The sequence below is a fragment of the Synchiropus splendidus genome, chromosome 10, assembly GCF_027744825.2.
Source record: "Synchiropus splendidus isolate RoL2022-P1 chromosome 10, RoL_Sspl_1.0, whole genome shotgun sequence".
NCBI classification, from domain to species: Eukaryota; Metazoa; Chordata; class Actinopteri; order Syngnathiformes; family Callionymidae; genus Synchiropus; species Synchiropus splendidus.
This window is the reverse complement of record NC_071343.1, coordinates 25,187,735-25,259,823: the sequence shown is the minus strand read 5'-3', so window position 1 is coordinate 25,259,823 and position 72,089 is coordinate 25,187,735.

Here is a 72,089-nt window from a genome sequence, read left to right as displayed (position 1 = left end):
GCGTTCCGGAATCGATATTAACTCAGGATGAAAAATCGTTTTCTGCATTGTCCCATAACTTTGCAGGGAAGATTCTGAACATGAAATTTTCTCGTCCCACTATAGCAGAAAGGGTCTTTCTAGTATTAGCACATCAAATCTAAGCTGTCTGAAGTGTTTTTCGAAAGTTATCAACATTTTTATGTTTGGCGTTCCGGAATCAACCTTATCTCAAGCTGAAAACGCGTTTTCTGCATTGTGCCATAACTTTGCAGGGAGGCTTCAGAACATGTAATGTTCACCTCCAACTATGGCAGAAAGGGTTTTTCTAGTAGTTGCACATCAAATCTAAGCTGTCTGAAGTGTTTTTCCAAAGTTACCAACATTTTTATGTTTGGCGTTGCAGAATCGACTTTATCTCAGGCTGAAAACGCATTGTCTCCATTGTGCCATAACTTTGCATGGAAGCTTCTGAACATGAAATTTTAACCTCCCACTATAGCAGAAAGGGTCTTTATAGTAGTTGCACATTAAATCTAAGCTGTCTGAAGTGTTATTCGAAAGTTATCAACATTTTTATGTTTGGCGTTCCGGAACCCACCTTATCTCAGGCTGAAAACGCGTTTTCTGCATTGTCCCATAACTTTGCAGGGAAGATTCTGAACATGAAATTTTCACGTCCCACTATAGCAGAAAGGGTCTTTCTAGTATTTGCACATCAAATCTAAGCTGTCTGAAGTGTTTTTCGAAAGTTATCAACATTTTTATGTTTGGTGTTCCGGAACCCACCTTATCTCAAGCTGAAAACACGTTTTCTGCATTGTGCCATAACTTTGCAGGGAAGCTTCAGAACATGAAATTTTCACGTCCCACTATAGCAGAAAGGGTCTTTCTAGTAGTTGCACATCAAATCTAAGCTGTCTGAAGTGTTTTTCGAAAGTTATCAACATTTTTATGTTTGGCGTTCCGGAATCGACCTTATCTCAGGATGAAAAATCGTTTTCTGCATTGTCCCATAACTTTGCAGGGAAGATTCAGAACATGAAATTTTCACCTCCCACTATAACAGAAAGGGTCTTTCTAGTAGTTGCACATTAAATCTAAGCTGTCTGAAGTGTTTTTCGAAAATTATCAACATTTTTATGTTTGGCGTTCCAGAATCGACCTTATCTCAGGCTGAAAACGCGTTGTCTGCATTGTGCCATAACTTTGTAAGGAAGCTTCAGAATATGAAATGTTCACCTCCCACTGTAGCAGAAAGGGTCTTTCTAGTAGTTCCACATCAAATATTAGCTGTCTGAAGTGTTTTTCCAAAGTTATGAACATTTTTATGTTTGGCGTTCCGGAACCCACCTTATCTCAGGCTGAAAACGCTTTTTACGCTTTGTGCCATAACTTTGCAGGGAAGCTTCAGAAAATGAAATTTTCACCTCCCACTATAGCAGAAAGGGTTTTTCTAGTAGTTGCACATCAAATCCAAGCTGTCTGAAGTGTTTTTCCAAAGTTATCAACATTTTTATGTTTGGCGTTCCGGAATCAACCTTATCTCAAGCTGAAAACGCGTTTTCTGCATTGTGCCATAACCTTGCAGGGAGGCTTCAGAACATGAAATTTTCACCTCCAACTATAGCAGAAAGGGTCTTTCTAGTAGTTGCACATCAAATCTAAGCTGTCTGAAGTGTTTTTCGAAAGTTATCAACATTTTTATGTTTGGCGTTCCGGAACCCACCTTATCTCAGGCTGAAAACAGGTTTTCTGCATTGTGACATAACTTTGCAGGGAAGCTTCAGAACATGAAATTTTCCCGTCCCACTATAGCAGAAAGGGTCTTTCTAGTAGTTGCACATCAAATCTAAGCTGTCTGAAGTGTTTTTCGAAAGTTATCAACATTTTTATGTTTGGCGTTCCGGAATCGACCTTATCTCAAGCTGAAAACGCGTTTTCTGCATTGTGACATAACTTTGCAGGGAAGCTTCAGAACATGAAATTTTTCCGTCCCACTATAGCAGAAAAGGTCTTTCTAGTAGTTGCACATCAAATCTAAGCTGTCTGAAGTGTTTTTCGAAAGTTATCAACATTTTTATGTTTGGCGTTCCAGAATCGACCTTATCTCAGGCTGAAAACGGGTTGTCTGCATTGTGCCATAACTTTGCATGGAAGCTTCAGAACATGAAATGTTCACCTCCCACTGTAGCAGAAAGGGTCTTTCTAGTAGTTGCACATCAAATCTAAGCTGTCTGAAGTGTTTTTCCAAAGTTATCAACATTTTTATGTTTGGTGTTCCGGAACCCACCTTATATCAAGCTGAAAACGCGTTTTCTGCATTGTGCCATAACATTGCAGGGAAGCTTCAGCACATGAAATTTTCACGTCCCACTATAGCAGAAAGGGTCTTTCTAGTAGTTGCACATCAAATCTAAGCTGTCTGAAGTGTTTTTCGAAAGTTATCAACATTTTAATGTTTGGCGTTCCAGAATCGACCTTATCTCAGGCTAAAAACGGGTTGTGTGCATTGTGCCATAACTTTGCATGGAAGCTTCAGAACATGAAATGTTCACCTCTCACTACAGCAGAAAGGGTTTTTCTAGTAGTTGCACATCAAATCTAAGCTGTCTGAAGTGTTTTTCGAAAGTTATCAACATTTTTATGTTTCGTGTTCCAGAATCGACCTTATCTCAGGCTGAAAACGCGTTTTCTGCATTGTGCTATAACTTTGCATGGAAGCTTCAGAACATGAAATGTTCACCTCCCACTATAGCAGAAAGGGTCTTTCTAGTAGTTGCACATCAAATCTAAGTTGTCTGAAGTGTTTTTCGAAAGTTATCAACATTTTTATGTTTGGCGTTCCAGAATCGACCTTATCTCAGTCTGAAAACGCGTTTTCTGCATTGTGCCATAACTTTGCAGGGAAGCTTCAGAACATGAAATTTTCACGTCCCGCTATAGCAGAAAGGGTCTTTCTAGTAGTTGCACATCAAATCTAAGCTGTCTGAAGTGTCTTTCGAAAGTTATCAACATTTTTATGTTTGGCGTTCCGGAATCAACCTTATCTCAGGCTGAAAACGCGTTTTCTGCATTGTGCCATAACTTTGCAGGGAAGCTTCAGAACATGTAATGTTCACCTCCCACTATAGCAGAAAGGGTCTTTCTAGTAGTTGCACATCAAATCAAAGCTGTCTGAAATGTTTTTCCAAAGTTATCAACATTTTTATGTTTGGCGTTCCGGAATCAACCTTGTCTCAGGCTGAAAACGCGTTTTCTGCATTGTGCCATAACTTTGCAAGGAAGCTTCAGAACATGAAATTTTCACCTCCCACGATAGCAGAAAGGGTCTTTCTAGTAGTTGCACATCAAATCTAAGCTGTCTGAAGTGTTTTTCGAAAGATATCAACATTTTTATGTTTGGCGTTCCGGAACCCACCTTATCTCAAGCTGAAAACGCGTTTTCTACATTGTGCCATAACTTTGCTGGGAAGCTTCAGAACATGAAATGTTCACCTCCCACTATAGCAGAAAGGGTCTTTCTAGTAGTTGCACATCAAATCTAAGCTGTCTGAAGTGTTTTTCCAAAGTTATCAACATTTTTATGTTTGGCGTTCCGGAATCAACCTTATCTCAGCCTGAAAACGCGTTTTCTGCATTGTGCCATAACTTTGCAAGGAAGCTTCAGAACATGAAATTTTCACCTCCCACTATAGCAGAAAGGGTCTTTCTAGTAGTTGCACATCAAATCTAAGCTGTCTGAAGTGTTTTTCGAAAGTTATCAACATTTTTATGTTTGGCGTTCCAGAATCGACTTTATCTCAGGCTGAAAACGGGTTGTCTGCATTGTGCCATAACTTTGCATGGAAGCTTCTGAACATGAAATGTTCACCTCCAACTATAGCAGAAAGGGTCTTTCTAGTAGTTGCACATCAAATCTAAGCTGTCTGAAGTGTTTTTCGAAAGTTATCAACATTTTTATGTTTGGTGTTCCGGAACCCACCTTATCTCAAGCTGAAAACGCGTTTTCTGCATTGTGCCATAACATTGCAGGGAAGCTTCAGAACATGAAATTTTCACGTCCCACTATAGCAAAAAGGGTCTTTCTAGTAGTTGCACATCAAATCTAAGCTGTCTGAAGTGTTTTTCGAAAGTTATCAACATTTTTATGTTTGGCGTTCCGGAATCGACCTTATCTCAGGATGAAAAATCGCTTTCTGCATTGTCCCATAACTTTGCAGGAAAGATTCAGAACATGAAATTTTCACGTCCCACTATAGCAGAAAGGGTCTTTCTAGTAGTTGCACATCAAATCTAAGCTGTCTGAAGTCTTTTTCGAAAGTTATCAACATTTTTATGTTTGGCGTTCCAGAATCGACCTTAACTCAGGATGAAAAATCGTTTTCTGCATTGTCCCATAACTTTGCAGGGAAGTTTCAGAACATGAAATTTTCACGTCCCACTATAGCAGAAAGGGTCTTTCTAGTATTAGCACATCAAATCTAAGCTGTCTGAAGTGTTTTTCGAAAGTTATCAACATTTTTATGTTTGGCGTTCCGAAACCCACCTTATCTTAAGCTGAAAACGCGTTTTCTGCATTGTGCCATAACTTGGCAGGGAGGCTTCAGAACATGAAATGTTCACCTCCCACTGTAGCAGAAAGGGTCTTTCTAGTAGTTGCACATCAAATCAAAGCTGTCTGAATTGTTTTTCGGACGTTATCAACATTTTTATGTTTGGCGTTCCAGAATCGACTTTATCTCAGGCTGAAAACGCGTTTTCTGCATTGTGCCATAACTTTGCATGGAAGCTTCTGAACATGAAATTTTAACCACCCACTGTCGCAGAAAGGGTCTTTCTAGTAGTTGCACATCAAATCTAAGCTGTCTGAAGTGTTATTCGAAAGTTATCAACATTTTTATGTTTGGCGTTCCAGAATCGACCTTATCTCAGGCTGAAAACGCGTTGTCTGCATTGTGCCATAACTTTGCATGGAAGCTTCAGAACATGAAATGTTCACCTCCCACTATAGCAGAAAGGGTCTTTCTAGTAGTTGCACATCAAATCTAAGCTGTCTGAAGTGTTTTTCGAAAGTTATCAACATTTTTATGTTTGGTGTTCCAGAATCGACCTTATCTCTGGCTGAAAACGCGTTCTCTGCGTTGTGCCATAACTTTGCATGGAAGCTTCAGAACATGAAATGTTCACCTCCCACTATAGCAGAAAGGGTCTTTCTAGTAGTTGCACATGAAATCTAAGCTGTCTGAAGTGTTTTTCGAAAGTTATCAACATTTTTATGTTTGGTGTTCCAGAATCGACCTTATCTCAGGCTGAAAACGCATTTCTGCATTGTGCCATAACTTTGCAGGGAAGCTTCAGAACATGAAATTTTCACGTCCCACTATAGCAGTAAGGGTCTTTCTAGTAGTTGCACATCAAATCTAAGCTGTCTGAAGTCTTTTTCGAAAGTTATCAACATTTTTATGTTTGGCGTTCCGGAATCGACATTAACTCAGGATGAAAAATCGTTTTCTGCATTGTCCCATAACTTTGCAGGGAAGATTCAGAACATGAAATTTTCACGTCCCACTATAGCAGAAAGGGTCTTTCTAGTATTAGCACATCAAATCTAAGCTGTCTGAAGTGTTTTTTGAAAGTTATCAACATTTTTATGTTTGGCGTTCCGGAACCCACCTTATCTCAAGCTGAAAACGCGTTTTCTGCATTGTGCCATAACTTTGCAGGGAGGCTTCAGAACATGAAATGTTCACCTCCCACTATAGCAGAAAGGGTTTTTCTAGTAGTTGCACATCAAATCTAAGCTGTCTGAAGTGTTTTTACAAAGTTATCAACATTTTTATGTTTGGCGTTCCAGAATCGACTTTATCTCAGGCGGAAAACGCGTCGTCTCCATTGTGCCATAACTTTGCATGGAAGCTTCAGAACATGAAATTTTAACCTCCCACTATAGCAGAAAGGGTCTTTCTAGCAGTTGCACATGAAATGTTAGCTGTCTGAAGTGTTTTTCCAAAGTTATGAACATTTTTATGTTTGGCGTTCCGGAACCCACCTTATCTCAGGCTGAAAACGCTTTTTACGCTTTGTGCCATAACTTTGCAGGGAAGCTTCAGAAAATGAAATTTTCACCTCCCACTATAGCAGAAAGGGTCTTTCTAGTAGTTGCACATCAAATCTAAGCTGTCTGAAGTGTTTTTCGAAAGTTATCAACATTTTTATGTTTGGCGTTCCAGAATCGACTTTATCTCAGGCTGAAAACGGGTTGTCTGCATTGTGCCATAACTTTGCATGGAAGCTTCTGAACATGAAATGTTCACCTCCAACTATAGCAGAAAGGGTCTTTCTAGTAGTTGCACATCAAATCTAAGCTGTCTGAAGTGTTTTTCGAAAGTTATCAACATTTTTATGTTTGGTGTTCCGGAACCCACCTTATCTCAAGCTGAAAACGCGTTTTCTGCATTGTGCCATAACATTGCAGGGAAGCTTCAGAACATGAAATTTTCACGTCCCACTATAGCAAAAAGGGTCTTTCTAGTAGTTGCACATCAAATCTAAGCTGTCTGAAGTGTTTTTCGAAAGTTATCAACATTTTTATGTTTGGCGTTCCGGAATCGACCTTATCTCAGGATGAAAAATCGCTTTCTGCATTGTCCCATAACTTTGCAGGAAAGATTCAGAACATGAAATTTTCACGTCCCACTATAGCAGAAAGGATCTTTCTAGTATTTGCACATCAAATCTAAGCTGTCTGAAGTGTTTTTCGAAAGTTATCAACATTTTTATGTTTGGCGTTCCGGAACCCACCTTATCTCAAGCTGAAAACGGGTGTTCTGCATTGTGCCATAACTTTGCATGGAAGCTTCAGAACATGAAATGTTCACCTCCCACTATAGCAGAAAGGGTCTTTCTAGTATTAGCACATCAAATCTAAGCTGTCTGAAGTGTTTTTGGAAAGTTATCAACATTTTTAAGTTTCGCGTTCCAGAATCGACCTAATCTCAGGCTGAAAACGCGTTTTCTGCATTGTGCCATAACTTTGCTTGGAAGCTTCAGAACATGAAATGTTCACCTCCCACTATAGCAGAAAGGGCCTTTCTAGTAGTTGCTCTTCAAATCTAAGCTGTCTGAAGTGTTTTTCGAAAGTTATCTACATTTTTATGTTTGGCGTTCCAGAATCGACCTTACCTCAGGCTGAAAACGCATTTCTGCATTGTGCCATAACTTTGCAGGGAAGCTTCAGAACATGAAATTTTCACGTCCCACTATAGCAGAGAGGGTCTTTCTAGTAGTTGCACATCAAATCTAAGCTGTCTGAAGTCTTTTTCGAAAGTTATCAACATTTTTATGTTTGGCGTTCCAGAATCGACCTTAACTCAGGATGAAAAATCGTTTTCTGCATTGTCCCATAACTTTGCAGGGAAGTTTCAGAACATGAAATTTTCACGTCCCACTATAGCAGAAAGGGTCTTTCTAGTATTAGCACATCAAATCTAAGCTGTCTGAAGTGTTTTTCGAAAGTTATCAACATTTTTATGTTTGGCGTTCCGAAACCCACCTTATCTTAAGCTGAAAACGCGTTTTCTGCATTGTGCCATAACTTGGCAGGGAGGCTTCAGAACATGAAATGTTCACCTCCCACTGTAGCAGAAAGGGTCTTTCTAGTAGTTGCACATCAAATCAAAGCTGTCTGAATTGTTTTTCGGACGTTATCAACATTTTTATGTTTGGCGTTCCAGAATCGACTTTATCTCAGGCTGAAAACGCGTTTTCTGCATTGTGCCATAACTTTGCATGGAAGCTTCTGAACATGAAATTTTAACCACCCACTGTCGCAGAAAGGGTCTTTCTAGTAGTTGCACATCAAATCTAAGCTGTCTGAAGTGTTATTCGAAAGTTATCAACATTTTTATGTTTGGCGTTCCAGAATCGACCTTATCTCAGGCTGAAAACGCGTTGTCTGCATTGTGCCATAACTTTGCATGGAAGCTTCAGAACATGAAATGTTCACCTCCCACTATAGCAGAAAGGGTCTTTCTAGTAGTTGCACATCAAATCTAAGCTGTCTGAAGTGTTTTTCGAAAGTTATCAACATTTTTATGTTTGGCGTTCCAGAATCGACCTAATCTCAGGCTGAAAACGCGTTTTCTGCATTGTGCCATAACTTTGCTTGGAAGCTTCAGAACATGAAATGTTCACCTCCCACTATAGCAGAAAGGGCCTTTCTAGTAGTTGCTCTTCAAATCTAAGCTGTCTGAAGTGTTTTTCGAAAGTTATCTACATTTTTATGTTTGGCGTTCCAGAATCGACCTTACCTCAGGCTGAAAACGCATTTCTGCATTGTGCCATAACTTTGCAGGGAAGCTTCAGAACATGAAATTTTCACGTCCCACTATAGCAGAGAGGGTCTTTCTAGTAGCTGCACATCAAATCTAAGCTGTCTGAAGTCTTTTTCGAAAGTTATCAACATTTTTATGTTTGGCGTTCCAGAATCGACCTTAACTCAGGATGAAAAATCGTTTTCTGCATTGTCCCATAACTTTGCAGGGAAGTTTCAGAACATGAAATTTTCACGTCCCACTATAGCAGAAAGGGTCTTTCTAGTATTAGCACATCAAATCTAAGCTGTCTGAAGTGTTTTTCGAAAGTTATCAACATTTTTATGTTTGGCGTTCCGAAACCCACCTTATCTTAAGCTGAAAACGCGTTTTCTGCATTGTGCCATAACTTGGCAGGGAGGCTTCAGAACATGAAATGTTCACCTCCCACTGTAGCAGAAAGGGTCTTTCTAGTAGTTGCACATCAAATCAAAGCTGTCTGAATTGTTTTTCGGACGTTATCAACATTTTTATGTTTGGCGTTCCAGAATCGACTTTATCTCAGGCTGAAAACGCGTTTTCTGCATTGTGCCATAACTTTGCATGGAAGCTTCTGAACATGAAATTTTAACCACCCACTGTCGCAGAAAGGGTCTTTCTAGTAGTTGCACATCAAATCTAAGCTGTCTGAAGTGTTATTCGAAAGTTATCAACATTTTTATGTTTGGCGTTCCAGAATCGACCTTATCTCAGGCTGAAAACGCGTTGTCTGCATTGTGCCATAACTTTGCATGGAAGCTTCAGAACATGAAATGTTCACCTCCCACTATAGCAGAAAGGGTCTTTCTAGTAGTTGCACATCAAATCTAAGCTGTCTGAAGTGTTTTTCGAAAGTTATCAACATTTTTATGTTTGGTGTTCCAGAATCGACCTTATCTCTGGCTGAAAACGCGTTCTCTGCGTTGTGCCATAACTTTGCATGGAAGCTTCAGAACATGAAATGTTCACCTCCCACTATAGCAGAAAGGGTCTTTCTAGTAGTTGCACATGAAATCTAAGCTGTCTGAAGTGTTTTTCGAAAGTTATCAACATTTTTATGTTTGGTGTTCCAGAATCGACCTTATCTCAGGCTGAAAACGCATTTCTGCATTGTGCCATAACTTTGCAGGGAAGCTTCAGAACATGAAATTTTCACGTCCCACTATAGCAGTAAGGGTCTTTCTAGTAGTTGCACATCAAATCTAAGCTGTCTGAAGTCTTTTTCGAAAGTTATCAACATTTTTATGTTTGGCGTTCCGGAATCGACATTAACTCAGGATGAAAAATCGTTTTCTGCATTGTCCCATAACTTTGCAGGGAAGATTCAGAACATGAAATTTTCACGTCCCACTATAGCAGAAAGGGTCTTTCTAGTATTAGCACATCAAATCTAAGCTGTCTGAAGTGTTTTTTGAAAGTTATCAACATTTTTATGTTTGGCGTTCCGGAACCCACCTTATCTCAAGCTGAAAACGCGTTTTCTGCATTGTGCCATAACTTTGCAGGGAGGCTTCAGAACATGAAATGTTCACCTCCCACTATAGCAGAAAGGGTTTTTCTAGTAGTTGCACATCAAATCTAAGCTGTCTGAAGTGTTTTTACAAAGTTATCAACATTTTTATGTTTGGCGTTCCAGAATCGACTTTATCTCAGGCTGAAAACGCGTCGTCTCCATTGTGCCATAACTTTGCATGGAAGCTTCAGAACATGAAATTTTAACCTCCCACTATAGCAGAAAGGGTCTTTCTAGCAGTTGCACATGAAATGTTAGCTGTCTGAAGTGTTTTTCCAAAGTTATGAACATTTTTATGTTTGGCGTTCCGGAACCCACCTTATCTCAGGCTGAAAACGCTTTTTACGCTTTGTGCCATAACTTTGCAGGGAAGCTTCAGAAAATGAAATTTTCACCTCCCACTATAGCAGAAAGGATTTTTCGAGTAGTTGCACATCAAATCCAAGCTGTCTGAAGTGTTTTTCCAAAGTTATCAACATTTTTATGTTTGGCGTTCCGGAAACAACCTTATCTCAAGCTGAAAACGTGTTTTCTGCATTGTGCCATAACTTTGCAGGGAGGCTTCAGAACATGAATTGTTCACCTCCCACTATTGCAGAAAGGGTCTTTCTAGTAGTTGCACATCAAATCTAAGCTGTCTGAAGTGTTTTTCGAAAGTTATCAACATTTTTATGTTTGGCGTTCCAGAATCAACTTTATCTCAGGCTGAAAACGGGTTGTCTGCATTGTGCCATAACTTTGCATGGAAGCTTCTGAACATGAAATGTTCAACTCCAACTATAGCAGAAAGGGTCTTTCTAGTAGTTGCACATCAAATCTAAGCTGTCTGAAGTGTTTTTCGAAAGATATCAACATTTTTATGTTTGGCGTTCCGGAACCCACCTTATCTCAAGCTGAAAACGGGTTTTCTACATTGTGCCATAACTTTGCTGGGAAGCTTCAGAACATGAAATGTTCACCTCCCACTATAGCAGAAAGGGTCTTTCTAGTAGTTGCACATCAAATCTAAGCTGTCTGAAGTGTTTTTCCAAAGTTATCAACATTTTTATGTTTGGCGTTCCAGAATCAACCTTATCTCAGCCTGAAAACGCGTTTTCTGCATTGTGCCATAACTTTGCAAGGAAGCTTCAGAACATGAAATTTTCACCTCCCACTATAGCAGAAAGGGTCTTTCTAGTAGTTGCACATCAAATCTAAGCTGTCTGAAGTGTTTTTCGAAAGTTATCAACATTTTTATGTTTGGCGTTCCAGAATCGACTTTATCTCAGGCTGAAAACGGGTTGTCTGCATTGTGCCATAACTTTGCATGGAAGCTTCTGAACATGAAATGTTCACCTCCAACTATAGCAGAAAGGGTCTTTCTAGTAGTTGCACATCAAATCTAAGCTGTCTGAAGTGTTTTTCGAAAGTTATCAACATTTTTATGTTTGGTGTTCCGGAACCCACCTTATCTCAAGCTGAAAACGCGTTTTCTGCATTGTGCCATAACATTGCAGGGAAGCTTCAGAACATGAAATTTTCACGTCCCACTATAGCAAAAAGGGTCTTTCTAGTAGTTGCACATCAAATCTAAGCTGTCTGAAGTGTTTTTCGAAAGTTATCAACATTTTTATGTTTGGCGTTCCGGAATCGACCTTATCTCAGGATGAAAAATCGTTTTCTGCATTGTCCCATAACTTTGCAGGAAAGATTCAGAACATGAAATTTTCACGTCCCACTATAGCAGAAAGGGTCTTTCTAGTATTAGCACATCAAATCTAAGCTGTCTGAAGTGTTTTTCGAAAGTTATCAACATTTTTATGTTTGGCGTTCCGGAACCCACCTTATCTCAAGCTGAAAACGGGTGTTCTGCATTGTGCCATAACTTTGCATGGAAGCTTCAGAACATGAAATGTTCACCTCCCACTATAGCAGAAAGGGTCTTTCTAGTATTAGCACATCAAATCTAAGCTGTCTGAAGTGTTTTTGGAAAGTTATCAACATTTTTAAGTTTCGCGTTCCAGAATCGACCTAATCTCAGGCTGAAAACGCGTTTTCTGCATTGTGCCATAACTTTGCTTGGAAGCTTCAGAACATGAAATGTTCACCTCCCACTATAGCAGAAAGGGCCTTTCTAGTAGTTGCTCTTCAAATCTAAGCTGTCTGAAGTGTTTTTCGAAAGTTATCTACATTTTTATGTTTGGCGTTCCAGAATCGACCTTACCTCAGGCTGAAAACGCATTTCTGCATTGTGCCATAACTTTGCAGGGAAGCTTCAGAACATGAAATTTTCACGTCCCACTATAGCAGAGAGGGTCTTTCTAGTAGTTGCACATCAAATCTAAGCTGTCTAAAGTCTTTTTCGAAAGTTATCAACATTTTTATGTTTGGCGTTCCAGAATCGACCTTAACTCAGGATGAAAAATCGTTTTCTGCATTGTCCCATAACTTTGCAGGGAAGTTTCAGAACATGAAATTTTCACGTCCCACTATAGCAGAAAGGGTCTTTCTAGTATTAGCACATCAAATCTAAGCTGTCTGAAGTGTTTTTCGAAAGTTTTCAACATTTTTATGTTTGGCGTTCCGAAACCCACCTTATCTTAAGCTGAAAACGCGTTTTCTGCATTGTGCCATAACTTGGCAGGGAGGCTTCAGAACATGAAATGTTCACCTCCCACTGTAGCAGAAAGGGTCTTTCGAGTAGTTGCACATCAAATCAAAGCTGTCTGAATTGTTTTTCGGACGTTATCAACATTTTTATGTTTGGCGTTCCAGAATCGACTTTATCTCAGGCTGAAAACGCGTTTTCTGCATTGTGCCATAACTTTGCATGGAAGCTTCTGAACATGAAATTTTAACCACCCACTGTCGCAGAAAGGGTCTTTCTAGTAGTTGCACATCAAATCTAAGCTGTCTGAAGTGTTATTCGAAAGTTATCAACATTTTTATGTTTGGCGTTCCAGAATCGACCTTATCTCAGGCTGAAAACGCGTTGTCTGCATTATGCCATAACTTTGCATGGAAGCTTCAGAACATGAAATGTTCACCTCCCACTATAGCAGAAAGGGTCTTTCTAGTAGTTGCACATCAAATCTAAGCTGTCTGAAGTGTTTTTCGAAAGTTATCAACATTTTTATGTTTGGTGTTCCAGAATCGACCTTATCTCTGGCTGAAAACGCGTTCTCTGCGTTGTGCCATAACTTTGCATGGAAGCTTCAGAACATGAAATGTTCACCTCCCACTATAGCAGAAAGGGTCTTTCTAGTAGTTGCACATGAAATCTAAGCTGTCTGAAGTGTTTTTCGAAAGTTATCAACATTTTTATGTTTGGTGTTCCAGAATCGACCTTATCTCAGGCTGAAAACGCATTTCTGCATTGTGCCATAACTTTGCAGGGAAGCTTCAGAACATGAAATTTTCACGTCCCACTATAGCAGTAAGGGTCTTTCTAGTAGTTGCACATCAAATCTAAGCTGTCTGAAGTCTTTTTCGAAAGTTATCAACATTTTTATGTTTGGCGTTCCGGAATCGACATTAACTCAGGATGAAAAATCGTTTTCTGCATTGTCCCATAACTTTGCAGGGAAGATTGAGAACATGAAATTTTCACGTCCCACTATAGCAGAAAGGGTCTTTCTAGTATTAGCACATCAAATCTAAGCTGTCTGAAGTGTTTTTTGAAAGTTATCAACATTTTTATGTTTGGCGTTCCGGAACCCACCTTATCTCAGGCTGAAAACGCTTTTTACGCTTTGTGCCATAACTTTGCAGGGAAGCTTCAGAAAATGAAATTTTCACCTCCCACTATAGCAGAAAGGATTTTTCGAGTAGTTGCACATCAAATCCAAGCTGTCTGAAGTGTTTTTCCAAAGTTATCAACATTTTTATGTTTGGCGTTCCGGAATCAACCTTATCTCAAGCTGAAAACGTGTTTTCTGCATTGTGCCATAACTTTGCAGGGAGGCTTCAGAACATGAATTGTTCACCTCCCACTATTGCAGAAAGGGTCTTTCTAGTAGTTGCACATCAAATCTAAGCTGTCTGAAGTGTTTTTCCAAAGTTATCAACATTTTTATGTTTGCCGTTCCGGAACCCACCTTATCTCAGGCTGAAAACAGGTTTTCTGCATTGTGACATAACTTTGCAGGGAAGCTTCAGAACATGAAATTTTCCCGTCCCACTATAGCAGAAAGGGTCTTTCTAGTAGTTGCACATCAAATCTAAGCTGTCTGAAGTGTTTTTCGAAAGTTATCAACATTTTTATGTTTGGCGTTCCGGAATCGACCTTATCTCAAGCTGAAAACGCGTTTTCTGCATTGTGACTTAACTTTGCAGGGAAGCTTCAGAACATGAAATTTTCCCGTCCCACTATAGCAGAAAAGGTCTTTCTAGTAGTTGCACATCAAATCTAAGCTGTCTGAAGTGTTTTTCGAAAGTTATCAACATTTTTATGTTTGGTGTTCCGGAACCCACCTTATCTCAAGCTGAAAACGCGTTTTCTGCATTGTGACATAACATTGCAGGGAAGCTTCAGCACATGAAATTTTCACGTCCCACTATAGCAGAAAGGGTCTTTCTAGTAGTTGCACATCAGATCTAAGCTGTCTGAAGTGTTTTTCGAAAGTTATCAACATTTTTATGTTTCGCGTTCCAGAATCGACCTTATCTCAGGACCTTATCTCAGGCTGAAAACGCGTTTTCTGCATTGTGCCATAACTTTGCATGGAAGCTTCAGAACATGAAATGTTCACGTCCCACTATAGCACAAAGGGTCTTTCTAGTAGTTGCACATCAAATCTAAGCTGTCTGAAGTGTTTTTCCAAAGTCATCAACATTTTTATTTTTGGCGTTCCGGAATCGACCTTATCTCAGGATGAAAAATCGTTTTCTGCATTGTCCCATAACTTTGCAGGGAAGATTCAGAACTTGAAATTTTCACGTCCCACTGTAGCAGAAAGGGTCTTTCTAGTAGTTGCACATCAAATCTAAGCTGTCTGAAGTGTTTTTCGAAAGTTATCAACATTTTTATGTTTGGCGTTCCGGAATCGACCTTATCTCAGGATGAAAAATCGTTTTCTGCATTGTCCCATAACTTTGCAGGAAAGATTCAGAACATGAAATGTTCACGTCCCACTATAGCAGAAAGGGTCTTTCTAGTATTAGCACATCAAATCTAAGCTGTCTGAAGTGTTTTTCGAAAGTTATCAACATTTTTACGTTTCGCGTTCCAGAATCGACCTAATCTCAGGCTGAAAACGCGTTTTCTGCATTGTGCCATAACTTTGCATGGAAGCTTCAGAACATGAAATGTTCACCTCCCACTATAGCAGAAAGGGCCTTTCTAGTAGTTGCTCTTCAAATCTAAGCTGTCTGAAGTGTTTTTCGAAAGTTATCTACATTTTTATGTTTGGCGTTCCAGAATCGACCTTACCTCAGGCTGAAAACGCATTTCTGCATTGTGCCATAACTTTGCAGGGAAGCTTCAGAACATGAAATTTTCACGTCCCACTATAGCAGAAAGGGTCTTTCTAGTATTAGCACATCAAATCTAAGCTGTCTGAAGTGTTTTTCGAAAGTTATCAACATTTTTATGTTTGGCGTTCCAAAACCCACCTTATCTTAAGCTGAAAACGCGTTTTCTGCATTGTGCCATAACTTGGCAGGGAGGCTTCAGAACATGAAATGTTCACCTCCCACTATAGCAGAAAGGGTCTTTCTAGTAGTTGCACATCAAATCTAAGCTGTCTGAATTGTTTTTCGGACGTTATCAACATTTTTATGTTTGGCGTTCCAGAATCGACTTTATCTCAGGCTGAAAACGCGTTTTCTGCATTGTGCCATAACTTTGCATGGAAGCTTCTGAACATGAAATTTTAACCTCCCACTATAGCAGAAAGGGTCTTTCTAGTAGTTGCACATCAAATCTAAGCTGTCTGAAGTGTTATTCGATAGTTATCAACATTTTTATGTTTGGCGTTCCAGAATCGACCTTATCTCAGGCTGAAAACGCGTTGTCTGCATTGTGCCATAACTTTGCATGGAAGCTTCAGAACATGAAATGTTCACCTCCCACTATAGCAGAAAGGGTCTTTCTAGTAGTTGCACATCAAATCTAAGCTGTCTGAAGTGTTTTTCGAAAGTTATCAACATTTTTATGTTTGGTGTTCCAGAATCGACCTTATCTCTGGCTGAAAACGCGTTCTCTGCGTTGTGCCATAACTTTGCATGGAAGCTTCAGAACATGAAATGTTCACCTCCCACTATAGCAGAAAGGGTCTTTCTAGTAGTTGCACATGAAATCTAAGCTGTCTGAAGTGTTTTTCGAAAGTTATCAACATTTTTATGTTTGGTGTTCCAGAATCGACCTTATCTCAGGCTGAAAACGCATTTCTGCATTGTGCCATAACTTTGCAGGGAAGCTTCAGAACATGAAATTTTCACGTCCCACTATAGCAGAAAGGGTCTTTCTAGTAGTTGCACATCAAATCTAAGCTGTCTGAAGTCTTTTTCGAAAGTTATCAACATTTTTATGTTTGGCGTTCCGGAATCGACATTAACTCAGGATGAAAAATCGTTTTCTGCATTGTCCCATAACTTTGCAGGGAAGATTCAGAACATGAAATTTTCACGTCCCACTATAGCAGAAAGGGTCTTTCTAGTATTAGCACATCAAATCTAAGCTGTCTGAAGTGTTTTTCGAAAGTTATCAACATTTTTATGTTTGGCGTTCCGGAACCCACCTTATCTCAAGCTGAAAACGCGTTTTCTGCATTGTGCCATAACTTTGCAGGTAGGCTTCAGAACATGAAATGTTCACCTCCCACTATTGCAAAAAGGGTTTTTCTAGTAGTTGCACATCAAATCTAAGCTGTCTGAAGTGTTTTTCCAAAGTTATCAACATTTTTATGTTTGGCGTTCCAGAATCGACTTTATCTCAGGCTGAAAACGCGTTGTCTCCATTGTGCCATAACTTTGCATGGAAGCATCAGAACCTGAAATTTTAACCTCCCACTATAGCAGAAAGGGTCTTTCTAGTAGTTGCACATCAAATGTTAGCTGTCTGAAGTGTTTTTCCAAAGTTATGAACATTTTTATGTTTGGCGTTCCGGAACCCACCTTATCTCAGGCTGAAAACGCTTTTTACGCTTTGTGCCATAACTTTGCAGGGAAGCTTCAGAAAATGAAATTTTTACCTCCCACTATTGCAGAAAGGGTTTTTCGAGTAGTTGCACATCAAATCCAAGCTGTCTGAAGTGTTTTTCCAAAGTTATCAACATTTTTATGTTTGGCGTTCCGGAATCAACCTTATCTCAAGCTGAAAACGTGTTTTCTGCATTGTGCCATAACTTTGCAGGGAGGCTTCAGAACATGAATTGTTCACCTCCCACTATTGCAGAAAGGGTCTTTCTAGTAGTTGCACATCAAATCTAAGCTGTCTGAAGTGTTTTTCCAAAGTTATCAACATTTTTATGTTTGCCGTTCCGGAACCCACCTTATCTCAGGCTGAAAACAGGTTTTCTGCATTGTGACATAACTTTGCAGGGAAGCTTCAGAACATGAAATTTTCCCGTCCCCCTATAGCAGAAAGGGTCTTTCTAGTAGTTGCACATCAAATCTAAGCTGTCTGAAGTGTTTTTCGATAGTTATCAACATTTTTATGTTTGGCGTTCCGGAATCGACCTTATCTCAAGCTGAAAACGCGTTTTCTGCATTGTGACTTAACTTTGCAGGGAAGCTTCAGAACATGAAATTTTCGCGTCCCACTATAGCAGAAAAGGTCTTTCTAGTAGTTGCACATCAAATCTAAGCTGTCTGAAATGTTTTTCCAAAGTTATCAACATTTTTATGTTTGGCATTCCGGAATCGACCTTATCTCAGGATGAAAAATCGTTTTCTGCATTGTCCCATAACTTTGCAGGGAAGCTTCAGAACATGAAATTTTGACCTCCCAATATAGCAGAAAGGGTCTTTGTAGTAGTTGCACGTCAAATCTAAGCTGTCTGAAGTGTTTTTCGAAAGTTATCAACATTTTTATGTTTGGGGTTCCGGAATCGACCTTATCTCAGGATGAAAAATCGTTTTCTGCATTGTGCCATAACTTTGCAGGGAAGCTTCAGAAAATGAAATTTTCACCTCCCACGTTACCAGAAAGGGTCTTTCTAGTAGTTGCACATCAAATCTAAGCTGTCTGAAGTGTTTTTCCAAAGTTATCAACATTTTTCTGTTTGGCGTTCCGGAATCGACCTTATCTCAGAATGAAAAATCGTTTTCTGCATTGTCCCATTACTTTGCTGGGAAGCTTCAGAACCTGAAATTTTCAACTTCCACTATAGCAGAAAGGGTATTTCAAGTAGTTGCACATCAAATCTAAGCTGTCTGAAGTGTTTTTCCAATGTTATCAACATTTTTATGTTTGGCGTTCCGAAATCAATCTTATCTCAGGCTGAAAACGCGTTTTCTGCATTGTGCCATAACTTTGCAGGGAAGCTTCAGAACATGACATTTTCACCTCCCACTATAGCGTAAAGGGTCTTTCTAGTAGTTGCACATCAAATCTAAGCTGTCTGAAATGTTTTTCCGAAGTTATCAACATTTTTATGTTTGGCGTTCCGGAACCCACCTTATCTCAGACTGAAAACGCGTTTTCTGCATTGTGCCATAACTTTGCAGGGAAGCTTCAGAACATGACATTTTCACCTCCCAATATAGCAGAACTTGTCTTTCTAGTAATTGCACATCAAATCTAAGCTGTCTGAAATGTTTTTCCAAAGTTATCAACATTTTTATGTTTGGCATTCCGGAATCGACCTTATCTCAGGATGAAAAATCGTTTTCTGCATTGTCCCATAACTTTGCAGGGAAGCTTCAGAACATGAAATTTTGACCTTCCAATATAGCAGAAAGGATCTTTCTAGTAGTTGCACATCAAATCTAAACTGTCTGATGTGTTTTTCCAAAGTTATCAACATTTTTATGTTTGTCGTTCCGGAATCGACCGTATCCCAGGCTGAAAACGCGTTTTACGCATTGTACAATAACTTTGCAGGGAAGCTTCAGAACATGAAATTTTCACCTTCCACTATAGCAGAAAGGGTCTTTCTAGTAGTTGCATATCAATTCTAAGCTGTCTGAAGTGTTTTTCGAAAGTTTTCAACATTTTAGGTTTGGTGTTCCTGAATCGACCTTATCTCAGGATGAAAAATCGTTTTCTGCATTGTCCCATAACTTTGCAGGGAAGCTTCAGAACATGAAATTTTGACCTTCCAATATAGCAGAAAGGATCTTTCTAGTAGTTGCACATCAAATCTAAACTGTCTGATGTGTTTTTCCAAAGTTATCAACATTTTTATGTTTGTCGTTCCGGAATCGACCGTATCCCAGGCTGAAAACGCGTTTTACGCATTGTACAATAACTTTGCAGGGAAGCTTCAGAACATGACATTTTCACCTCCCACTATAGCGTAAAGGGTCTTTCTAGTAGTTGCACATCAAATCTAAGCTGTCTGAAATGTTTTTCCAAAGTTATCAACATTTTTATGTTTGGCGTTCCGGAACCCACCTTATCTCAGACTGAAAACGCGTTTTCTGCATTGTGCCATAACTTTGCAGGGAAGCTTCAGAACATGACATTTTCACCTCCCAATATAGCAGAAATTGTCTTTCTAGTAATTGCACATCAAATCTAAGCTGTCTGAAATGTTTTTCCAAAGTTATCAACATTTTTATGTTTGGCATTCCGGAATCGACCTTATCTCAGGATGAAAAATCGTTTTCTGCATTGTCCCATAACTTTGCAGGGAAGCTTCAGAACATGAAATTTTGACCTCCCAATATAGCAGAAAGGGTCTTTCTAGTAGTTGCACGTCAAATCTAAACTGTCTGATGTGTTTTTCCAAAGTTATCAACATTTTTATGTTTGTCGTTCCGGAATCGACCATATCCCAGGCTGAAAACGCGTTTTACGCATTGTGCCATAACTTTGCAGGGAAGCTTCAGAACATGACATTTTCACCTCCCACTATAGCGTAAAGGGTCTTTCTAGTAGTTGCACATCAAATCTAAGCTGTCTTAAATGTTTTTCCAAAGTTATCAACATTTTTATGTTTGGCGTTCCGGAACCCACCTTATCTCAGACTGAAAACGCGTTTTCTGCATTGTGCCATAACTTTGCAGGGAAGCTTCAGAAAATGAAATTTTCACCTCCCACTGTAGCAGAAAGGGTCTTTCTAGTAGTTGCACATGAAATCTAAGCTGTCTGAAGTGTTTTTCGAAAGTTATCAACATTTTCATGTTTGGCGTTCTGGAATCGACCTTATCTCAAGATGAAAAATCGTTTTCTGCATTGTCCCATAACTTTGCAGGTAAGCTTCAGAACATGAAATTTTGACCTCCCAATATAGCAGAAAGGGTCTTTCTAGTAGTTGCACATCAAATCTAAGCTGTCTGATGTGTTTTTCCAAAGTTATCAACATTTTTATGTTTGGCGTTCCGGAATCAACCTTATCTCAGGCTGAAATCGCGTTTTACGCATTGTGCCATAACTTTGCAGGGAAGCTTCAGAACATGACATTTTCACCTCCCACTATAGCGTAAAGGGTCTTTCTAGTAGTTGCACATCAAATCTAAGCTGTCTTAAATGTTTTTCCAAAGTTATCAACATTTTTATGTTTGGCGTTCCGGAACCCACCTTATCTCAGACTGAAATCGCGTTTTCTGCATTGTGCCATAACTTTGCAGGGAAGCTTCAGAAAATGAAATTTTCACCTCCCACTGTAGCAGAAAGGGTCTTTCTAGTAGTTGCACATGAAATCTAAGCTGTCTGAAGTGTTTTTCGAAAGTTATCAACATTTTCATGTTTGGCGTTCTGGAATCGACCTTATCTCAAGATGAAAAATCGTTTTCTGCATTGTCCCATAACTTTGCAGGTAAGCTTCAGAACATGAAATTTTGACCTCCCAATATAGCAGAAAGGGTCTTTCTAGTAGTTGCACATCAAATCTAAGCTGTCTGATGTGTTTTTCCAAAGTTATCAACATTTTTATGTTTGGCGTTCCGGAATCAACCTTATCTCAGGCTGAAATCGCGTTTTACGCATTGTGCCATAAATTTGCAGGGAAGCTTCAGAACATGAAATTTTCACCTCCCACAATAGCAGAAAGGGTCTTTCTGGTAGTTGCACATCAAATCTAAGCTCTCTGAAGTGTTTTTCCAAAGTTATGAACATTTTTATGTTTGGCGTTCCGGAATCAACCTTATCTCAGGCTGAAAAGGCGTTTTCTGCATTGTGCCATAACTTTGCAGGGAAGCTTCAGAACATGAAATTTTCACCTCCCACTATACCAGAAAGGGTCTTTCTAGTAGTTGCAGATCAAATATAAGCTGTCTGATGTGTTTTTCCAAAGTTATCAACATTTTTATGTTTGGCGTTCCGGAATCGACCTTATCTCAGGCTGAAAACGCGTTTTACGCATTGTGCCATAACTTTGCAGGGAAGCTTCAGAACATGAAATGTTCACCTCCCACTATAGCAGAAAGGGTATTTCTCGTAGTTGCATATCAAATGTAAGCTGTCTGAAGTGTTTTTCCATTGTTATGAACATTTTTATGTTTGGCGTTCCGGAATCAACCTCATCTCAGGCTGAAAAGGCGTTTACTGCATTGTGCCATAACTTTGCAGGGAAGCTTCAGAACATGAAATGTTCACCTCCCACTATAGCAGAAAGGGTCTTTCTTGTAGTTGCACACCAAATCTAAGCTGTCTGAAGTGTTTTTCCAAAGTTATCAACATTTTTATGTTTGGCGTTCCGGAATCAACCTTATCTCAGGCTTAAAACGCGTTTTCTGCATTGTGCCATAACTTTGCAGGGATGATTCAGAAAATGAAATTTTCACCTCCCACTATTGCAGAAAGGGTCTTTCTAGTAGTTGCAGATCAAATCTAAGCTGTCTGATGTGTTTTTCCAAAGTTATCAACATTTTTATGTTTGGCGTTCCGGAATCAACCTTATCTCAGGCTGAAAACGCGTTTTACGCATTGTGCCATAGCTTTGGAGGGAAGCTTCAGAAAATGAAATTTTCACCTCCCACTATAGCAGAAAGGGTCTTTCTAGTAGTTGCAGATCAAATCTAAGCTGTCTGAAGTGTTGAACCAAAGTTATCAACATTTTTGCGCTTGGCGTTCCGGAACCCACCTTATCTCAGGCTGAAAACGCGTTTTCTGTATTGTGCCATAACTTCTCAGGGAAGCTTCAGAACATGAAATGTTCAAGTCCCACGATTGCAGAAAGGGTCTTTCTTGTAGATGCACTTCAAATCTAAGCTGTCTGAAGTGTTTTTCCAAAGTTATCAACATTTTTATGTTTGGCGTTCCGGAATCGACCATATCTCAGCCTGAAAACGCGTTTTACGCATTGTGCCACAACTTTGCAGGGAAGCTTCAGAAAATGAAATTTTCACCTCCCACATTAGCAGAAAGGGTCTTTCCAGTAGTTGCACATCAAATCTAAGCTGTCTGAAATGTTTTTCCAAAGTCATCAACATTTTTATGTTTGGCGTTCCGGAACCCACCTTATCTCAGGCTGAACAGGCGTTTTCTGCATTGTGGCATAACTTTGCAGGGAAGCTTCAGGACATGAAATTTTCACCTCCCACTGTAGCAGAAAGGGTCTTTCTAGTAGTTTCACATCAAATCTAAGCTGTCTGAAGTGTTTTTCCAAAGTTATCAACATTTCTTTGTTTGGCGTTCCAGAATCGACTTTATCTCAGGCTGAAAACGCGTTTTAAGCATTGTGCCATAACTTTGCAGGAAAGCTTCAGAACATGAAATTTTCACCTCCTACAATAGCTGAAAGGGTCTTTCTAGTAGTTGCACATCAAATCTAAGCTGTCTGAAGTGTTTTTCCAAAGTTATCAACATTGTTATGTTTGGCGTTCCGGAACCCACCTTATCTCAGGCTGAACACGCGTTTTCTGCATTGTGCCATAACTTTGCAGGGAAGCTTCAGGACATGAAATTTTCACCTCCCACTATAGCAGAAAGGGTCCTTCCAGTAGTTGCACATCAAATTTAAGCTGTCTGAAGTGTTTTTCCAAAGTTTTCAACATTTTTATGTATGGCGTTCCGGAACCCACCTTATCTCAGGCTGAAAACAGGTTTTCTGCATTGTGCCATAACTTTGCAGGGAATCTTCAGAACATGAAATTTTCACCTCCCACAATACCAGAAAGGGTCTTTCTAGTAGTTGCACATCAAATCTAAGCTGTCTGAACTGTTTTTCCAAAGTTATCAACATTTTTATGTTTGGCGTTCCGGAATCAACCTTATCTGAGGCTGAAAATGCGTTTTCTGCATTGTGCCATAACTTTGCAGGGAAGATTCAGAACATGAAATTTTCACCTCCCACTATAGCAGAAAGGGTCTTTCTAGTAGTTGCAGATCAAATCTAAGCTGTCTGATGTGTTTTTCCAAAGTTATCAACATTTTTATGTTTGGCGTTCCGGAATCGACCTTATCTCAGGCTGAAAACGCGTTTTACGCATTGTGCCATAACTTTGCAGGGAAGCTTCAGAACATGAAATGTTCACCTCCCACTATAGCAGAAAGGGTCTTTCTAGTAGTTGCATATCAAATCTAAGCTGTCTGAAGTCTTTTTCCAACGTTATCAACATTTTTATGTTTGGCGTTCCGGAATCAACCTTATCTCAGGCTTAAAACGCGTTTTCTGCATTGTGCCATAACTTTGCAGGGAAGATTCAGAACATGAAACTTTCACCTCCCACTATAGCAGAAGGGATCTTTTTAGTAGTTGCAGATCAAATCTAAGCTGTCTGAAGTGTTTTTCCAAAGTTATCAAAATTTTTATGTTTGGCGTTCCGGAATCAACCTTATCCTAGGCTGAAAATGCGTTTTCTGCATTGTGCCATAACTTTGCAGGGAAGATTCAGAAAATGAAATTTTCACCTCCCACTGTAGCAGAAAGGGTCTTTCTAGTAGTTGCAGATCAAATCTATGCTGTCTGATGTGTTTTTCCAAAGTTATCAACATTTTTATGTTTGGCGTTACGGAATCGACCTTATCTCAGGCTGAAAAGGCGTTTTCTGCATTGTGCCATAACTTTGCAGGGAAGCTTCAGAACATGAATTGTTCACCTCCCACTATAGCAGAAAGGGTCTTTCTTGTATTTGCACACAAAATCTAAGCTGTCTGAAGTCTTTTTCCAAAGTTATCAAAATTTTTATGTTTGACATTCCGGAATCAACCTTATCTCAGGCTTAAAACGCGTTTTCTGCATTGTGCCATAACTTTGCAGGGAAGATTCAGAACATGAAATTTTCACCTCCCACTATAGCAGAAAGGGTCTTTCTAGTAGTTGCAGATCAAATCTAAGCTGTCTGATGTGTTTTTCCAAAGTTATCAAAATTTTTATGTTTGGCGTTCCGGAATCAACCTTATCTCAGGCTGAAATCGCGTTTTACGCAATGTGCCATAACTTTGGAGGGAAGCTTCAGAAAATGAAATTTTCACCTCCCACTATAGCAGAAAGGGTCTTTCTAGTAGTTGCACATCAAATCTAAGCTGTCTGAAGTGTTGAGCCAAAGTTATCAACATTTTTGCGCTTGGCGTTCCGGAACCCACCTTATCTCAGGCTGAAAACGCGTTTTCTGTATTGTGCCATAACTTCTCAGGGAAGATTCAGAACATGAAATTTTCACCTCCCACTATACCAGAAAGGGTCTTTCTAGTAGTTGCACATCAAATCTAGGCTGTCTGATGTGTTTTTCCAAAGTTATCAACATTTTTATGTTTGACGTTCCGGAACCCACCTTATCTCAGGCTGAAAACGCGTTTTCTGTATTGTGCCATAACTTCTCAGGGAAGCTTCAGAACATGAAATGTTCACCTCCCACTGTAGCAGAAAGGGTCTTTCCAGTAGTTGCATATCAAATGTAAGCTGTCTGATGTGTTTTTCCAAAGTTATGAACATTTTTATGTTTGGCGTTCCGGAATCAACCTTATCTCAGGCTGAAAATGCGTTTTCTGCATTGTGCCATAACTTTGCAGGGAAGATTCAGAACATGAAATTTTCACATCCCACTGTAGCAGAAAGGGTCTTTCTAGTAGTTGCAGATCAAATCTAAGCTGTCTGATGTGTTTTTCCAATGTTATCAACATTTTTATGTTTGGCGTTCCGGAATCGACCTTATCTCAGGCTGAAAAGGCGTTTTCTGCATTGTGCCATAACTTTGCAGGGAAGCTTCAGAACATGAATTGTTCACCTCCCACTATAGCAGAAAGGGTCTTTCTTGTATTTGCACACAAAATCTAAGCTGTCTGAAGTCTTTTTCCAAAGTTATCAACATTTTTATGTTTGGCGTTCCGGAATCAACCTTATCTCAGGCTTAAAACGCGTTTTCTGCATTGTGCCATAACTTTGCAGGGAAGATTCAGAACATGAAATTTTCACCTCCCACTATAGCAGAAAGGGTCTTTCTAGTAGTTGCAGATCAAACCTAAGCTGTCTGATGTGTTTTTCCAAAGTTATCAAAATTTTTATGTTTGGCGTTCCGGAATCAACCTTATCTCAGGCTGAAATCGCGTTTTACGCAATGTGCCATAACTTTGGAGGGAAGCTTCAGAAAATGAAATTTTCACCTCCCACTATAGCAGAAAGGGTCTTTCTAGTAGTTGCACATCAAATCTAAGCTGTCTGAAGTGTTGAACCAAAGTTATCAACATTTTTGCGCTTGGCGTTCCGGAACCCACCTTATCTCAGGCTGAAAACGCGTTTTCTGTATTGTGCCATAACTTCTCAGGGAAGCTTCAGAACATGAAATTTTCACCTCCCACTATACCAGAAAGGGTCTTTCTAGTAGTTGCACATCAAATCTAAGCTGTCTGATGTGTTTTTCCAAAGTTATGAACATTTTTATGTTTGGCGTTCCGGAACCCACCTTATCTCAGGCTGAAAACGCGTTTTCTGTATTGTGCCATAACTTCTCAGGGAAGCTTCAGAACATGAAATGTTCAAGTCCCACTATTGCAGAAAGGGTCTTTCTAGTAGTTGCACATCAAATCCAAGCTGTCTGAAATGTTTTTCCAAAGTTATCAACATTTTTATATTTGTCGTTCCGGAATCGACCTTATCTCAGGCTGAAAAGGCGTTTTCTGCATTGTGCCATAACTTGGCAGGGAAGCTTCAGAACTTGAAATTTTGACCTCCCACTATAGCAGAAAGGGGCTTTCTAGTAGTTGCACATCAAATCTAAGCTGTCTGAAGTGTATTTCAAAAGTTATCAACTTTTTTATGTTTGACGTTCCTGAATCGACCTTATCACAGGCTGAAAACGCGTTTTACGCATTGTTCAATAACTTTGCATAAAGCTTCAGAACATGAAATTTTCACCTCCCACTATAGCAGAAAGCTGTCTGAAGTGTTTTTACAAAGTTTTCAACATTTTTATGTTTGGCGTTCGGGAACCCACCTTATGTCTGGCTGAAAACGCGTTTTCTGCATTGTGCCATAACTTTGCAGGAAACTTCAGAATATGAAATTTTAACCTCCCACTATTGCAGAAAGGGTCTCTCTTGTAGTTGCACATCAAATCTAAGCTGTCTGAAGTGTTTTTCCAAAGTTTTCAACATATTTATGTTTGGCGTTCGGGAACCCACCTTATGTCAGGCTGAAAACGCGTTTTCTGCATTGTGCCATAACTTTGCAGGAAACTTCAGAATATGAAATTTTAACCTCCCACTATTGCAGAAAGGGTCTCTCTTGTAGTTGCACATCAAATCTATGCTGTCTGAAGTGTTTTTCCAAAGTTGTCCACATTTTGACGTTTGGCGTTCCGGAACCCACCTTATCTCAGGCTGAAAAAGCATTTTACACATTGTGCCATAACTTTGCAGGGAAGCTTCAGAACATCGAATTTTCACCACCCACTATAGCAGAAATAGTCTTTCTAGTAGTTGCACGTCAAATCTAAGCTGTCTGAAGTGTTTTTCCAAAGTTATCAACATTTTAATATTTGGGGTTCTGGAACCCACCTTATCTCAGTCTGAAAATGTGTTTTCTGCATTGTGCCGTAACTTTGCAGGGAAACCTCAGAACATGAAATTTTCAACCTCCCGCTATAGTAGAAAGGGTCTTTCTAGTAGTTGCACATCAAATCTAAGCTGTCTGAAGTGTCTTTTCAAAGTTATCAACACTTTTATGTTTGGCGTTCCGGAATCGACCTTATCTCTGGCTAAACACGCGTTTTCTACATTGTGCCATAACTTTTCAGGGGAGCATCAGAACATGACATTTTAAACTTCCACTATAGCAGAAAAGGTCTTTCTAGTAGTTGCACATCAAATCTAAGCTGTCTGAAGTGTTTTACCAAAGTTTTCAACACTTTTATGTTTGGCGTTCCGAAACCCACCTTATCTCAGGCTGAAAAAGAGTTTTTGTGCATTGTGCCATAACATCACAGGGACGCTTCAGAACATGAAATTTTCACCTCCCACTATAGCAGAAAGGGTCTTTCTCGTAGTTGCACATCAAATCTAAGCTGTCTGAAGTGTTTTTCCAAAGTTGTCCACATTTTTATGTTTGGCGTTCCGGAAACAACCTTATCTAAGGCTGAAATCGCATTTTCTGCATTGTGCCATAACCTTGCAGTTAAGCTTGAGAACATGGAATGTTCTCCTCCCACGATAGCAGAAAGGGTCTTTCTAGTAGTTGCTGATCAAATCTCAGCTGTCTGAAATGTTTTTCCAAACTTATCAACATTTTTATGTTTGGCGTTCCGGAACCCTCCTAATCTCAGGCTAAAAACGTGTTTTCTGCATTGTGCCATAACTTTGCAGTGAAGCCTCAGAACATGAAATTTTCACCTCCCACTATAGTAGAAAGGGACTTTCTAGTAGTTGCACATCAAATCTAAGCTGTCTGAAGTGTTTTTCCAAAGTTATCAACATTTTTATATTTGGCGTTCAGAACCCACCTTATCTCAGGCTGAAAACGTGTTTCTTTCTTTGTGCCATAACTTTGCAGGGAAGCTTCAGAACATGAAATTTTCACCTCTGACTATAGCAGAAAGGGTTTTTCTAGTAGTTGCACATCATATCTAAGCTGTCTGAAGAGTTTTTCCAAAGTTATCAACATTTTTATTCATGGCGTTCCGGAACCCATCTTATCTCAGGTTGAAAACGCGTTTTCTGCCTTGTGCCATAACTTTGCAGGGAAGCTTCAGAACATGGAATTTTAACCTCCCACTAAAGCAGAAAGGGTCTTTCTATTGGTTGCACATCAAATCTAAGCTGTCTGAAGTTTTTTTCCAAAGTTATCAACATTTTTATTCATGGCGTTCCGGAACCCATCTTATCTCAGGTTGAAAACGCGTTTTCTGCCTTGTGCCATAACTTTGCAGGGAAGCTTCAGAACATGGAATTTTAACCTCCCGCGAAAGCAGAAAGGGTCTTTCTAGTAGGTGCACATCAAATCTAAGCTGTCTGAAGTGTTTTTCCAAAGTTATCAACATTTTTATGTTTGGCGTTCCGGAACCCACCTTATCTCAGGCTGAAAACTTGTATCATTCTTTGTGCCAGAACTTTGCAGGGAAGCTTCAGAACATGAAATTTTCACTTCCGACTATTGCAGAAAGGGTCTTTCTAGTAGTTGCATATCATATCTAAGCTGTCTGATGTGTTTTTCCAAAGTTATGAACATTTTTATGTTTGGCGTTCCGGAACCCACCTTATCTCAGGCTGAAAACGCGTTTTCTGTATTGTGCCATAACTTCTCAGGGAAGCTTCAGAACATGAAATGTTCAAGTCCCACTATTGCAGAAAGGGTCTTTCTAGTAGTTGCACATCAAATCCAAGCTGTCTGAAATGTTTTTCCAAAGTTATCAACATTTTTATGTTTGTCATTCCGGAATCGACCTTATCTCAGGCTGAAAAGGCGTTTTCTGCATTGTGCCATAACTTGGCAGGGAAGCTTCAGAACTTGAAATTTTGACCTCCCACTATAGCAGAAAGGGGCTTTCTAGTAGTTGCACATCAAATCTAAGCTGTCTGAAGTGTATTTCAAAAGTTATCAACTTTTTTATGTTTGACGTTCCTGAATCGACCTTATCACAGGCTGAAAACGCGTTTTACGCATTGTTCAATAACTTTGCATAAAGCTTCAGAACATGAAATTTTCACCTCCCACTATAGCAGAAAGCTGTCTGAAGTGTTTTTACAAAGTTTTCAACATTTTTATGTTTGGCGTTCGGGAACCCACCTTATGTCAGGCTGAAAACGCGTTTTCTGCATTGTGCCATAACTTTGCAGGAAACTTCAGAATATGAAATTTTAACCTCCCACTATTGCAGAAAGGGTCTCTCTTGTAGTTGCACATCAAATCTAAGCTGTCTGAAGTGTTTTTCCAAAGTTTTCAACATTTTTATGTTTGGCGTTCGGGAACCCACCTTATGTCAGGCTGAAAACGCGTTTTCTGCATTGTGCCATAACTTTGCAGGAAAGTTCAGAATATGAAATTTTAACCTCCCACTATTGCAGAAAGGGTCTCTCTTGTAGTTGCACATCAAATCTATGCTGTCTGAAGTGTTTTTCCAAAGTTGTCCACATTTTGACGTTTGGCGTTCCGGAACCCACCTTATCTCAGGCTGAAAAAGCATTTTACACATTGTGCCATAACTTTGCAGGGAAGCTTCAGAACATCGAATTTTCACCACCCACTATAGCAGAAATAGTCTTTCTAGTAGTTGCACGTCAAATCTAAGCTGTCTGAAGTGTTTTTCCAAAGTTATCAACATTTTAATATTTGGGGTTCTGGAACCCACCTTATCTCAGTCTGAAAATGTGTTTTCTGCATTGTGCCGTAACTTTGCAGGGAAACCTCAGAACATGAAATTTTCAACCTCCCGCTATAGTAGAAAGGGTCTTTCTAGTAGTTGCACATCAAATCTAAGCTGTCTGAAGTGTCTTTTCAAAGTTATCAACACTTTTATGTTTGGCGTTCCGGAATCGACCTTATCTCTGGCTAAACACGCGTTTTCTACATTGTGCCATAACTTTTCAGGGGAGCATCAGAACATGACATTTTAAACTTCCACTATAGCAGAAAAGGTCTTTCTAGTAGTTGCACATCAAATCTAAGCTGTCTGAAGTGTTTTACCAAAGTTTTCAACACTTTTATGTTTGGCGTTCCGAAACCCACCTTATCTCAGGCTGAAAAAGAGTTTTTGTGCATTGTGCCATAACATCACAGGGACGCTTCAGAACATGAAATTTTCACCTCCCACTATTGCAGAAAGGGTCTTTCTCGTAGTTGCACATCAAATCTAAGCTGTCTGAAGTGTTTTTCCAAAGTTGTCCACATTTTTATGTTTGGCGTTCCGGAAACAACCTTATCTAAGGCTGAAATCGCATTTTCTGCATTGTGCCATAACCTTGCAGTTAAGCTTGAGAACATGGAATGTTCTCCTCCCACTATAGCAGAAAGGGTCTTTCTAGTAGTTGCTGATCAAATCTCAGCTGTCTGAAATGCTTTTCCAAACTTATCAACATTTTTATGTTTGGCGTTCCGGAACCCTCCTAATCTCAGGCTAAAAACGTGTTTTCTGCATTGTGCCATAACTTTGCAGTGAAGCCTCAGAACATGAAATTTTCACCTCCCACTATAGTAGAAAGGGACTTTCTAGTAGTTGCACATCAAATCTAAGCTGTCTGAAGTGTTTTTCCAAAGTTATCAACATTTTTATATTTGGCGTTCAGAACCCACCTTATCTCAGGCTGAAAACGTGTTTCTTTCTTTGTGCCATAACTTTGCAGGGAAGCTTCAGAACATGAAATTTTCACCTCTGACTATAGCAGAAAGGGTTTTTCTAGTAGTTGCACATCATATCTAAGCTGTCTGAAGAGTTTTTCCAAAGTTATCAACATTTTTATTTTTTTGTGTTCCGTAATCCACCTCATCTCAGGCTGAAAACGCGTTTCCTGCTTTGTGCCATAACTTTGCAGGGAAGCTTCAGAACATGGAATTTTAACCTCCCACTAAAGCAGAAAGGGTCTTTCTATTGGTTGCACATCAAATCTAAGCTGTCTGAAGTTTTTTTCCAAAGTTATCAACATTTTTATTCATGGCGTTCCGGAACCCATCTTATCTCAGGTTGAAAACGCGTTTTCTGCCTTGTGCCATAACTTTGCAGGGAAGCTTCAGAACATGGAATTTTAACCTCCCGCGAAAGCAGAAAGGGTCTTTCTAGTAGGTGCACATCAAATCTAAGCTGTCTGAAGTGTTTTTCCAAAGTTATCAACATTTTTATGTTTGGCGTTCCGGAACCCACCTTATCTCAGGCTGAAAACTTGTATCATTCTTTGTGCCAGAACTTTGCAGGGAAGCTTCAGAACATGAAATTTTCACTTCCGACTATTGCAGAAAGGGTCTTTCTAGTAGTTGCATATCATATCTAAGCTGTCTGAAGTATTTTTCCAATGTTATCAACATTTTTATGTTTGGCGTTCCGGAACCCACCTTATCTCAGGCTGAAAACGCATTTTCTGCTTTGTGCCATAACTTTGCAGGGAAGCTTCAGAACATGAAATTTTCACCTCCCACTATAGCAGAAAGGGTCTTTCTAGTAGTTGCAGATCAAATCTAAGCTGTCTGATGTGTTTTTCCAAAGTTATCAACATTTTTATGTTTGGCGTTCCGGAATCGACCTTATCTCAGGCTGAAAACGCGTTTTACGCATTGTGCCATAACTTTGCAGGGAAGCTTCAGAACATGAAATGTTCACCTCCCACTATAGCAGAAAGGGTCTTTCTAGTAGTTGCATATCAAATCTAAGCTGTCTGAAGTCTTTTTCCAACGTTATCAACATTTTTATGTTTGGCGTTCCGGAATCAACCTTATCTCAGGCTTAAAACGCGTTTTCTGCATTGTGCCATAACTTTGCAGGGAAGATTCAGAACATGAAACTTTCACCTCCCACTATAGCAGAAGGGATCTTTTTAGTAGTTGCAGATCAAATCTAAGCTGTCTGAAGTGTTTTTCCAAAGTTATCAAAATTTTTATGTTTGGCGTTCCGGAATCAACCTTATCCTAGGCTGAAAATGCGTTTTCTGCATTGTGCCATAACTTTGCAGGGAAGATTCAGAACATGAAATTTTCACCTCCCACTGTAGCAGAAAGGGTCTTTCTAGTAGTTGCAGATCAAATCTAAGCTGTCTGATGTGTTTTTCCAAAGTTATCAACATTTTTATGTTTGGCGTTACGGAATCGACCTTATCTCAGGCTGAAAAGGCGTTTTCTGCATTGTGCCATAACTTTGCAGGGAAGCTTCAGAACATGAATTGTTCACCTCCCACTATAGCAGAAAGGGTCTTTCTTGTATTTGCACACAAAATCTAAGCTGTCTGAAGTCTTTTTCCAAAGTTATCAAAATTTTTATGTTTGACATTCCGGAATCAACCTTATCTCAGGCTTAAAACGCGTTTTCTGCATTGTGCCATAACTTTGCAGGGAAGATTCAGAACATGAAATTTTCACCTCCCACTATAGCAGAAAGGGTCTTTCTAGTAGTTGCAGATCAAATCTAAGCTGTCTGATGTGTTTTTCCAAAGTTATCAAAATTTTTATGTTTGGCGTTCCGGAATCAACCTTATCTCAGGCTGAAATCGCGTTTTACGCAATGTGCCATAACTTTGGAGGGAAGCTTCAGAAAATGAAATTTTCACCTCCCACTATAGCAGAAAGGGTCTTTCTAGTAGTTGCACATCAAATCTAAGCTGTCTGAAGTGTTGAACCAAAGTTATCAACATTTTTGCGCTTGGCGTTCCGGAACCCACCTTATCTCAGGCTGAAAACGCGTTTTCTGTATTGTGCCATAACTTCTCAGGGAAGATTCAGAACATGAAATTTTCACCTCCCACTATACCAGAAAGGGTCTTTCTAGTAGTTGCACATCAAATCTAGGCTGTCTGATGTGTTTTTCCAAAGTTATCAACATTTTTATGTTTGACGTTCCGGAACCCACCTTATCTCAGGCTGAAAACGCGTTTTCTGTATTGTGCCATAACTTCTCAGGGAAGCTTCAGAACATGAAATGTTCACCTCCCACTGTAGCAGAAAGGGTCTTTCCAGTAGTTGCATATCAAATGTAAGCTGTCTGATGTGTTTTTCCAAAGTTATGAACATTTTTATGTTTGGCGTTCCGGAATCAACCTTATCTCAGGCTGAAAATGCGTTTTCTGCATTGTGCCATAACTTTGCAGGGAAGATTCAGAACATGAAATTTTCACATCCCACTGTAGCAGAAAGGGTCTTTCTAGTAGTTGCAGATCAAATCTAAGCTGTCTGATGTGTTTTTCCAATGTTATCAACATTTTTATGTTTGGCGTTCCGGAATCGACCTTATCTCAGGCTGAAAAGGCGTTTTCTGCATTGTGCCATAACTTTGCAGGGAAGCTTCAGAACATGAATTGTTCACCTCCCACTATAGCAGAAAGGGTCTTTCTTGTATTTGCACACAAAATCTAAGCTGTCTGAAGTCTTTTTCCAAAGTTATCAACATTTTTATGTTTGGCGTTCCGGAATCAACCTTATCTCAGGCTTAAAACGCGTTTTCTGCATTGTGCCATAACTTTGCAGGGAAGATTCAGAACATGAAATTTTCACCTCCCACTATAGCAGAAAGGGTCTTTCTAGTAGTTGCAGATCAAACCTAAGCTGTCTGATGTGTTTTTCCAAAGTTATCAAAATTTTTATGTTTGGCGTTCCGGAATCAACCTTATCTCAGGCTGAAATCGCGTTTTACGCAATGTGCCATAACTTTGGAGGGAAGCTTCAGAAAATGAAATTTTCACCTCCCACTATAGCAGAAAGGGTCTTTCTAGTAGTTGCACATCAAATCTAAGCTGTCTGAAGTGTTGAACCAAAGTTATCAACATTTTTGCGCTTGGCGTTCCGGAACCCACCTTATCTCAGGCTGAAAACGCGTTTTCTGTATTGTGCCATAACTTCTCCGGGAAGCTTCAGAACATGAAATTTTCACCTCCCACTATACCAGAAAGGGTCTTTCTAGTAGTTGCACATCAAATCTAAGCTGTCTGATGTGTTTTTCCAAAGTTATGAACATTTTTATGTTTGGCGTTCCGGAACCCACCTTATCTCAGGCTGAAAACGCGTTTTCTGTATTGTGCCATAACTTCTCAGGGAAGCTTCAGAACATGAAATGTTCAAGTCCCACTATTGCAGAAAGGGTCTTTCTAGTAGTTGCACATCAAATCCAAGCTGTCTGAAATGTTTTTCCAAAGTTATCAACATTTTTATATTTGTCGTTCCGGAATCGACCTTATCTCAGGCTGAAAAGGCGTTTTCTGCATTGTGCCATAACTTGGCAGGGAAGCTTCAGAACTTGAAATTTTGACCTCCCACTATAGCAGAAAGGGGCTTTCTAGTAGTTGCACATCAAATCTAAGCTGTCTGAAGTGTATTTCAAAAGTTATCAACTTTTTTATGTTTGACGTTCCTGAATCGACCTTATCACAGGCTGAAAACGCGTTTTACGCATTGTTCAATAACTTTGCATAAAGCTTCAGAACATGAAATTTTCACCTCCCACTATAGCAGAAAGCTGTCTGAAGTGTTTTTACAAAGTTTTCAACATTTTTATGTTTGGCGTTCGGGAACCCACCTTATGTCAGGCTGAAAACGCGTTTTCTGCATTGTGCCATAACTTTGCAGGAAACTTCAGAATATGAAATTTTAACCTCCCACTATTGCAGAAAGGGTCTCTCTTGTAGTTGCACATCAAATCTAAGCTGTCTGAAGTGTTTTTCCAAAGTTTTCAACATTTTTATGTTTGGCGTTCGGGAACCCACCTTATGTCAGGCTGAAAACGCGTTTTCTGCATTGTGCCATAACTTTGCAGGAAACTTCAGAATATGAAATTTTAACCTCCCACTATTGCAGAAAGGGTCTCTCTTGTAGTTGCACATCAAATCTATGCTGTCTGAAGTGTTTTTCCAAAGTTGTCCACATTTTGACGTTTGGCGTTCCGGAACCCACCTTATCTCAGGCTGAAAAAGCATTTTACACATTGTGCCATAACTTTGCAGGGAAGCTTCAGAACATCGAATTTTCACCACCCACTATAGCAGAAATAGTCTTTCTAGTAGTTGCACGTCAAATCTAAGCTGTCTGAAGTGTTTTTCCAAAGTTATCAACATTTTAATATTTGGGGTTCTGGAACCCACCTTATCTCAGTCTGAAAATGTGTTTTCTGCATTGTGCCGTAACTTTGCAGGGAAACCTCAGAACATGAAATTTTCAACCTCCCGCTATAGTAGAAAGGGTCTTTCTAGTAGTTGCACATCAAATCTAAGCTGTCTGAAGTGTCTTTTCAAAGTTATCAACACTTTTATGTTTGGCGTTCCGGAATCGACCTTATCTCTGGCTAAACACGCGTTTTCTACATTGTGCCATAACTTTTCAGGGGAGCATCAGAACATGACATTTTAAACTTCCACTATAGCAGAAAAGGTCTTTCTAGTAGTTGCACATCAAATCTAAGCTGTCTGAAGTGTTTTACCAAAGTTTTCAACACTTTTATGTTTGGCGTTCCGAAACCCACCTTATCTCAGGCTGAAAAAGAGTTTTTGTGCATTGTGCCATAACATCACAGGGACGCTTCAGAACATGAAATTTTCCCCTCCCACTATAGCAGAAAGGGTCTTTCTCGTAGTTGCACATCAAATCTAAGCTGTCTGAAGTGTTTTTCCAAAGTTGTCCACATTTTTATGTTTGGCGTTCCGGAAACAACCTTATCTAAGGCTGAAATCGCATTTTCTGCATTGTGCCATAACCTTGCAGTTAAGCTTGAGAACATGGAATGTTCTCCTCCCACTATAGCAGAAAGGGTCTTTCTAGTAGTTGCTGATCAAATCTCAGCTGTCTGAAATGTTTTTCCAAACTTATCAACATTTTTATGTTTGGCGTTCCGGAACCCTCCTAATCTCAGGCTAAAAACGTGTTTTCTGCATTGTGCCATAACTTTGCAGTGAAGCCTCAGAACATGAAATTTTCACCTCCCACTATAGTAGAAAGGGACTTTCTAGTAGTTGCACATCAAATCTAAGCTGTCTGAAGTGTTTTTCCAAAGTTATCAACATTTTTATATTTGGCGTTCAGAACCCACCTTATCTCAGGCTGAAAACGTGTTTCTTTCTTTGTGCCATAACTTTGCAGGGAAGCTTCAGAACATGAAATTTTCACCTCTGACTATAGCAGAAAGGGTTTTTCTAGTAGTTGCACATCATATCTAAGCTGTCTGAAGAGTTTTTCCAAAGTTATCAACATTTTTATTTATTTGTGTTCCGGAATCCACCTCATCTCAGGCTGAAAACGCGTTTCCTGCTTTGTGCCATAACTTTGCAGGGAAGCTTCAGAACATGGAATTTTAACCTCCCACTAAAGCAGAAAGGGTCTTTCTATTGGTTGCACATCAAATCTAAGCTGTCTGAAGTTTTTTTCCAAAGTTATCAACATTTTTATTCATGGCGTTCCGGAACCCATCTTATCTCATGTTGAAAACGCGTTTTCTGCCTTGTGCCATAACTTTGCAGGGAAGCTTCAGAACATGGAATTTTAACCTCCCGCGAAAGCAGAAAGGGTCTTTCTAGTAGGTGCACATCAAATCTAAGCTGTCTGAAGTGTTTTTCCAAAGTTATCAACATTTTTATGTTTGGCGTTCCGGAACCCACCTTATCTCAGGCTGAAAACTTGTATCATTCTTTGTGCCAGAACTTTGCAGGGAAGCTTCAGAACATGAAATTTTCACTTCCGACTATTGCAGAAAGGGTCTTTCTAGTAGTTGCATATCATATCTAAGCTGTCTGATGTGTTTTTCCAAAGTTATGAACATTTTTATGTTTGGCGTTCCGGAACCCACCTTATCTCAGGCTGAAAACGCGTTTTCTGTATTGTGCCATAACTTCTCAGGGAAGCATCAGAACATGAAATGTTCAAGTCCCACTATTGCAGAAAGGGTCTTTCTAGTAGTTGCACATCAAATCCAAGCTGTCTGAAATGTTTTTCCAAAGTTATCAACATTTTTATGTTTGTCGTTCCGGAATCGACCTTATCTCAGGCTGAAAAGGCGTTTTCTGCATTGTGCCATAACTTGGCAGGGAAGCTTCAGAACTTGAAATTTTGACCTCCCACTATAGCAGAAAGGGGCTTTCTAGTAGTTGCACATCAAATCTAAGCTGTCTGAAGTGTATTTCAAAAGTTATCAACTTTTTTATGTTTGACGTTCCTGAATCGACCTTATCACAGGCTGAAAACGCGTTTTACGCATTGTTCAATAACTTTGCATAAAGCTTCAGAACATGAAATTTTCACCTCCCACTATAGCAGAAAGCTGTCTGAAGTGTTTTTACAAAGTTTTCAACATTTTTATGTTTGGCGTTCGGGAACCCACCTTATGTCAGGCTGAAAACGCGTTTTCTGCATTGTGCCATAACTTTGCAGGAAACTTCAGAATATGAAATTTTAACCTCCCACTATTGCAGAAAGGGTCTCTCTTGTAGTTGCACATCAAATCTAAGCTGTCTGAAGTGTTTTTCCAAAGTTTTCAACATTTTTATGTTTGGCGTTCGGGAACCCACCTTATGTCAGGCTGAAAACGCGTTTTCTGCATTGTGCCATAACTTTGCAGGAAACTTCAGAATATGAAATTTTAACCTCCCACTATTGCAGAAAGGGTCTCTCTTGTAGTTGCACATCAAATCTATGCTGTCTGAAGTGTTTTTCCAAAGTTGTCCACATTTTGACGTTTGGCGTTCCGGAACCCACCTTATCTCAGGCTGAAAAAGCATTTTACACATTGTGCCATAACTTTGCAGGGAAGCTTCAGAACATCGAATTTTCACCACCCACTATAGCAGAAATAGTCTTTCTAGTAGTTGCACGTCAAATCTAAGCTGTCTGAAGTGTTTTTCCAAAGTTATCAACATTTTAATATTTGGGGTTCTGGAACCCACCTTATCTCAGTCTGAAAATGTGTTTTCTGCATTGTGCCGTAACTTTGCAGGGAAACCTCAGAACATGAAATTTTCAACCTCCCGCTATAGTAGAAAGGGTCTTTCTAGTAGTTGCACATCAAATCTAAGCTGTCTGAAGTGTCTTTTCAAAGTTATCAACACTTTTATGTTTGGCGTTCCGGAATCGACCTTATCTCTGGCTAAACACGCGTTTTCTACATTGTGCCATAACTTTTCAGGGGAGCATCAGAACATGACATTTTAAACTTCCACTATAGCAGAAAAGGTCTTTCTAGTAGTTGCACATCAAATCTAAGCTGTCTGAAGTGTTTTACCAAAGTTTTCAACACTTTTATGTTTGGCGTTCCGAAACCCACCTTATCTCAGGCTGAAAAAGAGTTTTTGTGCATTGTGCCATAACATCACAGGGACGCTTCAGAACATGAAATTTTCACCTCCCACTATAGCAGAAAGGGTCTTTCTCGTAGTTGCACATCAAATCTAAGCTGTCTGAAGTGTTTTTCCAAAGTTGTCCACATTTTTATGTTTGGCGTTCCGGAAACAACCTTATCTAAGGCTGAAATCGCATTTTCTGCATTGTGCCATAACCTTGCAGTTAAGCTTGAGAACATGGAATGTTCTCCTCCCACTATAGCAGAAAGGGTCTTTATAGTAGTTGCTGATCAAATCTCAGCTGTCTGAAATGTTTTTCCAAACGTATCAACATTTTTATGTTTGGCGTTCCGGAACCCTCCTAATCTCAGGCTAAAAACGTGTTTTCTGCATTGTGCCATAACTTTGCAGTGAAGCCTCAGAACATGAAATTTTCACCTCCCACTATAGTAGAAAGGGACTTTCTAGTAGTTGCACATCAAATCTAAGCTGTCTGAAGTGTTTTTCCAAAGTTATCAACATTTTTATATTTGGCGTTCAGAACCCACCTTATCTCAGGCTGAAAACGTGTTTCTTTCTTTGTGCCATAACTTTGCAGGGAAGCTTCAGAACATGAAATTTTCACCTCTGACTATAGCAGAAAGGGTTTTTCTAGTAGTTGCACATCATATCTAAGCTGTCTGAAGAGTTTTTCCAAAGTTATCAACATTTTTATTTTTTTGTGTTCCGTAATCCACCTCATCTCAGGCTGAAAACGCGTTTCCTGCTTTGTGTCATAACTTTGCAGGGAAGCTTCAGAACATGGAATTTTAACCTCCCACTAAAGCAGAAAGGGTCTTTCTATTGGTTGCACATCAAATCTAAGCTGTCTGAAGTTTTTTTCCAAAGTTATCAACATTTTTATTCATGGCGTTCCGGAACCCATCTTATCTCAGGTTGAAAACGCGTTTTCTGCCTTGTGCCATAACTTTGCAGGGAAGCTTCAGAACATGGAATTTTAACCTCCCGCGAAAGCAGAAAGGGTCTTTCTAGTAGGTGCACATCAAATCTAAGCTGTCTGAAGTGTTTTTCCAAAGTTATCAACATTTTTATGTTTGGCGTTCCGGAACCCACCTTATCTCAGGCTGAAAACTTGTATCATTCTTTGTGCCAGAACTTTGCAGGGAAGCTTCAGAACATGAAATTTTCACTTCCGACTATTGCAGAAAGGGTCTTTCTAGTAGTTGCATATCATATCTAAGCTGTCTGAAGTATTTTTCCAATGTTATCAACATTTTTATGTTTGGCGTTCCGGAACCCACCTTATCTCAGGCTGAAAACGCATTTTCTGCTTTGTGCCATAACTTTGCAGGGAAGCTTCAGAACATGAAATTTTCACATCCCACTATGGCAGAAAGGGTCTTTCTAGTAGTTGCACATCAAATCTAAGCTATCTGAAGTGTTTTTCCAAAGGTATCAACTTTTTTATGTTTGGCGTTCCGGAATCGACCTTATCTCAGGCTGAAAACGCGTTTTACGCATTGTGCCATAACTTTGCAGGGAAGCTTCAGAACATGAAATTTTCACCTGCCACTATAGCAGAAAGGGTCTTTCGAGTAGTTTCACATCAAATCTAAGCTGTCTGAAGTGTTTTTCCAAAGTTATCAACATTTTTATGTTTGGCGTTCCGGAATCAACCTCATCTCAGTCTGAAAACGCGTTTTCTGCATTGTGCCGTAACTTTGCAGAGAAGCTTCAGAACATGAAATTTTCACCTCCAACTACGACAGAAAGGGTGTTTCTAGCAGTTGCACATCAAATCTAAGCTGTCTGAAGTGTTTTTCAAAAGTTATCAACATTTTTATGTTTGGCGTTCCGGAATCGACCTTATCTCAGGCTGAAAATGCGTTTTCTGCATTGTGCCATAACTTTGCAGGGTAGCTTCAGAACATGAAATTTTCACATCCCACTATAGCAGAAATGGTCTTTCTAGTAGTTGCACATCAAATCGAAGCTGTCTGAAGTGTTTTTCTAAAGTTATCAACCTTTTTTTTTGTTTGGCGTTCCGGAACCCACCTCATCTCAGGCTGAAAACGCGTTTTCTGCATTGTGCCATAACTTTGCATGGATGCTTCCGAACATGAAATTTTCATGTCCCACTATCGCAGAAAGGGTCTTTCTAGTAGTTGCACATCAAATCTAAGCTGTCTGAAGTGTTTTTCCAAAGTTATCAACATTTTTATGTTTGGCATTCCGGAATTGACCTTATCTCAGGCTGAAAACGCGTTTTCTGCATTGTGCCATAACTTTGCATGGATGATTCCGAACATGAAATTTTCATGTCCCACTATCGCAGAAAGGGTCTTTCAAGTAGTTGCACGTCAAATCTAAGCTGTCTGAAGTGTTTTTCCAAAGTTATCAACATTTTTATGTTTGGCGTTCCAGAATCGACCTTATCTCAGGCTGAAAATGCGTTTTCTGCATTGTGCCATAACTTTGCAGGGAAGCTTCAGAACATGAAATTTTCACCTCCCACTATAGTAGAAAGGGTCTTTCTAGTTGTTGCACATCTAATCTAAGCTGTCTGAAGTGTTTTTCCAAAGTTATCAACATTTTTATGTTTGGCGTTCCGGAACCCACCTTATCTCAGGCTGAAAATCCGTTTTCTGCATTGTGCCATAACTTTGCAGGGAAGCTTGCAGAACATGAAATTTTCACATCCCACTATAGCAGAAAGGGTCTTTCTAGTAGTTGCACATCAAATCTTTGCTGTCTGAAGTGTTATTCCAAAGTTATTAACATTTTTATGTTTGGCGTTCCGGAATCGACATTATCTCAGACTGAAAACGCGTTTTACGCATTGTGCCATAACTTTGCAGGGAAGCTTCAGAACATGAAATTTTCACATCCCACTATAGCAGAAAGGGTCTTTCTAGTAGTTGCACATCAAATCTAAGCTGTCTGAAGTGTTTTTCGAAAGTTATCAACATTTTTATGTTTGGCGTTCCGGAATCGACCTTATCTCTGGCTGAAAACGCGTTTACTGCATTGTGCCATAACTTTGCATGGATGCTTCCGAACATGAAATTTTCACGTCCCACTATCGCAGAAAGGGTCTTTCTAGTAGGTGCACATCAAATCTAAGCTCTCTGAAGTGTTTTTCCAAAGTTATCAACATTTTTATGTTTGGCGTTCCGGAACCAACCTTATCTCAGGCTGAAAATTGTTTTTGTGCATTGTGCCATAACTTCTCAGGGAAGCTTCAGAACATGGAATTTTCACATTCCACTATATCAGAAAGGGTCTTTCTAGTAGTTGCACATAAAATATAAGCTGTCTGAAGTGTTTTTCCATAGTTATCAACATCTTTATGTTTGGCGTTCCGGAACCCACGTTCCGTCAGGCTGAAAATGCGTTTTCTGCATTGTGCCATAACTTTGCAGGGAAGCTTCAGAACATGAAATTTTCACCTCCCACTTTCACAGAAAGGGTCTTTCTAGTAGTTGCACATCAAATCGAAGCTGTCTGAAGTGTTTTTCCAAAGTTATCAACTTTTTTATGTTTGGCGTTCCGAAACCCACCTTATCTCATGCTGTAAAGTGTTTTTGTGCATTGTGCCATAACTTCTCAGGGAAGCTTCAGAACATGGAATTTTCACATTACACTATATCAGAAAGGGTCTTTCTAGTAGTTGCACATAAAATATAAGCTGTCTGAAGTGTTTTTCCAAAGTTATCAACATCTTTATGTTTGGCGTTCCGGAACCCACCTTCCGTCAGGCTGAAAATGCGTTTTCTGCATTGTGCCATGACTTTGCAGCGAAGCTTCAGAACATGAAATTTTCACCTCCCACTATAGCAGAAAAGGTCTTTCTAGTAGTTGCTCATCAAATCTTAGCTGTCTGAAGTGTTTTTCCAAAGTTAGCAACATTTTTATGTTTGGCGTTCCGGAAACGACCTTATCTCAGGCTAAAAACGCGTTTTCTGCATTGTGCCATAATTTTGCAGTTAAGCTTGAGAACATGGAATGTTCTCCTCCCACTATAGCAGAAATGATCTTTCTTGGAGTTGCACTTTAATTCTAAGCTGTCTGAAGTGTTTTTCCAAAGTTATCAACATTTTTATGTTTGGCGTTCCGGAATCGACCTCATCTCAGTCTGAAAACGCGTTTTCTGCATTGTGACGTAACTTTGCAGAGAAGCTTCAGAACATGAAATGTTCACCTCCAACTACAACAGAAAGGGTCTTTCTAGTAGTTGCACATCAAATCGAAGCTGTCTGAAGTGTTTTTCCAAAGTTATCAATATTTTTATGTTTGGCGTTCCGGCATCGACCTTATCTCAGACTGAAAACGCGTTTTCTGCATGTTGCCATAACTTTGCAGGGAAACTTCAGAACAAGAAATTTTCACATCCCACTATAGCAAAAAGGGTTTTTCTCGCAGTTGCACATCAAATCTAAGCTGTCTGAAGTTTTTTCCAAAGTTATCAGCATTTTTATGTTTGGCGTTCCGGAACCCACCTCATCTCAGGCTGAAAACGCGGTTTCTGCTTTGTGGCATAACTTTGCAGGGTAGCTTCAGTACATGAATTTTTCACATCCCATTATAGCAAAAAGGGTTTTTCTAGCAGCTGCACATCAAATCTAAGCTGTCTGAAGTGTTTTTCGAAAGTTATCAACATTTTTATGTTTGGCGTTCCGGAATCGACCTTATCTCTGGCTGAAAACGCGTTTACAGCATTGTGCCATAACTTTGCATGGATGTTTCCGAACATGAAATTTTCACGTCCCACTATCGCAGAAAGGGTCTTTCTAGTAGGTGCACATCAAATCTAAGCTCTCTGAAGTGTTTTTCCAAAGTTATCAACATTTTTATGTTTGGCGTTCCGGAACCAACCTTATCTCAGGCTGAAAACACGTTTTCTGCATCGTGCCATAACTTTGCAGGGAAGCTTCAGAACATGAAATGTTCACCTCCCACTGCAGCAGAAAGGGTCTTTCTAGTAGTCGCACATCAAATCTAAGCTGTCTGAAGTGTTTTTCAAAAGTTATCAAAATTTTTATGTTTGGCGTTCCGGAATCGACCTTATCTCAGGATGAAAAATCCTTTTCTGCATTGTCCCATAACTTTGCAGGGAAGCTTCAGAACATGAAATTTTCACATCCCACCATAGCAGAAAGGGTCTTTCTCGTAGTTGCACATCAAATCTAAGGGGTCTGAAGTGTTTTTCCAAAGTTATCAACATTTTTATGTTTGCCGTTCCGGAATCGACATTATCTCAGGCTGAAAAGGCGTTTTCTGCATTGTGCCATAACTTTGGAGGGAAGCTTCAGAACATGAAAATTTCACCACCCACAATGGCAGAACGGGTCTTTCTAATAGTTGTCCATCAAATCTAAGCTGTCTGAAGTGTTTTTCCAAAGTTATCAACTTTTTTATGTTTGGCGTTCCGAAACCCACCTTATCTCAGGCTGAAAATTTTTTTTGTGCATTGTGCCATAACTTCTCAGGGAAGCTTCAGAACATGGAATTTTCACATTCCACTATATCAGAAAGGGTCTTTCTAGTAGTTGCACATAAAATATAAGCTGTCTGAAGTGTTTTTCCATAGTTATCAACATCTTTATGTTTGGCGTTCCGGAACCCACCTTCCGTCAGGCTGAAAATGCGTTTTCTGCATCGTGCCATAACTTTGCAGGGAAGCTTCAGAACATGAAATTTTCACCTCCCACTTTCACAGAAAGGGTCTTTCTAGTAGTTGCACATCAAATCGAAGATGTCTGAAGTGTTTTTCCAAAGTTATCAATATTTTTATGTTTGGCGTTCCGGAACCCACCTTATCTCAGCCTGAAAACGCGTTTTACATATTTTGTCATAACTTTGCAGGGAAGCTTCAGAACATGAAATTTTAACATCCCACTATAGCAGAAAGGGTCTTTCTAGTAGTTGCACATCAAATCTAAGCTCTCTGAAGTGTTTTTCCAAAGTTATCAACATTTTTATGTTTGGCGTTCCGGAATCGACCTTATCTCAGACTGAAAACGCGTTTTACGCATTGTGCCATAACTTTGCAGGAAAGCTTCAGAACATGAAATTTTCAACTCCCACTATAGCAGAAAGGGTCTTTCTAGTAGTTGCACTTCAAATCTAAGCTGTCTGAAGTGTTTTTCCAAAGTTATCAATATTTTTTTGTTTGGCGTTCCGGAATCGACCTTAACTCAGGCTGAAAACGCGTTTCCTGCATTGTGGCATAACTTTGCAGGGAAGCTTCAGAACATGAAATTTTCACCTCCCACTATAGCAGAAAGGGTCTTTCTAGTAGTTGCACATCAAATCTAAGCTGTCTGAAGTGTTTTTCCAAAGTTATCAACATTTTTATGTTTGGCGTTCTGGAACCCACCTAATCTCAGACTGAAAACGCGTTTTCTGCATTGTGCCATAACTTTTCAGGGAAGCTTCAGAACATGAAATGTTCGCCTCCCACTATAGCAGAAAGGGTATTTCTGGTAGTTGCACATCAAATCTAAGTTGTCTGAAGTGTTTTTCCAAAGTTATCAACATTCTTATGTTTGGCGTTCCGGAATCAACCTTATCTCAGGCTGAAAAGGCGTTTTCTGCATTGTGCCATAACTTTGGAGGGAAGCTTCAGAACATGAAAATTTCACCACCCACAATGGCAGAACGGGTCTTTCTAATAGTTGTCCATCAAATCTAAGCTGTCTGAAGTGTTTTTCCATAGTTATCAACATCTTTATGTTTGGCGTTCCGGAACCCACCTTCCGTCAGGCTGAAAATGCGTTTTCTGCATCGTGCCATAACTTTGCAGGGAAGCTTCAGAACATGAAATTTTCACCTCCCACTTTCACAGAAAGGGTCTTTCTAGTAGTTGCACATCAAATCGAAGATGTCTGAAGTGTTTTTCCAAAGTTATCAATATTTTTATGTTTGGCGTTCCGGAACCCACCTTATCTCAGCCTGAAAACGCGTTTTACATATTTTGTCATAACTTTGCAGGGAAGCTTCAGAACATGAAATTTTAACATCCCACTATAGCAGAAAGGGTCTTTCTAGTAGTTGCACATCAAATCTAAGCTCTCTGAAGTGTTTTTCCAAAGTTATCAACATTTTTATGTTTGGCGTTCCGGAATCGACCTTATCTCAGACTGAAAACGCGTTTTACGCATTGTGCCATAACTTTGCAGGAAAGCTTCAGAACATGAAATTTTCAACTCCCACTATAGCAGAAAGGGTCTTTCTAGTAGTTGCACTTCAAATCTAAGCTGTCTGAAGTGTTTTTCCAAAGTTATCAATATTTTTTTGTTTGGCGTTCCGGAATCGACCTTAACTCAGGCTGAAAACGCGTTTCCTGCATTGTGGCATAACTTTGCAGGGAAGCTTCAGAACATGAAATTTTCACCTCCCACTATAGCAGAAAGGGTCTTTCTAGTAGTTGCACATCAAATCTAAGCTGTCTGAAGTGTTTTTCCAAAGTTATCAACATTTTTATGTTTGGCGTTCTGGAACCCACCTAATCTCAGACTGAAAACGCGTTTTCTGCATTGTGCCATAACTTTTCAGGGAAGCTTCAGAACATGAAATGTTCGCCTCCCACTATAGCAGAAAGGGTATTTCTGGTAGTTGCACATCAAATCTAAGTTGTCTGAAGTGTTTTTCCAAAGTTATCAACATTCTTATGTTTGGCGTTCCGGAATCAACCTTATCTCAGGCTGAAAACGCGTTTTACGCATTGTGCCATAACTTTGCAGGGAGACTTCAGAACATGAAATTTTCTCCTCCCACTATAGCAGAAAGGGTATTTCTAGTAGTTGCACATCAAATCTAAGTTGTCTGAAGTGTTTTTCCAAAGTTATCAACATTCTTATGTTTGGCGTTCCGGAACCCACCTTATCTCAGGCTGAAAACGCGTTTTCTGCATTTTGCCATAACGTTGCAGGGAATCATCAGATCATGAAATTTTTACCTCCCACTACAGCAGAAAGGGTCTTTCTAGTAGTTGCACATCAAATCTAAGCTGTCTGAAGTGTTTTTCCAAAGTTATCAACATTTTTATGTTTGGCGTTCCGGAACCCACCTTATCTCAGGCTGAACACGCGTTTTCTGCATTGTGCCATAACTTTGCAGGGAAGCTTCAGGACATGAAATTTTCACCTCCCACTATAGCAGAAAGGGTCTTTCTAGTAGTTTCACGTCAAATCTAAGCTGTCTGAAGTGTTTTTCCAAAGTTATCAACATTTTTTTGTTTGGCGTTCCGTAATCGTCCTTATCTCCCGCTGAAAACGCGTTTTACGGATTGTGCCATAACTTTGCAGGGAAGCTTCAGAACATGAAATTTTCACCTCCCACTATAGCAGAAAGGGTCTTTCTAGCAGTTGCACATCAAATCTAAGCTGTCTGAAGTGTTTTTCGAAAGTTATCAACATTTTTATGTTTGGCGTTCCGGAACCCACCTTATCTTAGGCTGAAAACAGGTTTTCTGCATTGTGCCATAACTTTGCAGGGAAGCTTCAGAACATGAAATGTTCACCTCCCACTATAGCAGAAAGGGTCTTTCTAGTAGTTGCACATCAAATCTAAGCTGTCTGAAGTGTTATTCCAAAGTTATCAACATTTTTATGTTTGGCGTTCCGGAATCGACCTTATCTCAGACTGAAAACGCGTTTTACGCATTGTGCCATAACTTTGCAGGAAAGCTTCAGAACATGAAATTTTCAACTCCCACTATAGCAGAAAGGGTCTTTCTAGTAGTTGCACTTCAAATCTAAGCTGTCTGAAGTGTTTTTCCAAAGTTATCAATATTTTTTTGTTTGGCGTTCCGGAATCGACCTTAACTCAGGCTGAAAACGCGTTTCCTGCATTGTGGCATAACTTTGCAGGGAAGCTTCAGAACATGAAATTTTCACCTCCCACTATAGCAGAAAGGGTCTTTCTAGTAGTTGCACATCAAATCTAAGCTGTCTGAAGTGTTTTTCCAAAGTTATCAACATTTTTATGTTTGGCGTTCTGGAACCCACCTAATCTCAGACTGAAAACGCGTTTTCTGCATTGTGCCATAACTTTTCAGGGAAGCTTCAGAACATGAAATGTTCGCCTCCCACTATAGCAGAAAGGGTATTTCTGGTAGTTGCACATCAAATCTAAGTTGTCTGAAGTGTTTTTCCAAAGTTATCAACATTCTTATGTTTGGCGTTCCGGAATCAACCTTATCTCAGGCTGAAAAGGCGTTTTCTGCATTGTGCCATAACTTTGGAGGGAAGCTTCAGAACATGAAAATTTCACCACCCACAATGGCAGAACGGGTCTTTCTAATAGTTGTCCATCAAATCTAAGCTGTCTGAAGTGTTTTTCCATAGTTATCAACATCTTTATGTTTGGCGTTCCGGAACCCACCTTCCGTCAGGCTGAAAATGCGTTTTCTGCATCGTGCCATAACTTTGCAGGGAAGCTTCAGAACATGAAATTTTCACCTCCCACTTTCACAGAAAGGGTCTTTCTAGTAGTTGCACATCAAATCGAAGATGTCTGAAGTGTTTTTCCAAAGTTATCAATATTTTTATGTTTGGCGTTCCGGAACCCACCTTATCTCAGCCTGAAAACGCGTTTTACATATTTTGTCATAACTTTGCAGGGAAGCTTCAGAACATGAAATTTTAACATCCCACTATAGCAGAAAGGGTCTTTCTAGTAGTTGCACATCAAATCTAAGCTCTCTGAAGTGTTTTTCCAAAGTTATCAACATTTTTATGTTTGGCGTTCCGGAATCGACCTTATCTCAGACTGAAAACGCGTTTTACGCATTGTGCCATAACTTTGCAGGAAAGCTTCAGAACATGAAATTTTCAACTCCCACTATAGCAGAAAGGGTCTTTCTAGTAGTTGCACTTCAAATCTAAGCTGTCTGAAGTGTTTTTCCAAAGTTATCAATATTTTTTTGTTTGGCGTTCCGGAATCGACCTTAACTCAGGCTGAAAACGCGTTTCCTGCATTGTGGCATAACTTTGCAGGGAAGCTTCAGAACATGAAATTTTCACCTCCCACTATAGCAGAAAGGGTCTTTCTAGTAGTTGCACATCAAATCTAAGCTGTCTGAAGTGTTTTTCCAAAGTTATCAACATTTTTATGTTTGGCGTTCTGGAACCCACCTAATCTCAGACTGAAAACGCGTTTTCTGCATTGTGCCATAACTTTTCAGGGAAGCTTCAGAACATGAAATGTTCGCCTCCCACTATAGCAGAAAGGGTATTTCTGGTAGTTGCACATCAAATCTAAGTTGTCTGAAGTGTTTTTCCAAAGTTATCAACATTCTTATGTTTGGCGTTCCGGAATCAACCTTATCTCAGGCTGAAAACGCGTTTTACGCATTGTGCCATAACTTTGCAGGGAGACTTCAGAACATGAAATTTTCTCCTCCCACTATAGCAGAAAGGGTATTTCTAGTAGTTGCACATCAAATCTAAGTTGTCTGAAGTGTTTTTCCAAAGTTATCAACATTCTTATGTTTGGCGTTCCGGAACCCACCTTATCTCAGGCTGAAAACGCGTTTTCTGCATTTTGCCATAACGTTGCAGGGAATCATCAGATCATGAAATTTTTACCTCCCACTACAGCAGAAAGGGTCTTTCTAGTAGTTGCACATCAAATCTAAGCTGTCTGAAGTGTTTTTCCAAAGTTATCAACATTTTTATGTTTGGCGTTCCGGAACCCACCTTATCTCAGGCTGAACACGCGTTTTCTGCATTGTGCCATAACTTTGCAGGGAAGCTTCAGGACATGAAATTTTCACCTCCCACTATAGCAGAAAGGGTCTTTCTAGTAGTTTCACGTCAAATCTAAGCTGTCTGAAGTGTTTTTCCAAAGTTATCAACATTTTTATGTTTGGCGTTCCGGAATCGACCTTATCTCGGGCTGAAAACGCGTTTTCTGCATTGTGCCATAACTTTCCAGGGAAGCTTCAGAACATGAAATTTTAACCTCCCACTATAGCAGAAAAGGTTATTCTAGTAGTTGCACATCAAATCTAAGCTGTCTGAAGTGTTTTTCGAAAGTTATCAACATTTTTATGTTTGGCGTTCCGGAACCCACCTTATCTCAAGCTGAAAACGCGTTTTCTGCATTGTGCCATAACTTTGCAGGGAATCTTCTGAACACGAAATTTTCACCTCCCACTACAGCAGAAAGGGTCTTTCTAGTAGTTGCACATCAAATCTAAGCTGTCTGAAGTGTTTTTCCAAAGTTATCAACATTTTTATGTTTGGCGTTCTGGTACCCACCTTATCTCAGGCTGAAAAGGCGTTTTCTGCATTGTGCCATAACTTTGCAATGAAGCTTTAGAACATGAAATTTTCATCTCCCACTACAGCAGAAAGGGTATTTCTAGTAGTTGCACATCAAATCTAAGCTGTCTGAAGTGTTTTTCCAAAGTTATCAACATTCTTATTTTTTGCGTTCCGGAATCAACCTTATCTCAAGCTGAAAACGCGTTTTACGCAATTTGCCATAACTTTGCAGGAAAGCCTCAGAACACGAAATTTTCACCTCCCACTATAGCAGAAAGGGTCTTTCTAGTAGTTGCACATCAAATCTAAGCTGTCGAAAGTGTTTTTCCAAAGTTATCAACATTTTTATGTTTGGCGTTTCGAAATCGACCTTATCTCGAGCAGAAAACGGGTTTTCTGCATTGTGCCATAACTTTGCAGGGAAGCTTCAGAACATGAAATTATTACCTCCCACTATAGCAGAAAAGGTCTATCTAGTAGTTGCACATCAAATCTAAGCTGTCTTGAAGTGTTTTTCTAAAGTTATCAACATTTTTATGTTTGGCGTTCTGGAACCCACCTTATCTCAGCCTGAAAACGCGTTTTACATATTTTGCCATAACTTTACAGGGAATCTTCAGAACATGAAATTTTAACAACTCACTATAGCAGAAAGGGTCTTTCTAGTAGTTGCACATCATATCTAAGCTGTCTGAAGTGTTTTTCCAAAGTTATCAACATTCTTATGTTTGGCGTTCCGGAATCAACCTTATCTCAGGCTGAAAACGCGTTTTACGCATTGTGCCATAGCTTTGCAGGAAAGCTTCAGAACATGAAATTTTCAACTCCCACTATAGCAGAAAGGCTCATTCTCGCAGTTGCACATAAAATCTAAGCTGTCTGAAGTGTTTTTCCAAAGTTATCAACATTTTTATGTTTGGCGTTCTGGAACCCACCTAATCTCAGGCTCAAAACGCGTTTTCTGCATTGTGCCATAACTTTGCAGTGAAGCTTCAGAACATGAAATTTTCACCTCCCACTGCAGCAGAAAGGGTCTTTCTAGTAGTTGCACATCAAATCTAAGCTGTCTGAAGTGTTTTTCCAAAGTTATCAAAATTTTTATGTTTGGCGTTCCGGAATCGACCTTATCTCAGGCTGAAAACGCATTTCCTGCATTGTGGCATAACTTTGCAGGGAAGCTTCAGAACATGAAATGTTGGCCGCCCACTATAGAAGATACGGTCTTTCTAGTAGTTGCACATCAAATCTAAGCTGTCTGAAGTGTTTTTCCAAAGTTATCAACATTTTTATGTTTTGCGTTCTGGAACCCACCTTATCTCAGGCTGAAAACGCGTTTTCTGCATTGTGCCATAACTTTGCAGGGAGACTTCAGAACATGAAATTTTCTCCTCCCACTATAGCAGAAAGGGTATTTCTAGTAGGTGCACATCAAATCTAAGCTGTCTGAAGTGTTTTTCCAAAGATATCAACATTTTTAAGTTTGGCGTTCCGGAACCCACCTAATCTCAGCCTGAAAACGCGTTTTACATATTTTGCCATAACTTTGCAGGGAAGCTTCAGAATATGAAATTTTAACATCCCACTATAGCAGAAAGGGTCTTTCGAGTAGTTGCACATCAAATCTAAGCTGTCTGAAGTGTTTTTCCAAAGTTATCAACATTCTTATGTTTGGCGTTCCGGAATCAACCTTATCTCAGGCTGAAAACGCGTTTTACGCATTGTGCCATAACTTTGCAGGAAAGCTTCAGAACATGAAATTTTCAACTCCCACTGCAGCAGAAAGGGTCTTTCTAGTAGTTGCACATCAAATCTAAGCTGTCTGAAGTGTTTTTCCAAAGTTATCAATATTTTTATGTTTGGCGTTCCGGAATCGACCTTATCTCAGGCTGAAAACGCGTTTCCTGCATTGTGGCATAACTTTGCAGGGAAGCTTCAGAACATGAAATGTTGGCCGCCCACTATAGCAGATAGGGTCTTTCTAGTAGTTGCACATCAAATATAAGCTGTCTGAAGTATTTTTTCAAAGTTATAAACATTATTATGTTTGGCGTTCTGGAACCCACCTTATCGCAGGCTGAAAACGCGTTTTCTGCATTGTGCCATAACTTTGCAGGGAGACTTCAGAACATGAAATTTTCTCCTCCCACTATAGCAGAAAGGGTATTTCTAGTAGGTGCACATCAAATCTAAGCTGTCTGAAGTGTTTTTCCAAAGATATCAACAATTTTAAGTTTGGCGTTCCGGAACCCACCTAATCTCAGCCTGAAAACGCGTTTTACATATTTTGCCATAACTTTGCAGGGAAGCTTCAGATTATGAAATTTTAACATCCCACTATAGCAGAAAGGGTCTTTCTAGTAGTTGCACATCAAATCTAAGCTGTCTGAAGTGTTTTTCCAAAGTTATCAACATTCTTATGTTTGGCGTTTCGGAATCGACCTTATCTCCGGCTGAAAACGCGTTTTCTGCAATGTGCCATAACTTTGCAGGGAAGCTTCAGAACATGAAATTTTAACCTCCCACTATAGCAGTTAGGGTTTTTCTAGAAGTTGCACATCAAATCTAAGCTGTCGAAAGTGTTTTTCCAAAGTCATCAACATTTTTATGTTTGGCGTTTCGCAATCGATCTTATCTCCGGCTGAAAACGCGTTTTAACTTTGTGCCATAACTTTGCAGGGAAGCTTCAGATCATGAAATTTTAACCTCCCACTATAGCAGAAAAGGTCCTTCTAGTAGTTGCACATCAAATCTAAGCTGTCTTGAAGTGTTTTTCTAAAGTTATCAACATTTTTATCTTTGGCGTTCCGGAACCCACCTTATTTCAGGCTGAAAACACGATTTACGCATTCTGCCATAACTTTGCAAGGAAGCTTCAGAACATGAAATTTTCACCTCCCACTATAGCAGAAACGGTCTTTCTTGTAGTTGCACATCAAATCTAAGCTGTCTGAAGTGTTTTTCCAAAGTTATCAACATTTTTATGTTTGGCGTTCCGGAATCGACCTTATCTGAGGCTGAAAACGCGTTTTACGCATTGTGCCATAACTTTGCAGGGAAGCTTCAGAACGTGATATTTTCACCTCCCACTATAGCAGAAAGGGTCTTTCTCGTAGTTGCACATCAAATCTAAGCTGTCTGAAGTCTTTTTCGAAAGTTTTCAATATTTTTATGTTTGGTGTTCCTGAATCGACCTTATCTCAGGCCGAAAAAGCTGTTTCTGCATTGTGCCATAACTTTGCAGGGAAGCTTCAAAACATGAAAATTTCACTTCCCACTCTAGCAGAAAGGGTCTTTCTAGTAGGTGCACATCAAATCGAAGCTGTATGAAGTGTTTTTCCAAAGTTATCATCACTTTTATGTTTGGCGTTCCGGAATCGACCTTATCTCAGGCAGAAAACACGATTTACGCATTCTGCCATAACTTTGCAGGGAAGCTTCAGAACATGAAATTTTCATATCCCACTATAGCAGAAAGGGTCTTTCTAGTAGTTGCACATCAAATCTAAGCTGTCTGAAGTGTTTTTCCAAAGTTATCAACATTTTTATGTTTGGCGTTCCGGAATCGACCTTATCTCAGGCTGAAAATGTGTTTTATGCATTGTGCCATAACTTTGCAGGGAAGCTTCAGAACGTGATATTTTCACCTCCCACTATAGCAGAAAGGGTCTTTCTCGTAGTTGCACATCAAATCTAAGCTGTCTGAAGTCTTTTTCGAAAGTTTTCAATATTTTTATGTTTGGTGTTCCTGAATCGACCTTATCTAAGGCCGAAAACGCGGTTTCTACATTGTGCCATAACTTAGCAGGGAAGCTTCAAAACATGAAAATTTCACCTCCCACTCTAGCAGAAAGGGTCTTTCTAGTAGGTGCACATCAAATCGAAGCTGTATGAAGTGTTTTTCCAAAGTTATCATCACTTTTATATTTGGCGTTCCGGAATCGACCTTATCTCAGGCAGAAAACACGATTTACGCATTCTGCCATAACTTTGCAGGGAAGCTTCAGAACATGAAATTTTCATATCCCACTATAGCAGAAAGGGTCTTTCTAGTAGTTGCACATCAAATCTAAGCTGTCTGAAGTGTTTTTCCAAAGTTATCAACATTTTTATGTTTGGCGTTCCGGAATCGACCTTATCTCAGGCTGAAAATGCGTTTTATGCATTGTGCCATAACTTTGCAGGGAAGCTTCAGAACATGAAATTTTAACCTCCCACTATAGCAGATAGGGTTTTTCTAGAAGTTGCACATCAAATCTAAGCTGTCGAAAGTGTTTTTCCAAAGTCATCAACATTTTTATGTTTGGCGTTTCGCAATCGATCTTATCTCCGGCTGAAAACGCGTCTTAACATTGTGCCATAACTTTGCAGGGAAGCTTCAGAACATGAAATTTTAACCTCCCACTATAGCAGAAAAGGTCCTTCTAGTAGTTGCACATCAAATCTAAGCTGTCTTGAAGTGTTTTTCTAAAGTTATCAACATTTTTATGTTTGGCGTTCCGGAACCCTCCTTATCTCAGGCTGAAAACACGATTTACGCATTCTGCCATAACTTTGCAGGGAAGCTTCAGAACATGAAATTTTCACCTCCCGCAATAGCAGAAAGGGTCTTTCGAGTAGTTGCATATCAAATCTAAGCTGTCGAAAGTGTTTTTCCAAAGTTATCAACATTTTTATGTTTGGCGTTTCGGAATCGACCTTATCTCCGGCTGAAAACGCGTTTTCTGCATTGTGCCATAACTTTCCAGGGAGGCTTCAGAACATGAAATTTTAACCTCCCACTATAGCAGAAAGGGTCTTTCTAGTAGTTGCACATCAAATCTAAGCTGTCGAAAGTGTTTTTCCAAAGTTATCAACATTTTTATGTTTGGCGTTCCGGAACCCACCTTATCTCAGCCTGAAAACGCGTTTTACATATTTTGCCATAACTTTGTAGGGAAGCTTCAGAACATGAAATTTTAACCTCCCACTATAGCAGAATGGGTCTTTCTAGCAGTTGCACATCAAATCTAAGCTGTCTGAAGTGTTTTTCCAAAGTTATCAACATTTTTATGTTTGGCGTTCCGGAATCGACCTTAACTCAGGCTGAAAACGCGATTCCTGCATTGTGGCATAACTTTGCAGGGAAGCTTCAGAACATGAAATTTTCACCTCCCACTATAGCAGAAAGGGTCTTTCTAGTAGTTGCACATCAAATCTAAGCTGTCTGAAGTGTTTTTCCAAAGTTATCAACATTTTTAAATTTGGCGTTCTGGAACCCACCTAATCTCAGACTGAAAACGAGTTTTCTGCATTGTGCCATAACTTATCAGGGAAGCTTCAGAACATGAAATGTTTGCCTCCCACTGTAGCAGAAAGGGTATTTCTAGTAGTTGCACATCAAATCTAAGTTGTCTGAAGTGTTTTTCCAAAGTTATCAACATTCTTATGTTTGGCGTTCCGGAACCCACCTTATCTCAGCCTGAAAACGCGTTTTACATATTTTGCCATAACTTTGCAGGGAAGCTTCAGAACATGAAATTTTAACATCCCACTATAACAGAAAGGGTCTTTCTAGTAGTTGCACATCAAATCTAAGCTGTCTGAAGTGTTTTTCCAAAGTTATCAACATTCTTACGTTTGGCGTTCCGGAATCGACCTTATCTCAGGCTGAAAACGCGTTTTACGCATTGTGCCATAACTTTGCAGGAAAGCTTCAGAACATGAAATTTTCAACTCCCACTATAGCAGAAAGGGTCTTTCTAGTAGTTGCACATCAAATCTAAGCTGTCTGAAGTGTTTTTCCAAAGTTATCAACATTTTTATGTTTGGCGTTCCGGAACCCACCTTATCTCAGGCTGAACACGCGTTTTCCGCATTGTGCCATAACTTTGCAGGGAAGCTTCAGAACATGAAATTTTCACCTCCCACTATAGCAGAAAGGGTCTTTCTAGTAGTTGCACATCAAATCTAAGCTGTCTGAAGTGTTTTTCCAAAGTTATCAACATTTTTAAGTTTGGCGTTCTGGAACCCACCTAATCTCAGACTGAAAACGCGTTATCTGCATTGTGCCATAACTTTTCAGGGAAGCTTCAGAACATGAAATGTTTGCCTCCCACTATAGCAGAAAGTGTATTTTTAGTAGTTGCACATCAAATCTAAGTTGTCTGAAGTGTTTTTCCAAAGTTATCAACATTCTTATGTTTGGCGTTCCGGAACCTACCTTATCTCAGCCTGAAAACGCGTTTTACATATTTTGCCATAACTTTGCAGGGAAGCTTCAGAACATGAAATTTTAAGATCCCAATATGGCAGAAAGGGTCTTTCTAGTAGTTGCACATCAAATCTAAGCTGTCTGAAGTGTTTTTCCAAAGTTATCAATATTTTTATGTTTGGCGTTCCGGAATCGACCTTATCTCAGGCTGAAAACGCATTTCCTGCATTGTGGCATAACTTTGCAGGGAAGCTTCAGAACATGAAATTTTCTACTCCCACTGTAGGTAAAAGGGTCTTTCTAGTAGCTGCACATCAAATCTAAGCTGTCTGAAGTGTTTTTCCAAAGTTATCAACATTTTTATGTTTGGCGTTCTGGAACCCACCTAATCTCAGGATGAAAACGCGTTTCCTGCATTGTTGCATAACTTTGCAGGGATGCTTCAGAACATGAAATGTTGGCCTCCCACTATAGCAGATAGGGTCTTTCGAGGAGTTGCACATCAAATCGAAGCTGTATGAAGTGTTTTTCCAAAGTTATCATCACTTTTATGTTTGGCGTTCCGGAATCGACCTTATCTCCGGCTGAAAACGCGTTTTCTGCATTGTGCCATAACTTTCCAGGGAGGCTTCAGAACATGAAATTTTCATATCCCACTATAGCAGAAAGGGTCTTTCTAGTAGTTGCACATCAAATCTAAGCTGTCTGAAGTGTTTTTCCAAAGTTATCAACATTTTTATGTTTGGCGTTCCGGAATCGACCTTATCTCAGGCTGAAAATGCTTTTTATGCATTGTGCCATAACTTTGCAGGGAAGCTTCAGAACATGAAATTTTAACCTCCCACTATAGCAGATAGGGTTTTTCTAGAAGTTGCGCATCAAATCTAAGCTGTCGAAAGTGTTTTTCCAAAGTCATCAACATTTTTATGTTTGGCGTTTCGCAATCGATCTTATCTCCGGCTGAAAACGCGTCTTAACATTGTGCCATAACTTTGCAGGGAAGCTTCAGAACATGAAATTTTAACCTCCCACTATAGCAGAAAAGGTCCTTCTAGTAGTTGCACATCAAATCTAAGCTGTCTTGAAGTGTTTTTCTAAAGTTATCAACATTTTTATGTTTGGCGTTCCGGAACCCTCCTTATCTCAGGCTGAAAACACGATTTACGCATTCTGCCATAACTTTGCAGGGAAGCTTCAGAACATGAAATTTTCACCTCCCGCAATAGCAGAAAGGGTCTTTCGAGTAGTTGCATATCAAATCTAAGCTGTCGAAAGTGTTTTTCCAAAGTTATCAACATTTTTATGTTTGGCGTTTCGGAATCGACCTTATCTCCGGCTGAAAACGCGTTTTCTGCATTGTGCCATAACTTTCCAGGGAGGCTTCAGAACATGAAATTTTAACCTCCCACTATAGCAGAAAGGGTCGTTCTAGTAGTTGCACATCAAATCTAAGCTGTCGAAAGTGTTTTTCCAAAGTTATCAACATTTTTATGTTTGGCGTTCCGGAACCCACCTTATCTCAGCCTGAAAACGCGTTTTACATATTTTGCCATAACTTTGCAGGGAAGCTTCAGAACATGAAATTTTAACCTCCCACTATAGCAGAATGGGTCTTTCTAGTAGTTGCACATCAAATCTAAGCTGTCTGAAGTGTTTTTCCAAAGTTATCAACATTTTTATGTTTGGCGTTCCGGAATCGACCTTATCTCAGGCTGAAAAGCGTTTTTGTGCATTGTGCCGTAACTTTGGAGGGAGACTTCAGAACATGAAATTTTCTCCTCCCACTATAGCAGAAAGGGTATTTCTAGTAGTTGCACATCAAATCTTAGCAGTCTGAAGTGTTTTTCCAAAGTTCTGAACATTTTTATGTTTGGCGTTCTGAAACCAATCTTATCTCAGGCTGAAAACGCGTTTTACGCACTGTGCCATAACTTTGCAGGGAAGCTTCAGAACATGGGATTTTAACCTCCCACAATAGCAGAAAGGGTCTTTCTAGTAGTTGCACATCAAATCTAAGCTGTAGAAAGTGTTTTTCCAAAGTTATCAACATTTTTATGTTTGGTGTTTCGGAAGCGAACTTATCTCCGGATGAAAACGCGTTTTCTGCATTGTGCCATAACTTTGCAGGGAAGCTTCAGAACATGAAATTTTAACCTCCCACTATAGCAGAAAAGGTCATTCGAGAAGTTGCACATCAAATCTAAGCTGTCTTGAAGTGTTTTTCTGGAGTTATCAACATTTTTATGTTTGGCGTTCCGGAACCCACCTTATCTCAGCCTGAAAACGCGTTTTACATATTTTGCCATATCTTTGCAGGGAAGCTTCAGAACATGAAATTTTAACATCCCACTATAGCAGAAAGGGTCTTTCTCGTAGTTGCACATCAAATCTAAGCTGTCTGAAGTGTTTTTCCAAAGTTATCAATATTTTTATGTTTGGCGTTCCGGAATCGACCTTATCTCAGGCTGAAAACGCATTTCCTGCATTGTGGCATAACTTTGCAGGGAAGCTTCAGAACATGAAATTTTCTACTCCCACTGTAGGTAAAAGGGTCTTTCTAGTAGCTGCACATCAAATCTAAGCTGTCTGAAGTGTTTTTCCAAAGTTATCAACATTTTTATGTTTGGCGTTCTGGAACCCACCTAACCTCAGGATGAAAACGCGTTTCCTGCATTGTTGCATAACTTTGCAGGGATGCTTCAGAACTTGAAATGTTGGCCTCCCACTATAGCAGATAGGGTCTTTCGAGGAGTTGCACATCAAATCTAAGCTGTCTGAAGTGTTTTTCCAAACTTATCAACATTTTTATGTTTGGCGTTCTGGAACCCACCTTATCTCAGCCTGAAAACGCGTTTTACATATTTTGCCATAACTTTGCAGGGAAGCTTCAGAAGATGAAATTTTAACATCCGACTATGGCAGAAAGAGTCTTTCTAGTCGTTGCACATCAAATCTAAGCTATCTGAAGTGTTTTTCCAAAGTTATCAACATTTTTATGTTTGGCGTTCTGGAACCCACCTTATCTCAGGCTGAAAACGCATTTTCTGCATTGTGCCATAACTTTGCCGGGAGACTTCAGAACATGAAATTTTCTCCTCCCACTATAGCAGAAAGGTTATTTCTAGTAGTTGCACATCAAATCTAAGTTGTCTGAAGTGTTTTTCCAAAGTTATCAACATTCTTATGTTTGGCGTTCCGGAATCAACCTTATCTCAGACTGAAAACGTGTTTTCTGCATTGTGCCATAACTTTGCAGGGAAGCTTCAGAACATGAAATTTTAACATCCCACTATAGCAGAAAGGGTCTTTCTCGTAGTTGCACATCAAATCTAAGCTGTCTGAAGTGTTTTTCCAAAGTTATCAATATTTTTATGTTTGGCTTTCCGGAATCGACCTTATCTCAGGCTGAAAACGCGTTTCCTGCATTGTGGCATAACTTTGCAGGGATGCTTCAGAACATGAAATTTTCATCTCCCACTGTAGCAGAAAGGGTCTTTCTAGTAGTTGCACATCAAATCTAAGCTGTCTGAAGTGTTTTTCGAAAGTTATCAACATTTTTATGTTTGGCGTTCCGGAACCCACCTTATCTCAGCCTGAAAACGCGTTTTACATATTTTGCCATTATTTTGCAGGGAAGCTTCAGATGATGAAATTTTAACATCCCACTATAGCAGAAAGGGTCTTTCTAGTAGTTGCACATCAAATCTAAGCTGTCTGAAGTGTTTTTCCAAAGTTATGAACATTCTTATGTTTGGAGATCCAGAATCAACCTTATCTCTGGCTGAAAACGCGTTTTACGCATTGTGCCATAACTTTGCAGGAAAGCTTCACAACAAGAAATTTTCAACTCCCACTATAGCAGAAACGGTCTTTCTAGTAGTTGCACATCAAATCTAAGCTGTCTGAAGTGTTTTTCCAAAGTTATCAATATTTTTATGTTTCGCGTTCCGGAACCCACCTTATCTCAGGCTGAAAAGCGTTTTTGTGCATTGTGCCAAAACTTTTCAGGGAAGCTTCAGAACATAAAATTTTCACCTCCCACTATAGCAGAAAGGGTCTTTCTAGTAGTTCCACATCAAATCTAAGCTGTTTGAAGTGTTTTTCCAAAATTATCAACATTTTTATGTTTGGCGTTCCGGAATCAACCTTATCTCAGGCTGAACACGCATTTTCTTCATTGTGCCATAACTTTGCAAGGAAGCTTCAGAACATGAAATTTTCACCTCCCACTATAGCAGAAAGGGTCTTTCTAGTAGTTGCACATCAAATCTAAGCTGTCTGTATAGTTTTTCCTGAGTTATCAACATTTTTATGTTTGCCGTTCAGGAATCAACCTCATCTCAGGATGAAAACGCGTTTTACGCATTGTGCCATAACTTTGCAGGGAAGCTTCAGAACATGATATTTTCACCTCCCACTATAGCAGAAAGGGTCTTTCTCGTAGTTGCACATCAAATCTAAGCTGACTGAAGTGTTTTTCGAAAGTTTTCAACATTTTTTTGTTTGGTGTTCCTGAATCGACCTTATCTCAGGCCTAAAACGCGTTTTCTGCATTGTGCCGTAACTTTGCAGGGCAGCTTCAGAACATGAAATTTTCACCACCCACTATAGCAGAAAGGGTCTTTTCAGTAGTTGCACATCAAATCTAAGCTGTCTGTAGAGTTTTTCCTCAGTTATCAACATTTTTAAGTTTGGCGTTCCGGAATCGACCTTATCTCAGGCAGAAAACGCGTTTTCTGCATTGTGCCATAACTTTGCAGGGAAGCTTCAGAACATGAAATTCTGACCTCCCAATATGGCAGAAAGGGTCTTTCTAGTAGTTGCACATCAAATCTAAGCTGTCTGATGTGTTTTTCCAAAGTTATCAACATTTTTATGTTTGCCGTTCTGGAACCTACCTAATCTCAAGCTGAAAACGCGTTTTCTGCATTGTGCCAAAACTTTTCAGGGAAGCTTCAGAATATGAAATTTTCACGTCCCACTATAGCAGAAAGGGTATTTCTAGTAGTTGCACATAAAATCTAAGTTGTCTGAAGTGTTTTTCCAAAGTTATCAACATTCTTATGTTTGGCGTTCCGGAATCAACCTTATCTCAGACTGAAAACGTGTTTTCTGCATTGTGCCATAACTTTGCAGGGAAGCTTCAGAACATGAAATTTTCACCTCCCACTATAGCAGAAAGGATCTTTCCAGTAGTTGCACATCAAATCTAAGTTGTCTGAAGTGTTTTTCCAAAGTTATCAATATTTTTATGTTTGGCGTTTTGGAATCGACCTTATCTCAGGCTGAAAACGCGTTTTACGCATTGTGCCATAACTTTGCAGGGAAGCTTCAGAAAATGACATTTTCACTTCCCACTATAGCAGAAAGTGTCTTCCTAATAGTTGCACATCAAATCTAAGCTGTCTGAAGTGTTTTTCCAAAGATATCAACATTTTTATGATTGGCGTTCCGGAACCCACCTTATCTCAGGCTGAAAACGCGTTTTCTGCATTGTGCCATAACTTTGCAGGGAAGCTTCAGATCATGAAATTTTCACCTCCCACTATAGCAGAAAGGGTCTTTCTAGTAGTTGCACATCAAATCTAAGCTGTCTGAATAGTTTTTCCAAAGTTATCAACATTTTTATGTTTGGCGTTCCGGAATCGACCTTATCTCAGGCTGAAAACGCGTTTTCTGTTGTGTGCCATAACTTTGCAGGGAAGCTTCAGAACTTGAAATTTTCACCTCCCACTATAGCAGAAAGGGTCTTTCTCGTAGTTGCACATCAAATCTAAGTTGTCTGAAGTGTTTTTCGAAAGCCATCAACATTTTCATGTTTGGCGTTCCGGAAACGACATTATCTCGGGATGAAAACGCGTTTTTTGCATTGTGCCATAACTTTGCAGGGAAGCTTCAGAACATGAAATTTTCAACCCCCACTATAACAGACAGGGTCTTTCGAGTAGTTGCACATCAAATCTAAGCTGTCTGAAGTGTTTTTCCAAAGATATCAACATTTTGATGATTGGCGTTCCGGAACCCACCTTATCTCAGGCTGAAAACGCGTTTTCTGCGTTGTGCCATAACTTTGCAGGGAAGCTTCAGAACATGAAATTTTCCCCTCCCACTATAGCAGAAAGGGTCTTTCTAGTAGTTGCACATCAAATCTAAGCTGTCTGAATAGTTTTTCCAAAGTTATCAACATTTTTATGTTTGGCGTTCCGGAACCCACCTTATCTCAGGCTGAAAACGCGTTTTCTGTTGTGTGCCATAACTTTGCAGGGCAGCTTCAGAACATGAAATTTTCACCTCCCACTATAGCAGAAAGGGTCTTTCCAGTAGTTGCACATCAAATCTAAGCTGTCTGATGTGTTTTTCCAAAGTTATCAACATTTTTATGTTTGGCGTTCCGGAATCGACCTTATCTCAGGCTGAAAACGCGTTTTACGCCTTTTGCAAAGATTTGCAGGGAAGCTTCAGAACATGGAATTTTCACTATCAACTATAGCAGAAAGGGTCTTTCTAGTATTTGCACATCAACTCTAAGCTGTCTGAAGTGTCTTTCCAAAGTTATCAACATTTTTATGTTTGGCGTTCCGGAATCGACCTTATCTCAGGCTGAAAACGCGTTTTACGCATTGTGCCAAAACTTTGCAGGGAAGCTTCAGAACATGAAATTTTCACCTGCCACTATAGCAGAAATGGTCTTTCTAGTAGTTGCACATCAAATCTAAGCTGTCTGCAGTCTTTTTCCAAAGTTATCAACATTTTTATGTTTGGCGTTCCGGAATCGACCTTATCTCAGGCTGAAAACGCGTTTTACGCCTTTTGCATAAATTTGCAGGGAAGCTTCAGAACATGAAATTTTGACCTCCCACTATAGCAGAAAGGGTCTTTCTAGCAGCTGCACATCAAATCTAAGCTGTCTGAAGTGTTTTTCCAAAGGTATCAACATTTTTATGTTTGGCGTTCCGGAATCGACCATATCTCAGGCTGAAAACGCGTTTTACGCATTGTGCCATAAATTTGCAGGGAAGCTTCAGAACATGAAATTTTCACTACCCACTATAGCAGAAAGGGTCTTTCTAGTAGTTGCACATCAAATCTAAGCTGTCTGAAGTGTTTTTCCAAAGTTATCAACATTTTTATGTTTCGCGTTCCGGAATCGACCTTATCTCAGGCTGAAAACGCGTTTTACGCCTTTTGCATAAATTTGCAGGGAAGCTTCAGAACATGGAATTTTCAGTACCAACAATAGCAGAAAGGGTCTTTCTAGTATTTGCACATAAACTCTAAGCTGTCTGAAGTGTCTTTCCAAAGTTATCAACATTTTTATGTTTGGCGTTCCGGAATCGACCTTATCTCAGGCTGAAAACGCGTTTCACGCATTGTGCCAAAACTTTGCAGGGAAGCTTCAGAACATGAAATTTTCACCTGCCACTATAGCAGAAATGGTCTTTCTACTAGTTGCACATCAAATCTAAGCTGTCTCCAGTCTTTTTCTAAAGTTATCAACATTTTTATGTTTCGCGTTTCGGAATCGACCTTATCTCAGGCTGAAAACGCGTTTTACGCATTGTGCCATAACTATGCAAGGAAACTTCAGAACATGAAATTTTCACCTGCCACTATTGCAGAAATGGTCTTTCTAGTAGTTGCACATCAAATCTAAGCTGTCTGAAGTCTTTTTCCAAAGTTAGCACCATTTTTATGTTTCGAGGTCCGGAATCGACCTTATCTCAGGCTGAAAACGCGTTTTCTGCATTGTGATATAACTTTGCAGGGAAGGTTCAGAACATGAAATTTTCACATCCCACTATAGCAGAAAGGGTATTTCTAGTAATTGCACATCAAATCTAAGCTGTCTGAAGTGTTTTTCCAAAGTTATCAACATTTTTATGTTTGGCGTTCCGGAACCCACCTTAATGAAAACGCCTTTTCTGCATTGTGCCATAACTTTGCAGGGAAGGTTCAGAACATGAAATTTTCACATCCCACTATAGCAGAAAGGGTATTTCTAGTAATTGCACATCAAATCTAAGCTGTCTGAAGTGTTTTCCCAAAGTTATCATATTTTTTTTGTTTGGCGTTCCGGAACCCACCTTATCTCAGGCTGAAAACGCGTTTTCTGCATTGTGATATAACTTTGCAGGGAAGCTTCAGAAAATGAAATTTTAACCTGCCACTATAGCAGAAAGGGTCCTTCTAGTAGTTGCACATCAAATCTAACCTGTCTGAAGTGTTTTTCCAAAGTTTTCAACATTCTTATGTTTGGCGTTCTGGAATCAACCTTATCTCAGGCTGAAAACGCGTTTTCTGCATTGTGCCATCACTTTGCAGGAAAACTGCAGAACATGAAATTTTCAAATCCCACTATAGCAGAAAGGGTCTTTCTAGTAGTTGCACATCAAATCTAAGCTGTCTGAAGTGTTTTTCCAAAGTTATCATATTTTTTTGTTTGGCGTTCCGGAACCCACCTTATCTCAAGCTGAAAACGCGTTTTCTGCATTGTGCCATAACTTTGCAGGAAAGCTTCAGAACATGAAATTTTCAACTCCCACTATAGCAGAAAGGGTCTTTCTAGTAGTTGCAGGTCAAATATAAGCTGTCTGAAGTGTTTTTCCAAAGTTATCAACATTTTTATGTTTGGCGTTCCGAAACCCACCTTATCGCACTCTGTAAGCGCGTTTTCTGCATTGTGCCATACCTTTGGAGGAAAGCTTCAGAACATGAAAATTTCACCTCCCATGATAGCAGAAAAGGTTTTTCTAATAGTTGCACATCAAATCTAAGCTGTTTGAAGTGTTTTTCCAAAGTTATCAACATTTTTATGTTTGGCGTTCCGGGACCCACCTTATCTCAGGCTGTAAACGCATTATCTGCATTGTGCCATAAATTTGGAGGGAAGCTTCAGAAGATGAAAATTTAACCTGCCACCATAGCAGAAAGGGTCCTTCTAGTAGTTGCACATCAAATCTAACCTGTCTGAAGTGTTTATCCAAAGTTATTAACAGTCTTATGTTTGGCGTTCCGGAATCAACCTTATCTCAGGCTGAAAACGCGTTTTCCGCATTGTGCCATATCTTTGCAGGAAAGCTGCAGAATATGAAATTTTCACCTCCCACTATAGCAGACAGGGTCTTTCTAGTAGTTGCACAACAAATCTAAGCTGTCTGAAGTGTTTTTTCAAAGTTATCATATTTTTATGTTTGGAGTTCCGGAATTGACCTTGTCTCATGCTGAAAACGAGGTTTCTGCATTGTGCCATAACTTTGCAGGGAAGCTTCAGAACATGACATTTAAACATCCCACTATAGCAGAAAGGGTCTTTCTAGTAGTTGCACATTAAATCTCAGCTGTCTGAAGTGTTTTTCCAAAGTTATAAACATTTTTATGTTTGGCTTTCCGGAATCAACCTTATCTCAGGCTGAAAACGCGTTTTCTGCATTGTGCCATAACTTTGCAGGGAAGCTTCAGAACATCAAATTTTCTCCTCCGACTCTAAGCATAAAGGGTCTCTCTAGTAGTTGCACATCAAATCTAACCTGTCTGAAGTGTTTTTCCAAAGTTATCAACATTTTTATGTTTGGCGTTCCGGAACCCACCTTTTGTCAGGCTGAAAATGCGTTTTCTGCATTGTGCCACAACTTTGCAGGGAAGCTTAAGAACATGAAATTTTAACCTCCCACAATAGCAGAAAGGGTCTTTCTAGTAGTTGTACATCAAATCTAAGCTGTCTGAAGTGTTTTTCCAAAGTTATCAACATTTTTATGTTTGGCGTTCCGGAACCCACCTTTTGTCAGGCTGAAAACGCGTTTTCTGCATTGTTCCATAACTTTGCAGCGAAGCTTCAGAACATGAAATTTTAACCTCCCACTATAGCAGAAAGGGTCTTTCTCGTAGTTGCACATCAAATCTAAGCTGTCTGAAGTGTTTTTTGAAAGTTTTCAAGATTTCTATGTTTGGTGTTCCTGAATCGACCTTATCTCAGGCTGAAAACTTTGCAAGGAAGCTTCAGATCATGAAATGTTCATTTCCCACTATAGCAGAAAGGGTCTTTCTCGTAAAAAGCACATCAAATCGAAGCTGTCTGAAGTGTTTGTCCAAAGTTAACAACATTTTTATGTTTGGCGTTCCGGAATCAACCTTATCTCAGGCTGAAAACGCATTTTACGCATTGTGCAATAACTTTGCAGGAAAGCTTCAGAACATGAAATTTTCACCTCCCATTATAGCAGAAAGGGTCTTTCTAGTAGTTGCACATCAAATCTAAGCTGTCTGAAGTGTTTGTCCGAAGTTATCAACATTTTTATATTTGGCGTTCCGGAATCGACCGTATGTGAGGCTGAAAACGCGTTTTCTTCATTGTGCCATAACTTTGCAGGGAATTTTCAGAACATGAAATTTTCACCTCCCACTATAGCAGAAGGGGTCTTTCTAGTAGATGCAAATCAAATCTAAGCTGTCTGAATTGTTTTTCCAAAGTTCTCAACATTTTTATGTTTGGCGTTCTGGAACCCACCTTATCTCAGGCTGAAAACGCGTTTTCTGCATTGTGCCATAACTTTGCAGGAAAGCTGCAAAATATGAAATTTTCACCTCCCACTATAGCAGAAAGGGTCTTTCTAGTACTTGTACATCAAATCTAAGCTGTCTGAAGTGTTTTTCCGAAGTTATCAACATTTTTATGTTTGGCGTTCCGGAATTTACCATATGTGAGGCTGAAAACGCGTTTTCTGCATTGTGACATAACTTTGCAGGGAAGCTTCAGAACATGAAATTTTAACCTCCCACGATAGCAGAAAGGGTCTTTCTAGTAGTTGCACATCAAATCGAAGCTGTTTGAATTGTTTTTCCAAAGTTATCAACACATTTATGTTTGGTTTTCCGGAATCAACCTTATCTTAGGCTGAAAACGCGTTTTCTGCATTGTGCCACAACTTTGCAGGGAAGCTTCAGAACATGAAATTTTCACCTCCCACTATAGCAGAAAGGGTCTTTCTAGTAGTTGCACATCAAATCTAAGCTGTCTGAAGTGTTTTTCCAAAGTTATGAACATTTTTATGTTTGGCGTTCCGGAATCAACCTTATCTTAGGCTGAAAACGCGTTTTCTGCATTGTGCCATAACTTTGCAGGGAAGCTTCAGAACATGAAATGTTCACCTCCCACTATAGCAGAAAGGGTCTTTCTAGTAGTTGCACATCAAATCTTAGCTGTCTGAAGTGTTTTTCCAAAGATATCAACATTTTTATGTTTGGCGTTCCGGAATCGACCTTATGTGATGCTGAAAACTCGTTTTCTGCATTGTGCCATAACTTTGCAGGGAAGCTTCAGAATCTGAAATTTTCACCTCCCACGATAGCAGAATGGGTCTTTCGAGTAGTTGCACATCAAATCTAAGCTGTCTGAAATGTTTTTCGAAAGTTATCAACATTTTTATGTTTGCCGTTCAGGAATCGACCTTATCTCAGGCTGAAAACCCGTTTTCTGCATTGTGCCTTAACTTTGCAGGGAAGCTTCAGAACATGAAATTTTCACCTCCCACTATAGCAAAAGGGGTCTTTCTAATAGTTGCACAACAAATCTAAGCTGTCTGAAGTTTTTTTTCCAAAGTTATCAACATTTTTATGTTTGGCATTCCAGAATCGACCTTATCTCCGGCTGAAAATGCGTTTTCTGCATTGTGCCATAACTTTGCAGGGAAGCTTGAGAACATGAAGTTTTAATCTCCCACTATAGCAGAAAGGGTCATTCCAGTAGTTGCACATCAAATCTAAGCTGTCTTGAAGTGTTTTTCTGAAGTTATCAACATTTTTATGTTTGGCGTTCCGGAACCCACCTTATCTCAGCCTGAAAACGCGTTTTACATATTTTGCCATAACTTTGGAGGGAAGCTTCAGAACATGAAATTTTTACATCCCACTATAGCAGAAAGGGTCTTTCTAGTAGTTGCACATCAAATCTAAGCTGTCTGAAGTGTTTTTCCAAAGTTATCAACATTTTTATGTTTGGCGTTCTGGAACCCACCTTATCTCAGGCTGAAAACGCGTTTTCTGCATTGTGCCGTAACTTTGCAGGGAGAATTCAGAACATGAAATTTTCTCCTCCCACTATAGCAGAAAGGGTATTTCTAGTAGTTGCACATCAAATCTTAGCAGTCTGAAGTGTTTTTCCAAAGTTCTGAACATTTTTATGTTTGGCGTTCTGAAATCAATCTTATCTCAGGCTGAAAACGCGTTTTACATATTTTGCCATAACTTTGCAGGGAAGCTTCAGAACATGAAATTTTAACATCCCACTATGGCAGAAAGGGTCTTTCTAGTAGTTGCACATCAAATCTAAGCTGTCTGAAGTGTTTTTCCAAAGTTATCAATATTTTTATGTTTGGCGTTTCGGAATCTACCTTATCTCAGGCTGAAAACGCGTTTTCTGCATTGTGCCATAACTTTGCAGGGAAACTTCAGAACATGAAATTTTCACCTCCAACTGTAGCAGAAAGGGTCTTTCTAGTAGTTGCACATCAAATCTAAGCTGTCTGAAGTGTTTTTCCAAAGTTATCAATATTTTTATGTTTGGCGTTCCGGAATCGACCTTATCTCAGGCTGAAAACGCGTTTCCTGCATTGTTGCATAACTTTGCAGGGATGCTTCAGAACATGAAATGTTCGCTTCCCACTATAGCAGATAGGGTCTTTCGAGGAGTTGCACATCAAATCTAAGCTGTCTGAAGTGTTTTTCCAAAGTTATCAACATTTTTAAGGTTTGGCGTTCTGGAACCCACCTAATCTCAGGCTGAAAACGCGTTTTACGCATTGTGCCATAACTTTGCTGGGAAGCTTCAGAACATGAAATTTTAACCTCCACCTGTAGCAGAATGGGTCTTTCTAGTAGTTGCACATCAAATCTAAGCTGTCTGAAGTGTTTTTCCAAAGTTATCAACATTTTTAAGTTTGGTGTTCCGGAACCCTCCTTATCTCAGGCTGAAAACGCATTTTCTGCATTGTTCCTTAACTTAGCAGGGAAGCATCAGAACATGAAATTTTCAACTCCCACTATGACAAACAGGGTCTTTCTAATAGTTGCACATCAAATCTAATCTGTCTGAAGTGTTTTTCGAAAGTTATCAACATTTTTATGTTTGGCGTTCCGGAACCCACCTTATCTCAGGCTGAAAACGCGTTTTCTGCATTGTGCCATAACTTTGCAGGGAAGCTTCAGAACATGAAATTTTAACCTCCCACTGTAGCAGAAAGGGTCTTACTAGTAGTTGGAAATCAAATCTAAGCTGTCTGAAGTGTTTTTCCAAAGTTATCACATTTTTATGTTTGAAGTTCCGGAACCCACCTTGTCTCAGGCTGAAAACGCGTTTTCTGCATTGTGCCATAACTTTGAAGGAAAGCTTCTGAACATGAAAGTTTCACCTCCCACTATAGCAGAAAGGGTCTTTCGAGTAGTTACACATCAAATCTAAGCTATCTAAAGTGTTTTTCCAAAGTTATCAACATTTTTATGTTTGGCGTTCCGGAACCCGCCTCATCTCTGGCTGAAAAAGCGTTTTCTGCTTTGTGCCATAACTTTGCTGGGAATCTTTAGAACATAAAATTTTAACCTCCCACAATAGCATAAAGGGTCTTTCTTGTAGTTGCACATCAAATCTACGCTGTCTGGAGTGTTTTTCCAAAGTTATCAACGTTTTTACGTTTGGCGTTCCGGAACCCACCTTATCTCAGGCTGAAAACGCGTTTTCTGCATTTTGCCATAACTTTGCAGGAAGCTTCACAACATGAAATTTTCACCTCCCACTATAGATGAAAGGGTCTTTCTAGTAGTTGTACATCAAATCTAAGCTTTCTGAAATGTTTTTTCCAAAGTTATCAAGATTTTTATGTTTGGCGTTCCAGAACCCACCTTATCTCAGGCTGAAAACGCGTTTTCTGCATTGTCCCATAACTTTGCAGGGAAACTTCAGAACATGAAATTTTCACTTCCCACTATAGCAGAAAGGGTCTTTCTAGTAGTTGCACATCAAATCTAAGCTGTCTGAAATGTTTTTTCCAAAGTTATCAACATTTTTATGTTTGGCGTTCCGGAACCCACCTTATCTCAGGCTGGAAACGCGTTTTTTGCATTGTGCCATAACTTTGCAGGAAGCTTCAGAACATGAAATTTTCACCTCCCACTACAGCAGAAAGGGTCTTTCGAGTAGTTGCACATCAAATCTAAGCGTTCTGAAATGTTTTTTCCAAAGTTATCAACATTTTTATGTTTGGCGTTCCGGTACCCACCTTATCTCTGGCTGAAAACGCATTTTCTGCTTTGTGCCATAACTTTGCTGGGAATCTTTAGAACATGAAATTTTAACCTCCCACAATAGCATAAAGGGGCTTTCTTGTAGTTGCACATCAAATCTAAGCTGTCTGAAGTGGTTTCCCAAAGTTATCAACATTTTTATGTTTGGCGTTCCGGAACCCACCTTTTTTCAGGCTGAAAAGGCGTTTTCTGCATTGTGCCATAACTTTGCAGGGAAGCTTCAGAACATGAAATTTTAACCTCCCACTGTAGCAGAAAGGGTCTTACTAGTAGTTGGAAATCAAATCTAAGCTGTCTGAAGTGTTTTTCCAAAGTTATCAACATTTTTATGTTTGAAGTTCCGGAACCCACCTTGTCTCAGGCTGAAAACGCGTTTTCTGCATTGTGCCATAACTTTGAAGGAAAGCCTCAGAACATGAAAGTTTCACCTCCCACTATAGCAGAAAGGGTCTTTCTAGTAGTTACACATCAAATCTAAGCTATCTAAAGTGTTTTTCCAAAGTTATCAACATTTTTATGTTTGGCGTTCCGGAACCCGCCTCATCTCTGGCTGAAAAAGCGTTTTCTGCTTTGTGCCATAACTTTGCTGGGAATCTTTAGAACATGAAATTTTAACCTCCCACAATAGCATAAAGGGTCTTTCTTGTAGTTGCACATCAAATCTAAGCTGTCTGGAGTGTTTTTCCAAAGTTATCAACGTTTTTACGTTTGGCGTTCCGGAACCCACCTTATCTCAGGCTGAAAACGCGTTTTCTGCATTTTGCCATAACTTTGCAGGAAGCTTCACAACATGAAATTTTACCTCCCACTATAGATGAAAGGGTCTTTCTAGTAGTTGTACATCAAATCTAAGCTTTCTGAAATGTTTTTTCCAAAGTTATCAACATTTTTATGTTTGGTGTTCCGGAACCCACCTTATCTCAGGCTGAAAACGCGTTTTCTGCATTGTCCCATAACTTTGCAGGGAAACTTCAGAACATGGAATTTTCACTTCCCACTACAGCAGAAAGGGTCTTTCTAGTAGTTGCACATCAAATCTAAGCTGTCTGAAGTGTTTTTCCAAAGTTATCAACATTTTTTTGTTTGGCGTTCCGGAATCTACCTTATCTCAGGCTGAAAACGCGTTTTACGCATTGTGCCATAACTTTGCAGGGAACATTTAGAACATGAAATTTTCACCTCCCACTATAGCAGAAAGGGTGTTTCTAGTAGTTGCACATCAAATCTAAGCTGTCTGAAGTGTTTTTCCAAAGTTATCAACATTTTTATGTTTGGCGTTCCGGAACTCACCTTATCTCAGGCTGAAAACGCGTTTTCTGCATTGTTCCTTAACTTTGCAGAGAAGCTTCAGAACATGAAATTTTCAACTCCCACTATAACAGACTGGGTCTTTCGAGTAGTTGCACATCAAATCTAAGCTGTTTGAAGTGTTTTTCCAAAGTTATCAACATTTTTATGTTTGGCGTTCCGGAACCCACCTTATCTCGGGCTGAAAACGCTTTTTCTGCATTGTGCCATAACTTTACAGGGAAGCTTCAGAACATCAAATTTTCACCTCCCACTATAGCAGAAAGGGTCTTTCTAGTCGTTGCACATGAAATCTAAGCTGTCTGAAGTGTTTTTCCAAAGTTATCAACATTTTTACGTTTGGCGCTCCGGAACCCACATTACCTCAGGCTGAATACGCGTTTTCTGCATTGTGTCATAACTTTGCAGGGAAGCTTCAGAACATGAAATTTTAACCTCCCACTGTAGCAGAAAGGGTCTTTCTAGTCGTTGTACATCAAATCTAAGCTGTTTGAAGTGTTTTTCCAAAGTTATCAACATTTTTATGTTTGGCGTTCCGGAACCCACCTTATCTCAGGCTGAAAACTCGTTTTGTGCATTGAGCCATAACTTCTCAGGGTAGCTTCAGAACATGAAATGTTCACCTCACACTATAGCAGAAAGGGTCTTTCCAGTAGTTGCACATCAAATCTAAGCTGTCTGAAGTGTTGTTCCAAAGTTATCAACATTTTTACGTTTGGCGTTCCGGAACCCACCTTATCTCAGGCTGAAAACTCGTTTTGTGCATTGTGCC